The sequence below is a fragment of the Odocoileus virginianus genome, chromosome 27 (assembly GCF_023699985.2).
Source record: "Odocoileus virginianus isolate 20LAN1187 ecotype Illinois chromosome 27, Ovbor_1.2, whole genome shotgun sequence".
Lineage (NCBI taxonomy): Eukaryota > Metazoa > Chordata > Mammalia > Artiodactyla > Cervidae > Odocoileus > Odocoileus virginianus.
In genome coordinates this window covers 37,524,809-37,596,897 of record NC_069700.1, presented here as the reverse complement: position 1 = coordinate 37,596,897, position 72,089 = coordinate 37,524,809, and positions in this window count along the sequence as shown.

Sequence of the window (72,089 nt, the reverse complement as noted above, 5' to 3'; positions counted from 1 at the left end):
CAGAGTAAAGTGAAGCACAAACATTTAAAACAGTTCTGGCAGTGATGCTAATGTGTTTATATGGAAGACCTCCAAAAAGCATGCAGAGACACAGAGAAACACAGACATCTAAACTAAGGCAGAGGTGGAGATGCAAGCAGATGATGTTAGTCATAAGAGAATATGCAGGGACATTACTGGTAAAATCAGGAGAATAATAAACATGGTGGCTCAAAAGTAAAGAATCTGCCTGAAATGCAGGAGACCTGTGTTCAATCCCAGGGTCAAGACGGTGCCTGGAGAAGAGAATGGCAACCCATTCCAGTATCCTTGCCTGGAAAATTCCATGGATAGGGGAGCCCGGTGGGCTGCAGTCCATGGGATCGCAAAGAGTCTGATATGACTGAGCGACTAACATTTTCACTTTCAATAAATATCATTGATCTAGAACATGGTGTTCTAAGTGAGTAGGTATTTTTGATTGACACTTGGTTGATAACATAAATACATTATAAAGTTATACATTTTGTTTTGCTATATTTTAAAGGCACAGTATGATAACAGAATATTTCTAAATTTCTTAAACCTACCTGCTTAACCCAAGATGACCACCACCTGCTCTTCAGGTGCTCACACTGCCGCTGAATACTCAGCACACCGTGAAGGGAGACCACACTGAGGCTGAGCCACCCCATGGGAAAGATATGGTGACATTAGAAGTATAAAGTCAGATAAAACAGAATGGCTTTATGGGGGAATGGTGATGTTTAAATGCTGCTGCCTGGGATGACACAACAATTTCCCTTTCTCTTTTCAAGTCACTATGTTGAAATTATAACTAAACCTGAGTTTAAACAGTATTGGCCAATAAAATTAAAATTAAATTAATAACCTACTAAAATTAAATAAAAACTATAAAAAAATAAGGCTAGAACATGAACAGAAACATGTTCTAATTCATGAATTCGAGATTCATAAACTTTAACCAATGTGTGTTAAGTCACCAATTACTGTCCGACTCTGTGACCCCATGGACTGTAGCATATCAGGCTTCCCTGTCCTTCACTATCTCCTGAAATTTGCTCAAACTCATGTCCATTGAGTCAGTGATGCCATTCAGCCACCTTCTCCTCTGCCACCACCTTCTCCTCCTGTCCTCAATCTTTCCCAGCATCAGGGTCTTTTCCAATGAGTCGGCTCTTTACATCAGGTGGCCAAAGTTTTGCAGCTTCAGCTTCAACATCAGTCCTTCCAATGAATATTTAGGGTTGTTTTCCTTTAGGATAGAAAGGTTTGTTGTCCTTGCTGTCCAAAGAACTCTCAAGAGTCTTCTCCAACACCACAGTTCAAAACCATCAATTCTTCTGCACTCAGCATTCTTTATGGTCCAACTCTCGCATTGATACATGACTACTGGAAAAAACATAGCTTTGACTATACGGACCTTTTTCAGTAAAGTGATGTCTCTGCTTTTTAATATTTTGTATAGATTTGTCATAGCTCTCCTTCCAAAGAGCAAGTGTCTTTTAATTTCATGGCTGCATTTGTCATCCACAGTGATTTTAGAGCCCAAGAAAATAAAATCTGTTCCTGTTTCCACTTTTTCCCCATCTATTTGCCATGGAATGATGGGACTCGATGCCATGATCTTAATTTTTGAACGTTAAGTTTTAATTTGGTTTTTTCACTCTCTTCTTTCACCCTCATCCAGAGGCTCTGTAGTTCTTTGCTTTCTGCCATTAGAGTTGTATCATCTGCATACCTGAGGCTGTTGATATTTCTCCTGGCAATCTTGATTCTAGCTTGAGCTTCATCCAGTCTGGCATTTTGCATGATGTACTCTGCACAGAAGTTCAATAAACAAGGTGTTAATATACAGGCATGTTGTGCTACTTTCTCCATTTTGGACCAGTCAGTTGTTCCATGTCTAGTTCTAAGTGTGGCTCTTTGAACTGCATACAGGTTTTTCAGGAGATAGGTAAGGGGATCTGATATTCCCATCTCTTTAAGAATTTTCCACAGTTTCTTGTGATTCACACAGTCAAAGTTTTCAGAATGGTCAATGAAGTAGAAGTAGATGTTTTTCTGGAATTCCCTTGCTTTTTCTATGATCCAATGGATGTTGGCAATTTAACCTCTGGTTCCTCTGCCTTTTCTAAATCCAGCTTGAACATCTGTTCTTGGTTCACATACTGTTGAGGCCTAGCTTGAAGGATTTTAATTGTTACCTTGCTAGATGTGAAATAAGGTTGATTGTGTGCTAGTTTGACATTCTTTGGCATTGCCCTTCTTTGAGATTGAAATGAAAACTGACCATTTCCAGTCCTGTGGCCACTGCTGAGTTTTCCAAATTTGCTGAAATTTGAGTGCAGCACTTTAACAGTATCATCTTTTAGGATTTGAAATTGCTCAACTGAAATTCCTTCACCTCTTCTAGCTTTGTTCCTTGTAATGCTTCCTAAGGCCCACTTGACTTCACACTCCAGGATGTCTGGCTCTAGGTGAGTGATGACACCATCATGGCTATCTGGGTCATTAAGATCTTTTTTGTACAGCTCTTCTGTGTATTCTTGCCACCTCTTCTTAATCTCGTCTGCTTCTGCTAGGTCATTGCCATTGCTGTCCTTCATTGTGCCCATTTTTGCATGAAATGTGCCCTGGGCATCTCTAATTTTCTTAAAGAGCTCTCTAGTCTTTCCTATTCTATTGTTTTCCTCTATTTTTTGCATTGTTCACTTAAGAAGGCTTTCTTATCTCTTCTTGCTATTCTCTGGAATTCTGCATTCAGTTGGACATGTCTTCCCCTTTCCCCTTTGCCTTTTGCTTCTTCTTTTCTCACGTATTTATAAGACTTCCTCGAAAAACCACCTTACCTTCTTGCGTTTCTTTTTCTTAGGGATGGTTTTGAACACTGCCTTCTGCACAGTGTTACAAACATCTGTCCACAGTTCTTCAAGCATTCTGTCTATCTGATCAATTCCTTGAATCCATTCATCACCTCCACTGTATAGTCACAAGGGATTTGATTTAGGTCATACCTGAATGGCCTAGTGGTTTTCCCTACTTTCTTCAATTTAAGCCTGATATTTTCCAACAAGGAGCTGATGATCCAAGCCACAGTCAGCTCTAGGTCTTGTTTTTGCTGACTATGTAGAGCCTCTCCATCTTCAGTTGCAAAGAATATAATCAATCTGATTTCAGTATTGATCATTTGGTGATGTCCATGTGTAGAGTTGTCTCTTTTGTTGTTGGAAGATGATATTTGCTATGATCAGTGCATTCTTTTGACAAAACTCTGTTAGCCTTTGTCCTGCTTCGTTTTGTTCTCCAAGATCAAACTTGCCTGTTACTTTTGGTAGTTCTTGGCTTCCAACGTTTGCATTCCAGTTCCCTGTGAAGCCAAGGACACCTTTTTTTTTTTTTTTTTTTCAGTTTAGTTCTAGGTCTTGTAGGTCTTCATAGAACTGGTCAGCTTCAGCTTCTTTGGCATTACTGGTTGGGGTATAGTCTAGGATTATTCTGATGTTGAATGGTTTGCTTAGAAACAAATTGAGATCATTCTGTCATTTTTGAGATTGCACCCAAGTACTGCATTTCAGACTCTTGTTGATTGTAAGGTCTACTCCATTTCTTTTAAGGGATTCTTACCCACAGTAGTAGATATAATGATCATCTAAATTAAATTTGCCCATTTCCATTCATTTTAGTTCACTGATTCCTCAAATGTCAATGTTCCCTCTTGCCATCTCCTGCTTAACCATGACCACTTTACCTTGACTCAAGGACCTAATATTCCAGGTTCCGCTGCAATATTGTACTTACAGCACTGGACTTGGCTTTCACCACCAGAGACATCCACAACTGAGCATTGCTTCTGATTTGACCCAGCCTGTTCATTCTTCCTGGAGCTGTTTCTTTGTTCTTCCACAGTAGCATACCCCCCTTCTGACCTGGGGGAGGGGGGTGGGCTCCTCTTCCAGTGTTGTATCTTTTTGCCTTTTCATACTGTGCGTGGGGTTCTCAAGGCAAGAATACCGGAGTGGTTTGCCCTTCCCTCCTCCAGTGGGCCACGTTTTGTCAGAACTCTCCACTATGACCCATCTGTCTTAGGTGGCCCTGCATGGCATGGTTCATGGGTTCATGGAGTTACACAAGGCTGTGATACACATGATCATTTTGGTTAGCTTTCTGTGACTGTGATTTTCACTCTGGAGGCCTTTGGATTATAGTTCTTGCTTCTTCTGTCTGACCTCTGATGGATGAGGATAAGAGGCTTGTGCAAGCTTCCTGATGGGAAGAACTGGCTGTGGGAAACAGGGTCTTATTCAAGTGGGCAGGGCCATGCTCAGTAAATCTTTAATCCAATTGTCCCCGTAACAGGAAGGGGTTCTGCTGCCTTCCTGTTAGTTGTTTGGGCTGAGGTGTTTACCTATTCTCAGAATTGTAAGCACAATTCCCTTAAAACTAATATAGCTGTGTGTTTTGTTATAGCAAAAAGAAAAAATAAAGTGGAGGATATAACTGTGTAGCATGAGGCAACTTAATCTCAATGCAAAAGAAAGAAAAAGAAATAGTCAAAAGATGTAAAAATATCTCAGCTGATTAAATGATCATGATTTTGGGCAAGTGAGTTACCTATTATAAAATTTGAGCACTGTAGCAGGAAAGAACTAGGGAGTACCTACTATTTATGACAAGAATCAAGAGAAGCTTTGTCCTTCTCTTTTTTCTTTTTATTTTTTTTATTGAAGGATAATTGCTTTACAGAATTTTGTTGCTTGCTGTCAAATCTCAACATTAATCAGCCATAGGTATCATATATTCCCTCCCTTTTGAACCTCCCTCCTCCTCCCACCCTATCTCACCCCTCTAGGTTGACACAGAGCCCCTGTTTCAGTTTCCTGAGTCATAAAACAAATTCCCACTGACTGTCTATTTTACATATGATAATGTAAATTTCCTTGTTACTCTTTCCACACATCTCACCCTCTCCTCCCCTCTCCCCATGTCCACAAGTCTATTCTCTATGTTTGTTTCTCCATTGCTGCCCTGTGAATAAATTCCTCAGTACCATTCTTCTAGATTCCATATATATGTGCTAGAATACAGTATTTATCTTTCTCTTTCTGATTTACGTCACTCTGTATAACAGGTTCTAGGTTCATCCACCTCATTAGAACTGACTCAAATGCATTCTTTTTGTGGCTGAGTAGTATTCTATTGTGTATATGTATCACAACTTATTTACCCATTCATGTGTTGATGGACATTTAGGCTGCTTCCATATTCTAGCTATTGTAAATAGTGCTGCAGTGAACAATGGGATACATGTGTATTTTTCAGTTTTGTTTTCCTCAGGGTATATGCCTAGGAGTGGGATTGCTGGGTCGTATGGTGGTTTTATTCCTAGCTTTTGAAGGAATCTCCATATCATCTTCCACAGGGGCTGTATCAAATTACATTCCCACCAACATTGCAAGAGTGTTTCCTTTTCTCCACACTCTCTCCAGCATTTATTGTTTGTAGACTTTTTGATAATGGCCATTCTGACTGGTGTGAGGTGATAGCTCATTGTACTTTTGATTTGCATTTCTCTAATAATGAGCGATGTTGAGTATATTTTGATGTGTTTGTTAGCCATCTGTATGTCTTTTTTGGAGAAATGTCTGTTTAGGTCATTTTCCCACTTTTTGATTGGGTTGTTTGTTTTTCTGGTATTGAGTTGTATGACCTGCTTGTATATTTTGGAAATTAATTCTTTGTCAGTTGTTTCATTTGCTATAATTTTCTCCCATTCTGAGGGCTGTCTTTTCACCTTGCTTATAATAAGTTTCCTTTGCTGTGCAAAAGCTTTCAAGTTTAATCAGGTCTCACTTGTTTACTTTTGTTTTTATTTCCATTACTCTGGGAGGTGGGTCATAGAGGATCTTACTTTGATTTATTTCATTGAGTGTTCTGCCGATGTTTTCCTCTAAGAATTGTATAGTTTCTGGCTTTACATTTAGGCTTTTAATCTGTTTTGAATTTGTCTTTGTATATGGTGTTAGGAAGTGTTCTAATTTCATTCTTTTACATGTAGCTGTCCAGTTTGCCCAGTACCATTTATTGAAGAGGCTGTCTTTGCCCCATTATATATTCTTGCCTCCTTTGTCAAAAATAAGGTACCCATAGGTGCATGGGTTTATTTCTGGGCTTTCTATGTTGTTCCATTGGTCTATATTTCTGTTTTTGTGCCGGTACCATACTGTGTTGATGACTGTAGCTTTGTAGTATAATCTGAAGTCAGGAAAGTTGATTCCTCCAGCTTCATTCTTCTTTCTCAAGACTGCTTTGGCTATTCGGGGTCTTTTGTGTTTCCATATGAATTGTGAAATTTTTTGTACTACTTCTATGAAAAATGCCATTGGTAATTTGATAGGGATCATATTGAATCTGTAGATTGCATTTGGTAGTACAGTCATTTTCACAATATTGATTTTTCCTACCAACGAACATGGAATATTTCTCCATCTGTTTTTGTTATATCATCTTTGATTTCTTTCACTAGTGTCTTACAATTTCCTGTGGACAGTTCTTTCATCGCCTTAGGTAAGTTTATTCCTAGATAATTAATTCTTTTTGTTGCAATGGTGAATGGGATTGATTCCTTAATTTCCTTAATTTCTCTTTCTGGTTCTTCACTGTTAGTATATAGAAATGCAAATGATTTTTTTGTATTGATTTTGTATCCTGGAATTTTGCTAAATTCACTGATTAGCTCTAGTAACTTTCTGATACTATCGTTAGGGTATCTATGTACAGTATCATGCCATCTGCAAACAGTGAGAGCTTTACTTCTTCTCTTCTGACCAAGATTCCTTTTATTTCTTTTTCTTCTCTGATTGCTATATCTAGGATTTCCAGAACCATGTTGAGTAATTGTAGTGAAAGTGGAAACCCTGTCTTGTTCCAGATCTTAGGGGGGGAATGCTTTCAGGTTTTCACCATTGAGAATAATGTTTGTTGTAGGCTTATCATATATGGCCATTATGATGTTGAGGTAGGCTCCTTCTATGCTCATTTTTTGAAGGGTTTTAATCATAAATGAGTGCTGAATTTTGTCAAAGGCTCTTTCTACATCTATTGAGATTATCATATGCTTTTTTATCTTTCAATTTGTCAATGTGGTATATCACATTGATTGATTTTTGTATATTGAAGAATCCTCACATCCCTGGAATAAACCCAGTTGATCATGGTGTATGAGCTTTTTCATGTGTTGCTGAATTCTGTTTGCTAACATTTTGTTGAGGATTTTTGCATCTATGTACATCAGTGATATTGGCCAGAAGTTTTCTTTTTTTGTGTTATCTTTGGTTTTGGTATCAGGGTGATCATGGCCTCATAGAATGAGCTTGGAAGTGCTCCTTCCTCTGCAATTTTTTGAAAGAGTTTTGATGGACCACCCTCTCTATTGTTAAGCTGCCGATGCTGGTGTGTGGGGAGAGAGAGGCTATGGTGATGGGTTCACCCCTTATGTATGACTCAGTAGTATCACCTTGCTTCCTTGGCTGTCTGGCTTTCCTCCACAGGCATTTCCCACCAGAATCTCCTCCCTCACATCCCCTGGATTCATCTGCCACAGTCAACAGCAGCCCTCACCCTGGGATCACTCCACAATCCCTAAACTCCAGCTCCCAGCTGCTATGCCTTCCAGGGACCTGTGTCCCTGTCTGGGCTGTGTATGGCTGTGGCAAAGACTATCTGATTCTCATTCCATTTAGGCTGCCACAGATCAGCTGTTTCACTCTCAGCCTTAAAGTTTCTCCTCTGACTCAGACAATTGCCCCAATGTGGGGATCGGACCCCTGCTTCAGTTCCCCCATCCACTGAGGGCAGGTCCAGTCCTACAAACACTCCTGTTTTTCCCCCTAGTTCCTTTGTCCCCGGTTTTTGTGTGGTTCTATATATTCTTTTCTGCTGGTCAGGTACTCCTGCCCTCTCTCAGCTGCTGTTCTGCATGCACTTCTGTGTTGAAGGTGTATTCTTGATGTATCCATGGAGAGAGGTGTACTCCATGTCCACCTACTCCTCCACCAGGAGGAGTTCAGGTCTCTGTCCTCTTACTCACGTATCTTTTTCCTGTTAAATACTAGCTAGGTTGATTAGATATAGAACTGGAAAGTTTCCAGTTTTCTCCTGGTAAAGAGGCTTGGATTGTAACATACACGCTCTTTGCAGATACAGAACATATGTAGCTGGTTTGCATCATTACTCATATGCGTTGCATTTATTCTCTTACCCTGTTCAGTCACATGAACAACTTGCTTCTAAGACTGAAAATAACAGCTTGTTCTATAATCCTGGGAGAATGAAAGAAGAGGGAACTGAGGAAATGATGGATATCGAGCTGCAGGGATGGAGAAGCAGCCTTCCCCAGGAGGAGATGAAGATGAGAAAGTCAGGACCAGTCCACATGTCTGGAGGCATGAGAGAGCAATCACAGGGCAGACAGTGAGTTACTCGGGGAATGTGAGTATGATGACTGAGATGTGTGGGCAGGCTGAACCTGTGTGGGCAGGAGAAACAGAGCAGCCAGTGGAGGAGCAGCAGAAGATAGAGGAGATAATATTTGAAGAAGCGTGGAATGAGAGGCCCACAGCAAAAGGAGGTCTTAATGGAGAGAAGTGGAAACCATTTGCAGAAGGAATAGCCAAAGCCTTAACAGAAGCAATAGTTCTTTGACACAACAATAAGGGAGAATATAATATTGCCTGCAGCATCCTTAAAAATTCTGATATGGAAACGATAGGAAATGATGGATTTGGCAAAAACAGAGTCCCCTAACCAGCCATATACAGAAACATAACTAGCTCAGGGATTTCTGGTCTGAACTTAGTTCACACAAATTTTTATGTTTTTCATGTTTGACATGAAACATGATGATTATATTGTTTTATTATATTTATTATAGTGTTTTTTAATTTATTATATTATATATCATATATAATATATATGTATTATATTGTTATGTTATTGTATAGAATATCTCCAATTTTTAGGATTTTTAACATAATTGTTTAGTATGTGTACTTGAAAGATTGTTATTTGTAAGCAAATCTGTTTTTCTGATAAATCTCTGTATAAGACATCAAATATTTGAAAATCTAACATCTCAAAGGTAGGGTGTATGAATGCATGAGTGGCTGGAGATAAAAATGCTGGGAATAGAGAAAAAAAATCTAACCAAGGAGTCCATTCCCTACAAAAGATACCCATGTTGATTGAAAGTGTAGATTTCTACAACCAAAATGGCAGCCACAACAAAATCCCACCCTGTTGGCCAAGAAACACCCAAAAGCTGGCTACTTGGCTCAGTGAGTTGTCCCTTTGTGACCCTGATCTGATCTCTCTCCTGGCTGTTAAAGCCTGAATTGACCTGTTGGCTGAACAGGAGTGATACAGACCTGGTTTACGAGTCACCCGAGCTGCCCGGCAGCTTGATGGAGAGGGGAGGGCAGGAATGAGCATTCTGAGCAGGAGGAAACATGAAGTGTCTTCCTGGTTTCTAAGTAGGCTCACTCAGGCAGAAGCTGAAGTCACAAGCACATTTAGGAGCATTATAAGAAGTTATTTTGCTTATGTGTACACATTCAAAGGCAGGGTTGAGACCCCTCTTCCAAGCCTTTGCTTAATAGTTTGATTTAAAAATTAAAGAGAGATGAGCATGGTGCTTGTATTTCCACTCAGCATACCCCGTCTCCGACCTTTCCAATTTCACTTCACCTGACTACTACCTCCCAGGATTAGTAGAAGAAACAGCCATAAAATCTAAATGACTTCGCATTAAAATAGAGCTACCTGCTCCATGAAGCACCATTTTCTTTCATTTTGTGCACTAATTGACAAAAAGAAAGAGATAAATAAAATCTAAGTTACAAACTATGCTTTAAAAGTCAACCTCTGATCCAATGAACTGGCCATCGTGCAGTGAAAGAGCAGTAGAAGGTCAAGTTTAGAGAAGGAAGTTCCAGAAAGCACAGCGCTAGAAGAAGCACCAGCAGAGATGATATATTTTAATTTGATTTTATGCTCTTTGGTTTCCTAAATAAGGAACTGTGGCAGTTAATATGTCATGTCTGTGTTTAGCGCTTTTATGGTTGTTTCAGATCAGTTGAGAGCATGGTTTTAATTTAGCATACTTTGAGATGAACCATCTTTTGATGAACTTCTACAAAGAAGATCGCAGTCCCGCCCTGCCTGCCCCCACCCCCCACCCCCGCCCTGTCCCACCACCCCCCCCCCGGCCCTGTCCCACCACCCCCATGTTGCAATATGCAGATGGGGGCACTTTTATGTTTCATCATAATTTTAGTAGGAAATGTTGCATTGCAATACCAATTGCCTGCATGAATTCTAGTGTGTACCTGCCTCTGTTTTCAGCATATTCAGCAATGTTTTTCTCCATTACTGTGTTGGCTTTGAAGGTTTAATTAATAAACATGGTAAAATCAGTGTAGTAAAGAGTGACTATCTCTTGTCAACCGTGTCAAATCAGAGAACATGGAACCACTTGCCATAGTTTTACTCATATGGTTCATTACAGAGTTCCCAATAAGCAGTGCTCATAGAATTTTCTGTTATAATGGAAATGACCTCTATTTGCATTGCTCAGTATTGTAGGACAGCCACATCAGCACTTATGTGGCCAATCTGACTGAGGGATGTAATTTTAAATTTTATTTAAATTTAATTACTTTCAACACATTCAAATAGCCACAGGTGACTAGCAGTTATATTGAAGATCATGGAACTAAACTAAAACCTTCCTGAGGGATGAGCTCTTGTTCATCCCTGAATCTCCCATCTATTTGTTGCCTAGCAGGTGCCTTAAATATGCTGAACACACTGTGACAGTGAATTATGGAAAAACTATCACTCACTCTTCTTATTCCCTAGATTCTTGATCTTTGAAGTATATCACTCAGCAACATCTGGCAAGGATATTCTAACAATTGCTAATTACACAGAGTTTATAGCAAATAGAGTTGGTCTCAGAGAGTTCAGTCACTTATAAAATGCTTCTCCTTGGGAGAGTTACTAAAACTCATAATCCTGGTTTGCCCATTTGCAAAATGGAAAAAAAAAAAGTGGCTTCAGTTTTGGTAGCACTGTTATGATGGTCAAAGAGATTGCAAAGACTTTATACTTGTCTTGTGCTTATTAAACTCAACCGCTACTAACTCTAGACACAGAACACTCTGCCACCCAAACAGAACCTACATGAAACATTTTCATCGTGAATTGAAAGCCAGGTAAATGGAAATCATAGCAAAAGTTTCATGTAGATGCATAATCTGGAAAAAATAAAAAGAGCCTTCTGAAATATTGGGACTTACTTAGGGTCAATGTAGTAATTTAAATGCTTAAAATCTTAGCAAGGATTTTTCCTCCTGGATGTATTGTTTTGACATAAGGTTGACCAACAGAATTAAGTGCTGAAAAGTGGAATAAGTATAAGTTGGTATGAACAGAAGAATAAGGCACAATTTCTCATAACAAAAAATAGCAGGGATCGGCTGAATAAATAGCTGGGAAGACAGTCAACAAGTATTGATTGAGCACCAGAATGTTCTACCAGTCTTTCAGTAAAGAGGCATAGCCTGTCCTGCAGCAAATGTCACCAAACTTTTCCCAGCCCTACACAAACCAAGCAATTGTGTCTCATTTCAGACACGAGGAACAACAGTGTTTGTTATTGTATACAAATTGACATGACAAAGACATCCTATTTGCTGATAGATTTGCAGAAGGAAATTTGAGAACACCTGTTGAAATGAATTAGAACACCTGGCTTGAGCCCCATAAATTCACCAGGCACTGCAGACACGTGGAGACCGAAGAATTAAGTGCCTGCTGTTACCTCAACGTGGGTAACCTTTTATGATGTCCTGAGCCTGACTGTGAATAATGGAATGGTTTGGCAATATTTCAGGAATAACAACTAATAAACCAAATGAAAATCTAGTCATAAATTGTCAGGTATTTCTTTTCCTTTTTTACATGAAAGAATTTCTAATTTTATTCCTGCTACTTGTTAAATGACTACAAAATGGTGCTATAATTATCTTCAAAATGATTGAAACATGTTTACAATGGCTATTTCAGTTAAGCCATCTTTGTAATCAGAATTTAATCTCCAGTCAGAGCCAAGGTCACTCATGAGTGTGGTATTAGGCAAGGGTTAGACTCAGCCACTAGAATTTTTGTCAGCTTTGTATATGTGTCTGACTTTTCCTTCCCCCCTCACCATATCAGTACATCAGATACTCCGTTTGGTTCCTCAATGTCTAGCTAGCAGAATGAAATAGAAAAGGCTTCTTAATAATGGTCACTAGTTAGATTTTTTAATTTGTCCTGAAAGGACATTCTTATCTATAAAGTTAGATATTTCAGTAGAAACTAATAAAGAAGACTGAGTGCCATAAAATTGATACTTTCGAACTGTGGTGCTGGAAAAGTCTCTTAAGAGTCCCTTGGACAACAAGGATATCAAACCAGTCAATCCTAAAGGAAATCAACTCAATATTCATTGGAAGGACTGGTGCTGAAAAACTGAAGCTCCAGTACTTAGGCCACCTGATGCAAGGAGCCGACCCACAGGAAAAGACCCTGATGCTGGGAAAGATTGAGTGCAGGAGGATAAGGGGGAGACAGAGGACGAGATGGTTGGATGATATTACTGACTCAATGATCATAACTTTGAGCAAACTCTGGGAGATGGTGAAAGACAGGGAACCTTGGCAAGCTGCAGTTCACGGCGTCGCCAAGAGTCAGACGCAATTCAGCAACTCAACAACAACAACCTTGTGTGCTTTTGAATTGCCTGAGTGATATTTTCACTTTAAATATCAGCCCTCTGCTCCCATCTCAGAACTTCTGAATTAATATCTGCAGCAGGAACAAGTCTCAGGAATCTGGAATTTCTTTAAAGACCCTGTGGTGTAATTTTCTGCCATAGACCACCCCTATGATCTATTCCTTCTCATGTATAACAAAGTTGTTCCCCATTATGTAAAAACTTATTTATTAACCATTGTTCTTTGTTGGCAAAATTATGCCAGACCTGCTAAACTCAGCTATGGAATGTGAGATGTTTTCATTTTGATCTCCTTCTAACCACATAAAATGACTAGACCAAAGTTAAATGATCATTTGTTCTTAATGTAGTTAGAGATAGAGACTTCAGATCTTCATTCTGAAGGTGATAATTCAGCTATACCATAAAGAATGGGTTGTTTTATTAAAAAATTGATTGAGAAGAAGGAGATTGTCAGAAAAAAAGAAAAACTAAAGAAGTGATCAAAAATAGAGCAAACAAATCTTATATCATGAAAACCAATTGAAAAAACTTTTAGAAGGAGAGAGTAATGAACACTGTTAAAATACTATTAAAAGCTTCCAGAATGAGGTGTAGGACTAAAACTCGAAGAGGAGACCTTTGAATTTGGCAAAAGAAAAATCAGAAGGGATATAATTATAAGCTGAGGGATGGAATGTCCTAGAAGATTTTCCTCATCAAATTATTATCAGAATTCAGAAAGGAGAAGAGAGCTTGAGGTGAGTAAGATTTTGAACTCAGGGTTGTTCTAACTCTCAGTGACCAAAAAGAGAGACTGATGCCTCTGTCTGCTATTTATTAAGGGATAAACACCTATGATCATAACCAAATATTTAAGCTATTGTCACATTCCAGGGAACAGAACAGAGAATGGACTAATTTGCTCAATAAATATTTATTGAAGACATTGTTACATGCAAAGAGCTAAAGACAGAGCAATGAAAATAAAATCCCAGTGGCTGCAGAGTGGGAAGGACTATTGGGATAATACTGTCCTAGGCAAGATCTCTTCCTGTTGAACATGCATACATAAAAACATGGAGAACTTGTTAAAATGTAGATCCTGATTCAGTATTTCTGAGGCAAAGCCAAGTACTCTACAATTCTAATAAGCACCTATGTGGTACCTGCAATGTTGGAAGATGGACTACAACTTGAGTACAAGAACAATGACAGTCTCCAGGCTTTCATCCCCTGAATCACCTTAGCAAAATGCAGATGTGTGACTCCCATTGTAGATTTTTATCTATATACTGTTCTCTCAACTCCATGGATAATTCTAAAGCTGACAAGTATGGTGACCACTGATGTCACCCAATCACCTCACATTACAGGGAACTAAAGAAGATTAATCATTAGTGACCAGCTGAATCAAAATTCAGGGTTGCAAGCAGAGGAAGGAGAAAGTGGGATGAATTGAAAGAGTAGTGTTGACATTTGCACTACCATTTGGAGACACAGGCGATGTGGGTTCCATCCCTAGGTCAGGATGCAAAATGATCCCCTGGAGGAAGGCATGGTAACCCACTCCAGTATTCTCACCTGAAGAATCCCATGGGCAGAGGAGCCTGGCAGGTTACAGTCCATAGGGTTGCAAAGAGCTGGATGTGAGTGAAGCAATTGAGCATGCACACATATATGCATTTGTAAATAGATAGCCGCGGGCAGCAGCTGCATAGCACAGGGAACTCAGCTTGGTGCCCTGTGATGACCTGGAATGTTGGGTGGGTGGGGTGGGAGGGAGGCTCTAAAGGAAGGGGACATGTGTATAACCACGACTGATTCACCTTGTTGTATGGCAGAAACCACACAAAACTGTAAAGCAATCATCCTCCAAATAAAAATTAAAAAAAAAAAAAAAGATTCAGAGTTGCTGATAATTGTTGGAATGATTGAGGGCATCTAAATAATGGCATCACCTTCTCCACACCCAATTTCTGAACACAATGTAAAAGAAGGCAAACCATAACCATCTTTATTTCTGATGACAGCTAGGGTGGAAGATATAGCTTACATAGAGCATCAGATCAACTTCCTAAGATAAGCCAGAATTAGGCAGGCTCAGGCAGCCAGTCACAGGTATACACAATGCTGGACCAGGGCCAGCTTCCTCCAGGAAGGAAGCAGGGGAGGGCAGGCTGGAAGAAAGCAAAGAATGTATGCTCCTGGTGGGCAGCCAATTTCCAAAGAAAGAAGGCAGAAACTAAGCAAAGCATTTCCAGGTTTTCTTTTAGAATTAACCAATGCCATGATGCTACTCCTGAGAAGGAGTAAATGATGGGGCAGAGAGGAACCAGAAGAATCATATGTCCACGTGAAAAGCAAGTTCAGGAATGCAGGAGGCCCTTTCCCAAAGCATCAATCCATCCAGTTCTCTTCCCACTGTGCAGCCTTCCTGCCACGCACCAGGCACTAAGCCAAATGTGAAGATAACTTGAGGTGAGATTTTTGTGAATTTTACATACTAGCCAAAAACCAGGGCAATGCTTCTCAAGCATCACTCTGTACTCAGATCACCCAGGGATCAGATTCTGATTCTGGAAATCTGGGGATGGCCCTAAGATTCCAGTTCTAAGATGCCTCCAGAATCACCATACTTTGAGTAGCAAGGGAATGGGATCCCTTATTCAAAAATTAAATTTTGTATCTGCTTCCCTGGTGGCTTAGAGGGTAAAGGCATCTGCCTGCAATGCGAGAGACCCGGGTTTGATCCCTGGGTCTGGAAGATCCCTGGAGAAGGAAATGGCAACCCACTCCAGTATTCTTACCTGGAAAATCCCATGGACGGAGAAGCCTGATAGGCTACAGTCCATGGGGTCCCAAAGAGTTGGACATGACTGAGCGACTTCACTTTTACTTTTCACATTTGAAAAGCAAGAATATTGGTTGCTATTGTTTAGTCACTAAATTGTGTCTGATTCTTTGTGACTCCATGAACTGTATAGCCAACCAGGCTCTTCTGTCCATGAGATTTCCAAGGCAAGCATACTGGAGAGGGTTGCCAAGCTCTCCTCCAGGGAATCTTCCCGACCCAGGAATCGAACACATGTCTCCTCCATTGGCAGATAGATTCTTTACCACTGAGTCACCTGGATTTGTTCTTATTTTCTGTTTTGTATGGTTTTGCTAGCTTACACACTGTGTGTTGTCACTAGTAGCTAATATTTACAGGCAAAGTTTCTTGTTATTAATAAGAAAAATAAAGATCTACTCGTCAAATCTGTTCTTTTTCTGTAGTCAATAAAGAGTTGACAGTCATTGTGAGCGGTGGGGTGTGTGTGTGTGTGTGTGTGTGTGTGTGTGTGTGTGTGATATATGAGCCCAGAGTAACATAAGTAGATGGCAGTGCATGGAATAAAAACTCCCTTCTTCTGAATCCAAGGCTCGGGTCTTTTCCACCATCCCTGTGCCATTTGCTGTTGGCAGGCTGACCTGTGAGACTGGTTTCCACATGTGTTCACATGTGCTTGACAAAGCTACACCAATCAAGTTCTCTCTCTGTTGTCCTTGAATGTCTGTAGAGCCATGATGTGATTGTTCCAAGCACCTCTGAAATATTGGCGCAACTTAATTTGGCACAATATTTCCTGTATCACTACTCAAGTCAAGGTCTTACTCTTTTTTGACACGGACATTTTAGGGCCTTGAAATTTAACTTGGGGCCTCTCACTGCCTCTCTCTCCTTCTCTCTCTCTAGGTCTAACCTGCAAAGAAATTGATCTCTGACAAATTCGGCTGTGATTAATGTGCACCAAGGATCACTGAGAACGTCCATGCCCTATGTCATCAAGGTCAAGTTTATCACAGTGTGAAGCCCCGCAGCAGATCACACACTGGGGTCTCTGATCTGCGGGCTTCGGCACAGGCGGGCACCATGTACAACACATCTGGGACAGTGCTTCTCGGGCCGCTGATAGGAGGCTGATAGGCCCACACAGGTCATTCTTTACTGATAACTGGAACATCGTGAGTGGCATCAGTCTTGTCCAGAGGTCTTCAAGATCAACTAAACACTCACTCTCCCAATCTATTTGTAAAAATATAGTCATGCATTTAAACATTGTCTCTCCAAAATAAATAAATAAAAGACAGAAAAACTTAAAAGGAATATACATGAAGTGTTTCTTAATTTCTGTTTTAATCAGATTTTCAAGCACCCTATACACAGAATGCTTGAAAATCTGATTAAAACAAAAATTAGGAAATGCCTCATGTGCCTCATGTATACTCCTCTTAAGTTTTCCCTGTGTTGATTTTTTTTTTGTAGAATGAAAATAGCTCAATTAAAGGAAGATATGTGTATGAGAAACTGTTAAATTTAAGCATAGAGATTCTGTATGTCTTATGGTTGACATTGTCATTAATAACCCTACACTGAATACTAATAGACTTGTTGATTTTATTCTCTTTAGAACTCAATATTGAATAGGAAACCTGGTCGAGTGTTAAGAAATTCATAAGTATTTCACATGTAAGCCAGTGAAGAGTTAATGGATTTATGTAATATTTATATAACAGGGTAATTTGTTTCAGTGACTTGAAACTAGGTCCATAGAATTTTAACTGAAGGCTAAGCTTTTAGAATAATAGGCTTCGAAATAGCTATCCCAGAGTTCATGTCTCAAAGTCTGGGGTATGTTTTAAATTTATGATTTAGAATAAAAGGTGTTGGTAAAAGATAAATAAAATTATGCAGTGTACCTCATCTGTGTAAAGGCATTTGTCTATTATAATTGCATCTATCTATATTCAATGATTGTATAAAGTGAATAATTTTCAGAACTTCCTGTCAGAGTCAATGATGGTATTAGATCTATTTCTGGCCCTTTGTTTCAGCTGGTTCTCAGCTTGTTAAAGGTCAAAATTTCACTATTCACCATTCCAGACAGAAATGAGTCACTGCTATTTTTTGCAAAAACCTAGTAAATAATCTTGTTTTTTAGAAACCAAATCTTTTATACTATTACTATTTTCATAAATATTTTTGTATGTCTAAACTTCCCTGGCAATCACTCTAAAAATCAGAAGTATCATGCTAGATGTTAGTGAGAGACAGGTGGAAAAAAAAATATATGGAGAGAACCTTTCAATCTACCAACTCTCGAGTGAATACAGACTCTGTAGCCCTCATGCTCACAGGACCACCCAGCCTCACCAATGTAGTCTCTCCCAGGGGGCCCTGGTCTTCTGATAAACCCAACTTCATATAGTATGTTGACCATGCCTATGTTGCTGCTGTCTCTCAAGCCAACTCTTTCCATGTATGAATTTATTTTTTCTTCTATTTCACATTTTCATTATTGGAATATCTTTTATTTCAGCCAAAACTCTCATATAAGGAAGGTCATCACATTACTATTTATAATAACAAAAAGAAAAAGCACAGTAAATGTCAATAATGAGAATTTACTGAATAAAGGTGATGAAATGGGCTTTCCTGGTGGCTCACATGGTGAAGAATTCAGCTGCAATTCAGGAGACCCCGGTTCGATCGCTGGGTTGGAAAGATCCTATGGAGAAGGGAATGGCAGCCCACTCCAGTATTCTTGCCTGGAGAATTCTATGGACAGAGGAGACTGGTGGGCCACAGTCCATGGGGTCGCAAAGAGACATGACTGAGTGACTAACATATGCATATATTCCCTCTTTTGGAAGTCTTTCCCCACATAGGCAATTGCAGCGTATTGAGGAGAGTCCCCTGTGCTATGCAATAGGCTCTTTTTAGTTTTCTTTCTTAGACAGTAGTGTGGGCGTACCAGCCTTAGTCTCCCAATTTATCCCTCCCCCTCCATCCCGTAGTAACCACAAGTTCTTTTCTACACCTGTGACTCCACTTCCGTGTTGTAACTCAGTTCATTTGTACCTCTTATTTAGACTCCACGTATGAGTGTTATCACAAGCTATCTGTCTTACTTCACTCAGCATGACAATTTCTAGGTCCATCCATGTTGCTGCAAATGGCCTATCCTGTTCAATGTCTTCTCACAGCTAGATGGAGGATACAAATTTGGAGGTATGTCTTATTGCAGGAGAGTAAATATACTATTTTACAGAAATATGATGAAAGTGAAAGTGAAAGTCTCTCAGTCATGCCCAACCCTTTGAAAGCCCACAGACTTTACAGTCCATGGAATTCTCCAGGCCAGAATACTGGAGTGGGTAACATTTCCCTTCTCCAGGGCATCTTCCCAACCCAGGGATTGAACCCAGGTCTCCTGCATTGCAGGCAGATTCTTTACCAGCTGAGCCACAAGGGAAGCCCAAGAATACTGGAGTGGGTAACCTACCCCTTCTCCAGTGGATCTTCCCCACCCAGGAATCGAACCAGGGTCTCCTGCATTGCAGGCAGATTCTTTACTAACTGAGCTATCAGGGAAGCCCTAATAGCAAAGGAAATTGACCAGACTGTAATTTTAAGCAAATGAAGAAAATGTGAATGCATGTGTTTCATATGTTTCTGATTTTGAGAAAAATATATGAGTGTAAGGCTTTCCTGTGGCTCAGATGGTAAAGAATCTGCCTATGATGCAGGAGACCTGGGTTTGATCCCTGGGTCAGAAAGATCCCCTGGAGGAGAAAATGACTACCATTTCCAGTATTCTTGCCTGGGAAATCCCATGGACAGAGGAGCCTGGTGGGCTACAGTACACAGGGTTGTGAAGAGTGGGACACAACTGAGCTACTAACATTTTCATAGAAAAAAATATAAGTTATGAAAAGTCAGTGATACTTACATCTGAAGGATATGGCAACAATTACATTAATGAGTTGCATGCATTTCCCAATTTCTATATGATGAACCTACATTGTCTTCAAAAGGAAAACCAGGAAAACTTGCACTGACTTGATTGCTGTCTCTTCTGTGATATTTCCTAATCCCTATGACTGGAAACCCTCTCTCCTCTTTCTTTGGGCCTCACAGATGATCTGTGTTGCTTTTCTCATACTACGGTTATTTGTACACCTCTTTGCTTGAAAGTAATCTCCATGAGGCCAGGGAACACGTCTGATAGAACAATGTTAAATCTTCTACAGCATTTTACCAAGTGCCTTACATGTAGAATTCATCAAGAATAAATAAGTAATTTAAGAATGAGTTACTCACTTAGGGAATTTCCATTTGGAATATCTCATCTGGTATCCCATACACTTTAAGAAAAGCAGTTGGGACAGTTTCCCTTCATCATTATGTACAGAGGGAGATAAGGATGTAGCTCTCCAATATTTTCATTTTGTATAAGACAATCAATGCATTTAAGGGATAAAACAAACCAACAGACTCCATCAGTTAACTTTTCTTTCTGCCATAGCAAAACACAGATTAAAGAAATGTGTGATTATTGACACCGGTAGGAAAGGCTGTCAGCGTCAACTTCTCCATTCCTCTGCATCAACCTCTCTACCCTGCCTCAGCATGGTTTAGACTGCAGAGTTTAGAACTGGAAAGAAAGTGAAAGTAGTGAAACAGATCACCAGCCCAGGTTGGATGCATGAGACAAGTGCTCGGGCCTGGTGCACTGGGAAGACCCAGAGGGATCGGGTAGAGAGGGAGGTGGGAGGGGGGATCGGGATGGGGAATACATGTAAATCCATGGCTGATTCATGTCAATGTATAACAAAAACTACTACAACATTGTAAAGTAATTAGCCTCCAACTAATAAAAATAAATGGAAAAAAAAATACTTTTAAATAAATAAAGTGAAAGTGAAAATCCCTCAGATGTGTCCGACTCTTTGTGACGCCATGGACTATACAGTCCTTGGAATTCTCCAGGCCACGGTAGCCTTTCCCTTCTCCAGGGGATCTTCCCAACCCAGGAATCAAACTGGGGTCTCCTGTATTACAGGCAGATTCTTTACCAACTGAGCTATCAGGGAAGCCTGGGCCAGACTTTTAAAAAATAATTCTATCACAAAATTAGGTCATTTGTATTAGACTTCAGTGTTGCAACTCAAGTGACCTGAAATTCCACCTATCAAAATTTTAAATTCAATTTTAAAATTTGTAGGAAAACACCATTCAGTTACCTTGAAACCTTATCCCTCCACGTCAGTCACTAGACCCAGGAGTAATGAAAAAGGGATAGAAAGTTACCTACTGAGGACCTGCGATGCACTTGTGACTTCACATACACAATCATATTTCATTCTCTTAAAATTCCTTCAGAGTTGGGTTTATTATCCCCATTTACAGATAAGGAAACTGAGAGGCTCATGCAAGTTAAGTGTAAGGTTCAGTCAGTTCAGTTCAGTCTCTCAGTCATGTCCGACTCTTTGTGACTCCATGAATAGCAGCACACAAGGCCTCCCTGTCCATCACCAACTCCCGGAGTTTACTCAAACTCATGTCCATCAAGTCAGTGATGCCATCCAGCCATCTCATCCTCTGTCGTCCCCTTCTCCTTCTGCCCCCAATCCTTCCCAACATCAGGGTCTTTTCCAATGAGTCAGCTCTTTGCATGAGGTGGCCAAAGTATTGGAGTTTCAGCTTCAGCATCAGTCCTTCCAATGAACACCCAGGACTGGATCTCCCTTAGGATGTAAAGTTAATCCTAAGTAAAATAGTAAATGAAAAACTGTGTGTTTGGTAGATTCATATTTTAGACACACAAAAGATAAATGGATAGACAGATGGATATGTAAATACATAGAACAAAGATTAGAAGAGATGTCTTCAAAGTGGAGACAGTAAGTGGACATTTTAGTCCCCAGAATGGTAATTATGTGACACTATACAAGGGAAGTCAATTTGCAAAATAAATCAAATCAACACATTGTATACTTTAAACTTAAACAATGTTATATGTCAATTTTATCTCAATAAAACTGAGGGAAAATATCTGCCTAAATCCAAAACTGAAGGGTTTATTCCCTAGAATGTGGTTTCTGAATAATGCGGCGTATTTGTCTAAGTGTGCTGTGCTGTGCTTAGTCGCTCAGTCGTGTCTGACTCTGAGACCCCATGGAGTGTAGCCCACCAGGCTCCTCCATCCATGGGATTCTCCAGGCAAGAATATTGGAGTGGGTTGCCATGCCCTCCTCCAGGGGGACTTCAACCCAGGTATTGAACCCAGGCCTCCCGCATTGCAGGCAAATTCTTTATCATCTGAGCCACCAGGAAAGCCCAAGAATACTGGTAGGCTATCCCTTCTCCAGGGGATCGTCCTGATCCAGGAATGGAACTAGGCTTTCCTGCATTGCAGGCAGATTCTTTCCCAACTAGGCTACCAGGGAAGCCCAAGTATGCTACTGTGTGCAAATTGCGAACATTAAAATTCGTGTGTTTCACTAGAGGAGTTACTGCGACCTAGAGTTGTGGTTGCCAGTTCAATGCCTTATGAGTGGGGAGTGAAATGAGTGAAGGGGGGCTCAGAGCAAGGCTCTGAGGAGTGATGGAAGGAGGGGAGGAAGCGGAGGTTAGGGGGAACTGGAAAGTTCATGCCTGATCCTGGGAGACACCTCTGTGCTGTCTCTACCTCTTCAGTATCCAGAATTGTGGGTGCATCGTTGCCTCACCTTCTGATTTTCAGAAGAAGCCAGAAATGAAGATTTTTCTGATATATGATATCAGTTATATGTGGAGTCTAAAATGTGACACAAACGAATTTATCTCTGAAGCAGAAACAGAATCACAAACATATGGTTGCCCAGCAAGGAGGAGAGGAGGGAAGGACTTGGAAGGAGTTTGGGATTAGCAGATGCAACTATTACACAGAGAGTGAATGAACAACAAGTTCCTACTGTATAGCACATGGAACTATAATATCCTATGATAAACTGTAATAGAAAAAACTGAAACAGAATATATATATATGTATGTATGTGTCTGTGTAGCTGAATCACTTTGTTGTACGGTAAAAATTCAACATTGAAAATTAAATATTCAATAAAATTTAAAAATGGAAACAAAAAATTTTTATGGTAAAATATTATTCAATTTTGGAAACCAATTTAAAATATTTTGAAACACTATGGAAAAAAAGTGAAAATGTTAGTTGCTCAGTCATGTCTGACTCTATGCAAACCCATGACTATATATAGCCCACCAGGCTCCTCTGTCCACAGAATTCTCCAGGCAAGAATGCTGGAGTAGTTAGCCATACCCTTCTCCAGGGATCAAACCTGGGTCTCCCTCATTGCTGGCAGATTCTTTATAATCTGAGCCACCAGGGAAGCCATTATTTAACTTATATTCAGAGTACATCATGAGAAATGCCTGACTGGATGGCTCACAAGGTGAAATCAAGATTGCTGGGAGAAATATCAACAATCTCAGGTATGCAGATGATACCAATTTAATGACAGAAAGCAAAGAGGAACTAAAGAGCCTCTTGGTGAAAGAGAAAGAGAAAGAATTTTAAGCTGGCTTAAAACTCAACATTTAAAAAGCTAAGATCATGGCATCCAGTCCCATTACTTCAAGGCAAATAGATGGGGAAAAGTGGAAACAGTGACAGATTTTATTTTCTTGGGCTCTAAAATCACTGCAGACAATGACTGCAGCCATGAAATTAAAAGATGCTTGCTCCTTGAAAAAAAAAGCTATGACCAACCTAAACAGCATAGTAAAAAGCAGAAACATCACTTTGCCAACAAAGGTCCATGTAGGCAAAACTATGGTTTTTCCAGGAGTCATATATGGTTATGAGAGTTGGACCATAAAGAAGGCTGAGCACTGAAGAATTTATGCTTTCAAATTGTGGTGCTGGAGAACACTGTTTAGAGTTCTTGGACTGCAAGGAGATCAAACCAGTCAATCCTGAAGCAAATCAACCCTAAATATTCATTGGAAGGACTGATGCTGAAGCTGAAACTCCAATATTTTGGTCACCTGATGCAAAGAGCTGACTCATTGGAAAACACCCTGATGCTGGGAAAGATTGAGGCAGGAGGAGAAGGAGACAAAAGAGGATGGGCTAGTTGGATGGCCTCCCAACTCAATGGACAGGAGGTTGAGCAAACTCTGGGAGACAGTGAAGGGCAGGGAAGCCTGGCATGCTGCTGTCCATAGGTTCACAAAGAGTCGGACACAACTTAGCCACTTAACAACTCCATCTCTTAAGGTTTAAGAAATAAAACTTCATCAGGGTCTTCTTTTAAATTTTGTTTTTAGATTTCTTTACATAGTGTTTTATCATATCTAATCCACTGAAAATCAAAGAAATCATGATTCCCAAGATTACTAAATACTAAAAAAAAATTAATACTTCTTTGTATGCATTGGATTGCATTTTTTAAAAAATGTTGGAGTAATCCTATTTAGAAGATTTGCTAAAATATTGGAGTCCATATTTAACTTTTGGCTGTCTTCTCAGAATATTCATACCTTACCAAACCATAGTATATTTTTCCAAACTAAGGAAGTATCATTGTTACAATACTTTTACCTAAACTAGAGACCTTAATTTGGAATTTACATTGTTTTTCACTAACGCCTTTTGTATGTTCCAGGATCCAATTTATTTTATTTTTTGAAGTTTTTATTGGAGTGCAGTTGCTCTACTGCATTTCATGCTGCATTAGTTTCTGCTGTAGGGCCCAGTGAATCAGTTACATGTATTCGTATATCCCCTCTTTTTTAGATACCCTTTCCATTTAGGTCCCCACAGAGCATTCAGTAGAGTTCCCTGTGCTATACAGTAGGTCTCATTAGTTATCTATTTTACACAAAGTATCAATAGTGTATATATATCAATCCCAATTTTGGATACCATGTTGTTTTGTAGAGAGTTACTTTTAATGAAGCAGTTGATTGTGCATCAGCATAGGATCCTAAAAATAAAGTTTCACAACTATTTCTACTTTATGCCTGAGATGACTTTATGATGAGATGACTCTCATCACTCAAGAGTAGCATTTACAATAATAGGGTGTGTGGCTGCCTGAAGCAATGACCCCTCCCTTCTTCCAGGCACAGTGATTCTGGGCAGGTAAGACCATCGCCCTTCCTCTGAGCAAAGCAGTTAGCTCAGCTGTACACAAGTTCTCAGGAAGTCATGGACTTTACTGTAAAGGATTTTAAATTATGGATCACAGCTTAGAAGATAAGTAGTGTACAGGATCTTACTCTAGAAGGAAGTCATAATTCTTTGACATTTAAAAACACATACACATTTTAAGAACTAATCTTATATCTTCTGTCCCCTGGAAATATAGATTATTAGGGCACTATATTAGCCACAAACTTTTGTATTATGTGTCTGATGTCCTTAAGAATTAAACCAAAATATTACAGAAAGTAAAGCAAAGCAAAAGGGTTTCCCCGGTGGCTCAGGTATAAAGAATTCACTGGCAAAGCAGGAAACATGGGTCCAATTCTTGGTCAGGAAGATCCCCTGGAGAAGGAAATGACACCCCACTCTAGCATTCGTCCTAAAAAATCCCATGGACAGAGAAGCCAGGCAGGCTACAATCCATGGGGACACAAAAGAGTCAGACATGACTTAGTGACTCAACAATAAAAACAACAGCAAAGCAAAGCAAAACAAAACAAAAACTTCCTTCTAAAAGCCTTGAAAACAAACCAAAAGCCAGTTCAGTGGTTAGGCACAGGTGGAAAGCATTTGCTTAAAACATAGGCTCACTCAAAATTTAATATAATATTTATGTGTACCATATGTCTGAATAATGGAATATGGCTTGAAATGTTTCCCAAACATAAATTAACTGGAGAACACTCTTTTTATATAAAAGCATATTAACTTCACATAAAGAATACAGCTTAAGGAATGTTGAAAACATATTTACTCATTGAATCAAAATGGATAGAAATTTAGAAGTCTTTAGTTCAAATTTCTATTTTTAAGGCAATCCTTACAGAAGTTTCATCAGCCTCTACTTCCAAAGACATGTAAAAGTGTGCTCTTCTACTCCCAGAAAACTCTAGTTATAATAAAGTTTAGTTTTTATTCTGTGCCTGAATTGCCCTGCTTTTAACATCCTTCAAAGTTACATCCATCCAAAGTTACTCTTACAAAGTGACACAGGACCTTCCATATAGCGACCAAAGCTTTCTTTGAGGTCAGTTCTTCTCTGGTGGTTCAGATAGCAAAGAAACCGTGCAATACAAGAGACCCAGGTTCGATTCCTGGGTCAGGAAAATCCCCTAGAGAAGGGAGTAGCCACCTACTCCAGTATTCTTGCCTAGAGAATTCCACAGACAGAGGAGCCTGGTGGGCTACAGTCCATGGGATTGCAAAGGATCAGACATGACTGAGTGACTAACATTTTCACTACTGTTACTTCTGAATGACCAGTTCGCTGGTCAGCTGTCAAGGACTTTGAGTGTTTAAAAGAATTCCTTCCTGGGGGCTTCTAGCCAAGTCCCTACCGGTACTGACGATGGCCTTAGTCACACTCTTGCTTTCATTGATGGCTTTTTAATGAGGGTGGAAAGATGAGGTAAGGAGACGCCCTGAACATGAGAGTGCAGGCAGGTAGAGCCGGTCTGACAGCTAGCTCACTGATTCTGCACTGAGGGAAGAAAATCTCTGCCCTGCCCATGTCTGATGGAGTTACAGATTTAGCAAGACAGTTGAGAAGAGAAGTGCTGCTTTGTCTTTGAAAAAGCCCCCTGCTGTTCACCAAGGGAAAGCCCACAGAAAAACGCTCTTAACCTGTGTTGCCAAAATGGTCATCTGCCCCAGGGTATCAGATTGGGAAGGTCAAGTGCTGGGCTGATCAAGCAAAATGATCAAGCATTTTGAGAACATATTTATACAGAAAGAGAGATAATTTCCTTACTTTCCATAGACTCGGAATGCCCTTCTGAGCCTGAAATATATTTTTAAATGTTATGCTTTCATAATACTTCAAAAATATCAAAATTATAGTTTATTCCTTATTATAGTTTATTCCTTAGTCTGAGAAACAATTTCCATTGAAAATTAAAATTTTTTTATTCAGTGTTAATCTCACTTTAGAAAGATTTCTTTTTGTAACAAGATAGAAATTAGAAAAAGATACAGCACATGTATAAAAGCATGTGTCATATACTATAAGTAGATGTTATTAAAGTACAATTTATTTAGAATGTAGAACATTTTAAAAACACAAATGCTTAAGACATAGAAAATATGGAATAACACTATGGGATATGTTCCTAGGGATACTGTGAAGTTATTATTGAATTGTGTAACTCTGGGGTGGGAGTGATATCAACCAGCATTCTTGGCCTCCTTAATCAATAGAAGTTGATCAGAGGCCACACAAGAAATTCAGGCAAGGCTTTATTGGGGCTCCTGCTGCAGCAGGGGGCAGTGAGAACAAATCACACTTCCCCTTGCTAGCTTGGTCCCCAGTGGGGGAAATGAGCTTGTTCTTTATACGTGGTGATAAGGGTGTGTCCAGGGGCTGGGCTGGAGGGGTGGCTTAGGAGTGTTTCACCCACTCCTCTGGCTGTATTTATGTGCAGGACGGACATGCACAGTACCCTGCTTTTGCACCCGACATCCTATTTTTGCTCCCTGCTTGCCGCGGCCCAGCCTTGGCAGGATCCAGGGGGTACCCTCAGGATGAACAGCATTGGCGAGACGTGAGACCAGCCTTGATAGGGCCAAGTCTGCGAGGGAGAGAGAGAGAAAGAGAGAGACAGAGAGTGACCAGACGGGGGGTGCAGCAGGGTCTGGCAGAGTCTGGCAATGCTTTATTTTTTACCGTGGCTTTTATACCCTAAATTAGTACATTTCTAAGGGGAAGATAGTTTAACATTACATCAGCTTGTTCTTCAGGAAACCAGGGTGTTTTCTGCATGCTTCTTTGTTTATGAGGGTCTTGTACATTATCTTCTGGCCTTGGGGCCTATTGACATTTTATGACCTAGGTGAATGCAAAGCTGTTTCCTGTAATCTATTCTTTAATGAACACAAAGGTCAGTCCTTTTGCAGAAATTATCAGTTAAATTTATCAAAGGTTTACCACACAAAGACTCTGCAGCTCCAGTGAGGCAGCCCCTGTTTAGCATTCCTGGTTAAAATTAACAATTCTAAACTCTTATTTTTCTAAATCTTTAACTATAACCGCTTTTAGAATAATATTTTATGTTCTCTAATAGGGCTTCCTCACCCCCGAAGGGCTCTGTACCTATTAGGGCCTTTTGTGTGATCATGTTCTTTATGCTGTTTATGATTAAGGTGTTGTGAGCAGTCCTGTGCCTTAGTACACATTTGCCAAGCAGGCTAGAATGCCAGCAAAGGGGTCTAAATTGAAACACTCCTTTCATCCTGGATAATCTTATAGGATACCACCATCCGGCGGACATATTAATTAAAGTTCTAAGTTGATTCTGTTTGGAGAGAGATCGGGGAAGGCCTTCTACCCATGTCACAGAAATTAGGGAGTAGTCTAATATAGCAAGCATCAGAAAGACAGAGATTATCTTTAAGGTGAGCGCCGGGGCAGCTTTTCAAAATCCCTGAAGTCCTGATCTGCCTTGCCTGTCAGGTCTTCTCCTCATGACCTTGTCATGGGTGGGATCTTGTGTGCTGGCTCCCGGCACCTGCTCTTCCACACTTTTTCAGTTTGGGTTCTTTGTGTTCTTTTTGTATCTTTTTGTCCATTTTTTGTCCCAATTGTACGTGCCTACAGTTATTTTTAGTCCCTTAGAGTTTCCTTGTATCTTGTTGTCCAGGTGCAAGCATTGCAGCACTGCAACAAAGGGTCCCAGGTCACAGGCTGTCTCAGGAGGAGCCTCAGAAGGGCAAGATAGGGCCAGAATGGGGCAAAGGCCCATGTCTTCCTCAATCAACTCCCTTGAGAGCAAAGCAGACAGGACTGCCTCCCTCTGCCCCATGTGTGTATCTACCCTCCCCCCGGGCAACCCCTCCCTCTGACCCACTCAGGCTGTCTGCCCTTCTGAAACTTCTTCACCCCTTCCAAATTCCCTTTGATGCTTATTGTAACTGTTGTGTTTTATACAAATGTGAGTCAGGTGCAGAAAACAAGCAACATGAGCCATCTACTCCAAGCCGACACCTGTGCACAACCCGGCAGTGATATCTGGAGTCTAGGCATTAATGCAAGGACCAACAGTTTCCAACTGCAGCTGGGGCTGAGATCACCTTGGAACTTTGTACCTAGCCTTCCAGGATGGCTTGTCCAATCTCATCTCTTCAGTTGCTTGTTCTAAACCCTTTCCAGCTCCTGAAATCCGGGACCTGATATCTAGCTGCTTGCCCTAAGAAGCTGATTAAATCTTTTCACAAAGGAAATAAAGGACATTAACAGTGCTTTCTCTCTGCATTCCTCCTTGCAATACCCACACTCATCCTTGCCCTGTCAAAGGACACAGATGCTGCTGCTTTCAGGGGAGTGCCCTCTGGCCCCTCGATAGCACCTTCTCATCTACTCTCTCTATGATCTCTTGTCCTTACTGTCTTCTCTCCAACAAATGTCTTCTCAAGGTTGTCACATCCTGAAGGTAAAGAAAACTTCCTCATCATTGCTTCTCTCTCAAAACCCCTGTTTCACCTCTGTGTGCCTTTGAAACAATGTCCTTTTATTGCTCTGTCCCCATTGTCCTTGCACCTTCACCCAATGTCCTCTGCAACCCACGGCCATCCAGTTTGCACCTTCAACACTTCACTTAATCTTGTGTCACCAGAACAGTAATGCCCCCAGTGGTCTTCTCACTTTTACCCTGATTTCATAGCAACTGACCTATTTGAACTTTTATTCAATGAGAAACATCTCTTCTCTTGTTGTCCACAAAGCCATTTCCACCAACATCCTCTTTCGACATGCCTGTGGAATACTAGACGTTGCTGTCTGCTCCAGCCTTGTGGTCCTTTAATTTGGGGATTCCCCATCATTGCTTTCTTTCTTTCTTGTACACTTGCAATGAATCTTTTGGAAGTGAGCTCATCTCTTCCTATGGCTTAGTTAGAAGTAGTTCAGCTGCACGAGAAAAAAGCAGCAATGTTCTACAAGGGTTTGGTTAAATAGGTGTTGACTTCCTTTAGGGCAGCAAGATTAAATCCAATTGGTAGTTGATGGGGTTGTTCAAAACTTCAAGGTGTCAAGGAAAATTCCTCTTTCTTTTCTAATGTTAGGCAGTATGGCTAGTGCAGCTTGGCCAAACTTTCCACAGTCCAAAACTGAGAAGAATAAAGAAGCAAAAGTAGAAGAGGACAAAACTTTAAGCCTGAGGGCAAAGATTTTCCCTTAAATCCCCATTAGACTTCCCTTATGTCTCACTAGTCCACCTACTTACAAGGAATTCTGGGAAAGTGGCACTGGAAAAAGATGTAGAAATGGGTATTGAGTGAATCAACCTACAGTACATAGCAGGTCCTGTACATACGAATGAGTTCCATTCCCAGAGTGCATTCACAAGTCCAATTTGCTTGGAAGCTCAACAGAGTTAGCCTATGTACCCAACTACCACAGTGGCCTATATAATACTGTGCTGTAATAGGTTTATAATACTTTTCACACAAATAATACATAAGCAAACAAACACAAAAACAAAATACTTTTAATCTTACAAAAGTATAGTGGTGCAGTACAACTGCTGGCATACTGGGTCTGGCGTCGAGTGAGTAGGTGGAGTGAGTGATTGGAGGAGGTGGGGTATGGCAGAGCTGAAGGGTCGTCAGCAATAGGAGATGGAGAGCAAGCTACCGACTTCACTCACGCCTGATGCTGGTGGAACACACATCAACATATTTGAAATTTTGCAACTTGAATGTTCAGAGGTAGGGAACTCACTGCATTTAATAATTTCATCATCCTTAAGACTTCAGTGGAAGTGATACTTACTGTGTAAAATATTACCTGATTAGCCCTGTGGATATTGGTCTATGGAGGCAGCTCTTAGCTCTGTGCATGTAGAGCATGTGTCATATTACACTGTAATTCTTTATCTTGTAGGTGCCCATTGTCATGGTCCTTACCCTCATATCTCGCAATAAAATCACGATCTTCTCAGTAGCAACCAACATTAGATCCATTAGTGGATCTATGACCCTCAGTGCCTGGCACAACAAAAACCATGTATATAGTTTCAATAGTATACAGTATATTGAAAGTAAAATTGAATACTGGATGTTAAGTATCTGAGTTCTAAATACAGCTATTTATTATTACTACCTTGATTGTTCAGTCCAATAAACTGGAAAATTCTTAAAGAGATGGGAATACCAGGCCACCTGACCTGCCTCTTGAGAAACCTGTATGCAGGTCAGGAAGCAACAGTTAGAACTAGACATGGACTAACAGACTTGTTCCAAATAGGAAAAGGAGTACATCGAGGCTGTGTATTGTCACCCTGCTTATTTAACTTATATGCAGAGTACATGATGAGAAACGCTGGGCTGGAGGAAGCACAAGCTGGAATCAAGATTGCTGGGAGAAATATCAATATCCTCAGATATACAGATGACACCACGCATTTGGCAGAAAGTGAAGAACTAAAAAGCCTCTTGATGAAAGTGAAAGAGGAGAGTGAAAAAATTGGCTTAAAGCTCAACATTCAGAAAACTAAGATCATGCCATCTGGTTCCATCACTTCATGGCAAATAGATGGGTAAACAGTGGAACAGTGGCTGACTTTCTTTTTTTGGGCTCCAAAATCACTGCAGATGGTGACTATAGCCATGAAATTAAAAGATGCTTACTCCTTGGAAGGAGAGTTATGACCAACCTAGGCAGCATATTGCAAAGCAGAGATATTACTTTGCCAACAAAGGTCCATCTAGTCAAGGCTATGGTTTTTCCAGTAGTCATGTATGGATGTGAGAGTTGGACTATAAAGAAAGCTTAGTGCAGAAGAATTGATGCTTTTGAACTGTGGTGTTCGAGAAGACTCTTGAAAGTCCCTTGGACTGCAAGGAGATCCAACCAGTCCATCCTAAAGGAGATCAGTCCTGGGTGTTCATTGGAAGGACTGATGCTGAAGCTGAAACTCCAGTACTTTGGCCACCTCATGCTAAGAGCTGACTCATTGGAAAAGACTCTGATGATGGGAAAGATTGAAGGCAGGAGAAGAATGGGACGACAGAGGATGATATGGTTGGATGGCATCACCGACTCGATGGACGTGAGTTTGAGTAAACTCCGGGAGTTGGTGATGGACAGGGAGGCCTGGTGTGCTGCGATTTATGGGGTCGCAAGGAGTCGGACACGACTGAGCGACTGAACTGAACTGATTGTTCAGAGCTAGACAATGTGATTTGACACTATAGTTTACTATTGGCCCTTCTGAACCCTCAATTTAGTGCTGATGTGATATTTTGGCAGGTTCCAGTATTTATTTTTTCTGTCCATTTTGTATCTGACTTCTCTTTTTCTGTTCTCATCACAGCTGCTCTTTTCTTTCTGATCCATGTACTCTTTCCAGCCTGTAGGAATCATACAGCAAATCTGGCATCACTGTGAGATAAGAACCATCGCATCTATTGCTTCTCTGCTACTTTTGCTTGATTGGAATATGGGTTTCTGAATGTTTCTGCTATAACTTAATGTTTGGAGGGGCTTCTGTGGTAACTCAGCTGGTAAAGAGTCCTCCTGCAAGGCAGGAGACAGGGAAATGACTGAGCATTTCTAGAAAGAAAAGGAGGAAGAAAAGAATAGATATCTTTAACCAGAGATTTGCAAATGTGATATTCCTTTAATCCTATAGTCCATGTAATTTATGTTTCTGTATTCAGCCTGCCAAATGCATCTCTTTGGAGCATTGTCATTGTAATAATGGGAACTGTCATCTAACGTCTTAAAACATGTGTACCTATGTTTCATCCCTTTTAATATCAACATGACTTGAAAGGAAAGTGTCAGGTACTTCACTCTCTGCTTTAGGTTTCTGTTCAATTTAATATCTTATTCAGGAATATTCAATGCACTTGTCTTTTTATTAGCACAGCGTTGTTAAAATGAGTAACTATTTAGAATATTCATTTAAAAATATTGGTAAAGCTCAAAATCTTCTAGAGAAATAAAGTAGTAAAGTGTATTGTCAAAAATTACATGAATACAGCATTAAAAGAAGTTATTTTATATTAATAATCACATACTCTGCTTGTTCAGCTTCTTGAGAAAACCCTGACTAATACAGAGTCTCAACATGAAATTGTACAGGATCCTCTTTGTAAACAAGAAGTTTTGAATTTTCTATTGGGCTGACATGTCCATGGAACCCTTTCCCACAAGTACCAACAAGGTTGTTATCATCTCATCATTTAAGTCTCTCCCCAAATACCATCCCCTTCAAACTGCCATTTCAGGTTATCTTCAAATATTACTCCCTACACCAGTTGCACTCTATTTCATTATTCTGTTCTATTTTCTTTGTAAGACCTATCCAAATGCAATCAAAGGAGAAAGAAAAACACGCTATGTCTATTTTGCAACTTCCTTCTCTCTTGCCAACCTCACCACAGGGTCTGTAAACACTTGCTTTCCCAGACTCTCTTACAGCTTGACCAAGGCCCCTGTGACTCAGTTCTGTTCATGAAGGGCAAGAGTGCTGAGGGTTCCTGGGAAAGGTATTTAATTTCCTCTTAAAAGGAAAAGTAACACAAAACGAGTTTTCTTGATCTCAGATGAGATTCCTGGAGCTGCACCATCCATTTTAAAAAACTTGAGGGTAAACAAAGCATAGAAACTAAAAACAATCGCATTAAGAACAATGGTTTCAAAAGAGAAAAAGTACTGGGTACCTGTTTTGTTACCTGATCCTACCTGATTGCTGCTTTTCTCTGAATTCTTTGCTCTATAAACACTGGCCACTTTTGCAGTTCAATTCATTGCTGTCTGGGTATTCTGTTACGTGTGGCCAAAGGTAATTCTCAAAGAAATGTGAAGTGATCTTATTTATTCATTTACTTACTTGATCCTTTTTTCTAGCCTACTGTTTAAAATGTAAGCTGTGTTAAAATAAAGATTGTGTTTATTTCCATGTGGGTTTCTCTATTTTTGTAGTAGGGTCTGGTGCATAGGTAACGTTCAGTGAATGTATGTTGAATCCATGGATGACAAGTGAATGTAAATGATTAACTTAATGCTACTTTACATATTCTTGGAGCACAAACGGGGTGATCAGTGTGGATGTTGGAGCTGGGATATTATAAGAATCCACACACTGAGTGTGCTAGGAACTCATCTCTTAAAAGTAAAAATCTTAACCTGTCTATGCTATTAAATGGTTTCTACATATTTGCCAGGAAGAAAGCTATTTTTCCAGACCTATCATTTAAAAAATCTGAGAACTACCTGAGTTTTGACCAAAGAGCCACTATCTATTAAGTCGGAAGTATCATAGATTTTTTCTAGCACTTAGGCATGCTAATTTTAGCGATTTCATAATTCTACATATTAGTGGAAATTCTTTCATTTAAACTTGTTGTTGTTTAGTGACTAGGTCGTGTCTGACTCTTTGTGACTCTATGAATTATAACCCACTAGCCTCCTCTGTTCATGGGATTTCCCAGTCAAGACTGTTAGAGTGGGTTGCCATTTCCTTCTCCAGGGGATCGACCCTACCCAGGGATCAAACTCATATCTCCTGCATTGGTAGGTGGATTCTCTACTGCTGAGCCACCTGAGAAGCCCTTTCACTTAGACTAATTCCATTCAATAGAAATATTATGTGAGTCATACATATAATTTTACACTGAAAAAATGAAAAGAGGGGACTTTGTACTATATTTTATTTGACCCAATATATTCAAAATATCATTTTATCATGTTGTATTAGTAAACATGTGATCAACAGAATATCATTCAAGTTGTTATATAACCCAGGAAGTTCTGTGCAGTACTCTGTGATGGCCTAGAGAGGAAGGATCGGGGTGGGAGGGAGGCCCACGAAGAAGGGTAATATATGTATACTTACCTCTGATTCATGTTGTTTAATGGCAGAAACCAACACAATATGGTAAAGCAATTATCCTCTAGGTAAAAATAATAAATTTTTTTTTAGAAAGAATATTTAACAATGTTTGGACTCAGTGATTTAGCGTGCATTTTGCACTTATAGTACAACTCAACTTGAACTAGTCATATTTCAAGTCACAGATAGCTAATGGCTTCCATACTGAACAATGCTGATTAAGATGAATTCATTCCACAAAAGAAAACTCATTCTATTAAGCCCTCCTGACACACTTTTAGGTTAAACGAGCTTATAAATGCAGTTGGCCCTGTGTTAAGTACTAACGGCACACCAATAGGTAAGCCATCCTTACCCCCCCCACCCCCGCCCCCAAAGGGGTGCACAGCATCCACAAATGAATCATCAAAAACGTCATTATAAAGATCGCGTGTAGGATTGTAAAGGACATGTTCATAGGACACTAGAGGAGCACTTGGGTTGGTTGGGGCTCTAGTTAGGAAGGAGGTGGTTAGGACAGTCTCTTGGAGGCTGAGATGCCCATACTTAGCCTTAGGACTGAGGAAAGCTTATCTTGCTGAAGGAAAGGGATTCCAGGCCAGGCATCATCACTGAGAATCAAATAAAGGGCAGATTCTAAATGTTGAGAGGAATTGAATGTTGAGAGATAAAGCCTGGCTGGAGAGACAGACAGAGGCCAGGTCTTGGGAGACTTTGGATAGTTGAACATTCATTCCACAAAATATTTCCCTGCCTCATGCTTCCATCTTCTATGTTATTACGCAGAATGGTTCTAACCACTGTTTCACTGGAAAAGACTACCATTCTCAATACTCACCACCCTATTTCTCCCATCCCTGCCACTCTGGTCCTGTAAAAAATGCAGACCCTGGCCCCTAACTTGTTCTCATTTTCACTGTCTAAGTTGACTGCCCTTCCTCTCAACATTTTCTATGTTTCTGGCTGTTTCTGTGATGACAGATTTAAATCTCTATATTCACCCCTGACCCTTTGTCTGCAACATCAGACATGGGGAAAATATAATTAAAAACAAAATCTTCTTCTAACCCAGAAAACCTCTTTGCAAAGGTGGAAGACAAAGAAACAAATTTTCTTACTGACTAAGCATTAAACCTTAAATGTGATATGTGTTACAGGCAATCACCTAAGAGATGGCAGAGACAAAAATAAATATCACCCTTTTATTGTTTTTCCCTTTACAAAATTTTATTGGAGTACAGCTGACTTACAGTGTTGTGTTACTTTCAGGTATACGGCAAAGTGGTTTAGTTACGTGCACACACATGTATATATATGTATATGTCAGGATACATACATACATATATATATATATACACACACACACACATATTCCTTTTCTGATTCTTTTCTGTTATAGGTTGCAGGTTATTACTAGATATTGAATATAGCTTCCTGGGCTATCCAATAGGTCCTTCTTGGTTATCTATTTCATACATAGTATGTGTATCTGTTAATCCCAAGCTCCCAATTTATTCCTCCCCCCCATTTCTCTTTTGATAATCATAAATTTGGTAAATCTCACCCTATCATATAGCCAAGCAGATGCAACTCATCATATACATATTATTAAGATAATCTGTAACTGGTTCTCAAGTAAGAGGACTTGAGATCCACCTGTCACACATAATTCATCCTAACTTTACCAGGGCATTGGGGTGACCCTTGTGTGAGGTAGTTAGCATGAACCATCTCTCTTAATGACAGGATGCAGTTTTGCAGCTCAGAGCAAGTCAGAGCTCACCGAGTTGTAAGTTAGGCTCCTACCTTCCCAATAGAAACTAGGGGGTGGGATGCTGCCCTCCTTAATGTTTGCATTTCAAAAGCTTGCAGGTTCAAGAGAAGGACATTTGGGGGTCATAAAGGTGAGAAAAGATGTATATCATTTTCAAAAGAATTTATATACATTTGGACAGATAAGAAAGCATTTACAAGCTTTCTAAGGTAAACGAGAATTAAGCTTCATATTTTTAATTTGTATTTGTCCTTACACATGCTTCCTCCATGGTATCACTCCTTGGTTTATTTCACCATCTCCTCAAATTAAATATATGCATTTTTTATTTTTATTTTTTCTGATTTTATTCATTTTTGTTTAAATTGAAGGGTAACTGTTTTATAGAATTTTGTTTTCTGCCAAATATTAACATGAATCATCCATGGGTATACATACATACCCTTCCTCTTGATATTTTTATTTCTAAATCAAGTTTAATTTCATATCTCCTGTCCAAACTGATGTCTTCATTTCTTCCAATGCTTTTATTTCCCAGTACCCAAGCTTTCTTTCCATCTGCCACTAAATTGTCAGCTGTCCTCTCCAATTTTTTCACTTTTTTATTACTACAGCCCCCTCCCCACTTCACACCTCGACTATGGACTGGGTGTTTCACTGACATTTCATTTTACTCTCTACACTTCTGCTCCCCTAACTGATCTTCACAATCATCTAGCCTTTCTTGTTCAAAATCTGCCATGGTTTTTTAAGAGCAATAAGAAAAAGGTCATCACTACTTTGATGTTATCTTATTCAGCTAACTTGGTCTATCTGCATATTTCACACCAAATAAGTCCTCGGCTTAAGGCCAGGTCTTCCCTTCTACTAGTCAACCACACCGAGCTTGTGAACTTCAGGTTTTTAATCCAAATGCACTCTATTTCCTCATTTTCTTTTCTCTTCACTTCTCTAAACACCCACTCTATCTATCCAGCACTGCCATGACAGCATCTGTCCTGATTTATTTTAATTAACCTGCTTATATTTTCCACTTCTAATCATATTCCATACAACGTGATGCCTGAGACATCATTCCATTGTCTCAGGTCCATCTGGGTTCTACAAAGCTCTCTGCAAAGCTTATCTTAACTCATTTTATAACCTTTAAAAGAAGACTAGAAAAATAAGTATTCTGCATTTTAGTGTGTTATGTTTCCATATCAAACTAATACAAACACGCTTTCCAAAGCTCTATATTTATAAATAATATACCTCATGGACAGTTTAAGTTCACAAAATTGAATGGCTATTTTTATGGAATTGCCTCCATTAACTTTCTAATAAATCACTTATAATCCTGATATGCCTACTTAAAAATTATATTCTTGATTTTAGTATTTACATCAGGCAAAAAAACTCTTCATTAACTCTGCAAACAGAGTTACTTATCCTAGTCAATGGTAAAGACAAATTCCTTTCCTGGACTTTGCGATTTAATCTAAAATATTGAACTTCTTAATTCTTTGGAAACCTATATAAAGAAAGTATTTCTTCTTTCTATAATGCACTGAGAATGTAAAATATTCTTCAGTTTATATAGAGGAACATAGTGTCTTAAATATTCATGCAGTTTAAGTAAAATAATGAGTAAATGAATGTTTTAGCTTAAACCACATTACAATGCCATATATAGAAAAGGCAAGGGGCATGTATCGATATTACTCTTCTAAATGTCCTTTGTGGAGAAGGAAATGGCAACCCACTCCAGTGTTCTTGCCAGAGAATCCTGTGGACGGAGGAGCCTGGTGGGCTGCCGTCTATGGGGTCACACAGAGTCCGACACGACCGAAGCAACTTAGCAGCAGCAGCAGCGGTAATTGTCGTTTGACTAGTAAAGTATCTGGTATAAAATGTGTTAAATTATTTCCTTTTTGAATGAGTAAAAACTGATTGATTTTTAAGATTCAGCTTCTCAACATAGACCTCCCTTTACCAACCATCCAAATCCATAGCCATCTCTTCTTAATACCATAATAGTTATATTTGGCATTTGCTATCATTCTGTATTATAGAGGTGCTAAATCAATGAATGGCAAAATAAGTGCAGAAATTCCCCATTTAAAAAACTAAACAAAATCCTTGTCTATTTTTCACTCTGATTATGGCAGTTCAAGGCTTTAAAGCCAAGCCAACATTCAATGTCAAAGGAATAAGATGATGACTTGTCATATTCTAAACTGCCGATGAGTCCAGCTGCTTCAAGCAGCTGTTAAGAGAAGCTTCAGAAAGGTTCATTTCTGACAGATTTGTGTGAATTTCTTCCTCGGGAATTGAAAATGCTCCAATCAAGACCAGAGTTTAAAAGGTAGCTGAATAAATGTCAAAGCTCAGCCTTGAAGAAACAAGAAAGCAAGAGAAGTCAGAACCGCTCTTGTCAGTGTGCAGTGCGTCTCATGTGATAATTACTGTGGCTGCCTTGTGGAGATGCTTATCTTACCCTTTAAGTGGAGATACACCCCACAAGCAAAAAATTATTAGGAGAGCAAGTGGGTTTAGACAGCACATGAAATTCTATGCCAACAGTCTCCAGAGAGAGCATTGTTCTGTAAGAACATGTTCAGTTTGTTTCTTGTTTGATCTGTGAGTATATTCTTTGTCTTAGGGATTTAAAATTAATTGAATATCAGAAGCATTTTCCAATGTAAGGAAACAACATTTAAAAAAGATACAAAATAAGCCATATACAGCACTCACTTATGTTTTTGAAACTTGTAATAAATGTCTCTGAAAGGAAGATAATTCACTAGGATGTAAAACTGAAGAGTAAATTTTTCAATAGCTTTGAATGGATGCAGTGTCAGTTATAAGCTGAAGCAAAGCCTTCCCCATGAGCACAGGAAAATACTCATTTAATCTGAGTCACTCAAGACCACCTGTCAGGGATGCCATAAAGAGACTCATTTGAATGATAATGCACAGAAAAGCCATGGAAGGTAATCAGCAGGTATATTTTGGAAAACTAGAGTGAATTTACAATCTTACAGTTTTACAAGAAAATAGCAATGACTTAAAGTGGCTAGGCAAAATGACACTCCCCATCAAAGTGCTTGAGAGCTTTTAAACATTCACACTTAGCCCCAGACTTCAGTTTAATGATGTAAAAAATATATAATATTTATTGCTTTTTTTATATATTGAGGGCCAGTCATGCTGGTCAGTGGGTAAATAAAGCACAAGTAACATATCAACATACAGCAGGAAGAGGGAACAAGAATAGGAAGATTTGAAACGCCACATGGTGATGTAGGGAATATGAAGTGACCCATGAATGCATGGGGGTGGATTCTGTGTTCTTTGAGAAACAAGAGTACAGATGGGGACTTCCCTGGTGGTTCGGTGATTAGGACTTTGTCTTCCAATGCAGGGGCTTCCTTTGTGGCTCAGCTGGTAAAGAATCCACCTGCAGTGCTGGAGACCCGGGTTTGATCCCTGGGTTGGGAAGATCCCCTGGAGAAGGGAAAGGCTACCCACCCCAGTATTCTGGCCTGGAGAATTCCCTGGACTACATAGTCCATGGGGTTGCAAAGAGTTGGACATGACTGAGCGACTTTCACTTTCACTTTCCATTGCAGCCGGTATAGATTCAATCCTTGGTCGGCGAGAAAAGATCCCTAATAATTCACAGACGAAAAAAAAACAAAACATAAAACAGAGGCAATGTTGTAACAAGTCCAATAAAGATTTTAGAAATGGCCCACATCCAAAAAAAAAATCTTTAAAAAGAAAACAGATGGCATTTGACCTAGTTAAGCCTTATAGAATGACTAAGATTTTGAGAAATGAAAAAATGAGATAACTATTCCAGGGAGAGATAAAATAGGACAAAAAGCGCAGAGCACTGAAGTACGTGAATCAGAAAGATGTGTTTTTGGTGGATGACAGGAGCAGAGAGAAGTAAGAATAGTGCTGGGAGGTGAGGCTGAAAGGCAGTTTGGGGCAGATTGACCATTGAAATTTAACTAAGCAATTGTCAGACAAGGCAGGAGGTGTGGGATAGAAATATAGTTTGAATGTGGTTAGGTCCTTCTGATTTGCAGGTACAGATGATATTGTATTAGCATCAAAACTCAAACTTAGGTCTCTGGCATCTCTTCTTGAGTAACTTCAGGATCATCACCCTACCTGGTCTGTAAAGAGTTCTGGAGTCCAGAGGACATGTCCAGAAAACTGGACAGCTGCAGGTAAAACACTAAGATTAGAATACTTCCTTACACCATGTACAAAAATAAACTAAAAATGGATTAAAAACTTAAGTTCTTATAATCAGAGTGCGATTTTGACCAAGCCATTCTTATCTTAGATGATGTACTATGTGTTATGAAAAGGATTTAACTACATTGTATTTACAAATTGGGATTAAAAATAGAAAAAAAAAGTTTCCTTCATGAATGATTAAAAATTTAACCAATAATTTTAACAACTTTGGAAAAGATAAGTTTCCTTGGGATTTTGCCTCTATCTCTGGATGGAGCATTAAGCCCTCAGACTCATGTCTGAAACAAAGCAAGGTTCTGAGCCAGGGGTCAGCAGCAGACTCTTCTACAAAGGGCCAATAAGTAAATAGTTCCAGGTTTTATGGACCACAGAGTCTTTATCACAACTAGCCAGTGTTGCTGTTGAGGGTAAAAATAGCCATAAACAGTACATTACTTTGCTTAGAGTCTTTCCAGTTGATTGTTAAACATTTTAAAAGGAATCCAACAGCTCTATTTTCCTTTTTGTATCCTTATAATTCACAGTTGCATTTTTCACTACCTCGCTGAAGCTCTCAGACATGAGACTGGATCATAAAGGGAAACAGAATCTTCTTTAACTGAAACCACAAGTGTGCCAAGAATTAGGGAGTCACTGAACTTCTGGGAATCCATCAACCTGTGGTTATTCTCAAGGCCACCTTGGTTATGTCAGCAATATCTTCCTAAAGGCCATTAACGATCACAGGAAATTCAGGTCATTACAAATGAATGAAAAGGCCACAGAGAACTAAAAACACAGCGGTGAGAGTTACTGCCTGCCTCCCAAATATAGTCACCTCTTTGTAGCCACTGCCTAGACCTTTCTGACATCAGAGACTAAGGTCTTTGTAAGTAGAGTCCTGGAAATGAACTAATACTCTTTAAGAAATGTTAAGTTCAGAGGAAAACTGGGATGTAGATATCGTACCTGTACTTGAAGTCTGAGGCTTCTTTTTAGTTTTTATACTCTCTTTTAAAATTGAAGGATAGCTGATTTTCAGTTCAGCTCAGTTGCTCAGTCATGTCCAACTCTTTGTGACCCCGTGGACTTCCTGTTCATCACCTTCCCTGTTCATCACCAACTCCTGGAGCCTACGCAAACTCATGTCCATTGTGACGGCGATGCCATACAAACTTCTCATCCTCTGTCGTCCCTTTCTTCTCCTGCCTTCAATCTTTCCCAGCATCAGGGTCTTTTCAAATGAGTCAGTTCTTCACATCAGGTGGCCAAAGTATTGGAGTTTCAGCTTCACCGTCAGTCCTTCCAATGAATATTCAGGATTGATTTCCTTTAGGATGGACTGGTTGGATCTCCTTGCAGTCCAAAGGACTCTCAAGAGTCTTCTCCAACATCACAGTTCAAAAGCATTAGTTCTCCCCATTGGTTCTCTGTGTCTGTGAGTCTATTTCTGTTTCACAGATAGGTTCATCTGTGTCATACTTTAGATTCCTCACATGGAGGCTTTTTTTATAAGAGAAATTTCTAGTGTATTTCTAGTCCTTGCTAAAATTATCTCTCAAAATGCAATTTATACCTCAAAGCAAATGTAGAGCCAAGACACTACAGGTGATCTAGTCTAACCAACCCACTGTCCATGTGAGTAAACTGAGTCTTGGGTCTGCTAAGGGACCCAAAAAATTTCCTGAACCTCCCCATAGTTAAGTGAAGGAAGATTCTTTAATACTCAGTTAAACGTTGCTAGTATTGATTTATTTATTTTATTTTTTTGCACTTCACTGTGATGCCTGTGAATGAAGCAATACAAAGAAAGCCTGAGATTCTTCGGGACGATTCATGCCCTTCAGTGTTAAGTACTGTCCTAGAGTTGGGGACACAGTAGCAGGTAGAATAAAGTCCCTTCCCCGAGGACCATACACAGACATATACACCAACATGGTGCCCACCACATGTCAGGCATGCTGTGTTGTAAGTCACTTAATTCTCAGCAAAAAGAGCTACACATAGACACTTTCCCAGTTTGAAAGAAAGCAAACCATACACTGACATGAATCAGCCATGGATTTACATGTGTTCCCCATCCTGAACCCCCCTCCCACCTACCTCCCCATCCCACTACAATATTGTTAAGTAATTAGCCTCCAACTAATAAAAAATTTTTAAAAAAAGAAAGAAAGCAAACCAAAGAAATGGAAAAAGTCTTTCTAAAATGGAAAATATATGAGTTATGAAAGGAAGTATATAAAATGATTGGCTTTGCAAAGAAACTTAGAGATCTGTAGTCCTGCACCTTTTAAACTCAATGCTTTAAGAGTTGAGGGGGGTGGGGGAACTTGAGGTTTTCATTTTGGCATTCTTCCTTTGATTATCCTCAGAAGTTCCAAGCATGGTCTTTCCTCAACAAATTCACCACTGCCCTGTAATAAAGTTTGTGAAGTTTTTAACAACAAAAATTACTCATTCATCAAAAGTGCATGTTTTACTAATCATACTAATTTCACACATGACTAATTTTAAGAAACCTAGGATGATGGATTTGGGGAAACTTCTTATTTCATTGCAGTGGGCTATTCTCTACCTAGGAGGGAAGAGATGCTTGTTAGCCCTCTGTATTATTTCTCCAAATACCCAATGATATTGCTGATCATTCTAAAATTATACACATACCATCTTCTCTCTCAAAAAGCATGATTGGACATTATAATAAAAATCTATCTGAGATGGTGAGGAATTTTCTACAATTTCCAAAACAACTGAAATGCAAGTTCCTCCTCCCATCTTTTAAAGTAGATCTGGTTTCTTCAACAAAAGGATAAATTTGCTAAATAGTCATCATGCTCTTCGGGCCTGGTGTTAGCTTCAATGCTGGTGAAAAGCTGCAAGAGGCCAAAAGTATGTAGAGTATCTAGATTTCTTGGTAAAATATTGTACAATTCTATCTTATGATGTTTACATATAGGTTTTATGCAGCATTCAATTGACAACTTTTTACCAAGTCAAAGGACAAATACAACAGTACTTGAGGGAACACTAGAATTTCTATATTAGTGTTTCAGTGAATAAAATATTTCTGAAAGAATTTAAGCACTGCATGAATTTGAAATGCCATAATAAATGGACTTCTGTCAGAGTAGTAGTTTAAGCTAATTAGAGGTTGTAGCAATAGACTCCCCTCTTGTACTCTGAACTCAGCCTCCAGACTGATAATCAGATCAGACTATTATATCAATAGACTTGTTATGAGTAATTGTTATTTTTGAGAAGCAAAAGAACTAAAAGCAAATCCAAACAAAACTCACCCAGTTCTGAGAATGAACCTCTTGAGTCGGCTCAGGAAACAACAGCCATCTAACCATTTAAATAAACTCCTTCCTGCATCCTTCCTCGCTGTAAATTTTTGTAAACTGTTAAGAACTTGTCTCACCCAGTTTTGTGAGACAAAACTAACCCTGAAAACTAAGAGATCATAGCAGTAGTTTAACAATTTTAAATATATTTAATATATATTCCAACACTTTCAGAAATGGAAATACATTAAAATATAAAAAGTAAGAAATATTGACTCTTGTCAGCAAGCCATTTCCATCCGAGGTGACCCACAGATGTGCCTAGTGATCCATTTCTCTGTCTGGCCACTTTGCAAGGTTTCATATATTTGCTGCTCACAAACACTTTTTGAAGCTGCAGGGTGGGAATTGTTCTTTTTGTTGTTGTTTGTTTTTATTATTGCTGTTTCTACACTGTTCTTTCTTTTTCTGCTAATTAATTCAAATTTTTTCCTGTTTCTCTACTTGCCATTTCTTTCTCCTATTTCTCTACAAAGTTAAATTTTGACCCTCCTTTATTTTCCCTTTTTATTGAAGAAGTCATGCAATTTCACCTATCTTTTAAAATAAAAGGTAAATTTAAGAGTTGCAGTGGACTGATTTTGCAACATACATAGAATTCAAATGTAACATGGATATATTAATCAACAAAATTCATTTGCAGATATTTCTCCAACCATCCACACATCTTCCTGCTAAGGTAGGGTTTGAGAGGATTATTTATTTATAGCAGGCATTTCTGGCCACAGGAAAATGGGATGTTACTTTGATGTTCTTGTCCATGGATTGTCCTCTGAAGCTCCAATTTTCTAATTCTTTTGGGTAATATTTACCCTTATGTCTCTCCAGAGCATAACAAGCCTCACAAGATGACTCTAATCCAAAATGAGTATTGTCTTACTGTTAAACATTGTTAGTAAAGTGGTATTGCCCTTTGATATCTGGAGTCTTCTTTGGCTGCTACTATTTTAATAAATCATCACATTTCTACTCTCTTCCTCTTGGAACCAACCTCTTTCCCTCATTTTTCATCCAATTATTTATTGATCTATTGGCAAAATTTCCATTGAAAGATTGCTGTTGGACTGTGCACAATGGCCATTTTAACTTATCAGTAGAGTAAATAGTCACTGTTACAATGTCTTTTAAAACTAATTATTAATATTTTGTCACCATAACAGGGTTTTCCTGATAGCTTCATTGGTAAAGAATCTGGCTGCAATGCAGGAGATCCCAGTTCAAATCCTGGGTCAGGAAGATCATTGGAGAAGGGTTAGGCTACCCACTCCAGTATTCTTGGACTTCCCTTGTGGCTCAGCTGGTAAAGAATCCGCTGCAATGCAGGAGACCTGGGTTCGATCCCTGGGTTGGGAAGATCCCCTGGAGAAGGGAAAGGCTACCCACTCCAGTATTCTGGCCTAGAGAATTCCATGAACTATACAGTTCATGCGGTTGCAGAGTCAGACACCATTGAGCGACTTTTACTTTCACCAAAACAGATCTATCTGTGTTAGTTTCTATAATTGTTCCTATACTGTGAATGACTTAAAAATTCTACATGCTTGAGTCTAACTTGTTTCCTATCCTACATCTAAATTTTCATCAGTCTTCTAGATATTTTGTTTTCTTTTTTGAAAAGAAAAGCATGTTCTTGGACATTTGAGTTTCTTTATTTCTAGATTCTTTACCTTTCGCCCACCTTTCTGTCTTACAAATGCATATTTTTATCTGCTGGGGGTTTTTAGTGGATGTCTTAAGGCACCATTGTCAACTCTGTGTCACTCTGTCCAAAAAAGAATTCTTTTCCCCAAAAACCAGTAGATCCAACTTACTTTCCATTTCCATGATCGGTACATTCATTTTTATCCCTTCCTGCAGTTCAGGATGCTCCTTGCTAATATCACTCAGCTGGCCGTAAATTGTCTTTGAAGCATGGCATTTCTTTACTGGTATTAAATATTTACCACTGATAGTTACTGCCTGCAATGGTCAAACAAAATAATTATCTTCATAAAAGTTCTGTGGCAATTATCAAGCTTAGTCATATCTGACTCTCTGAAACCCCATCGACCATAGCCTGCCAGGCTCCTCTGTTCATGAGATCCTCCAGGCAAGAATACTGGGCTGGGTAGCCATCTCTTTCTCCAGGGGATCTTCCTGACCCAGGGATTAAACCCAGTTCTCATGCATTACAGGCAGATTCTTTACCATCTGAGACACTAAGGAAGCCTGTACAAAAGTTTTATATTATTATAAATATACTTAATTTTTATAGAAATTATACATAGATGCTAGATTTCTCCAGCTAGAAGTGTATTTTTTTTCCATTAATTCTTTTTTTTTTTAATTTTAATTTTTATTTTTTTTATAGGCTAATTACTTTACATCATTACAGTAGTTTTTGTCATACATTGAAATGAATCAGCCATGGATTTACATGTATTCCCCATCCCGGTCCCCCCTCCCACCTCCCTCTCCACCCGATCCTTCTGGGTCTTCCCAGTGCACCAGGCCCGAGCACCTGTCTCATGCACCCAATCTGGGCTGGTGATCTGTTTCACCCTAGATAATATACATGTTTCAATGCTGTTCTCTTGAAACATCCCACCCTCGCCTTCTCCCAGAGTCCACAAGTCTTTTCTATATATCTGAGTCTCTTTTTCTGTTTTGCATATAGGGTTATCGTTACCATCTTTCTGAAGTCCATATACATGTGTTAGTATACTGTAATGGTCTTTATCTTTCTGGCTTACTTCGCTCTGTATAACGGGCTCCAGTTTCATCCATCTCATTAGAACTGATTCAAATGAATTCTTTTTAATGGCTGAGTAATATTCCATGGTGTATATGTACCACAGCTTCCTCATCCATTCGTCTGCTGATGGGCATCTAGGTTGCTTCCATGTCCTGGCTATTATAAACAGTGCTGCGATGAACATTGGGGTGCACGTGTCTCTTTCAGATCTGGTTTCCTTGGTGTGTATGCCCAGAAGTGGGATTGTTGGGTCATATGGCAGTTCTATTTCCAGCTTTTTAAGAAATCTCCACACTGTTTTCCATAGTGGCTGTACTAATTTGCATTCCCACCAACAGTGTAAGAGGGTTCCCTTTTCTCCACACCCTCTCCAGCATTTATTGCTTGTAGACTTTTGGATAGCAGCCATCCTGACTGGTGTATAATGGTACCTCATTGTGGTTTTGATTTGCATTTCTCTGATAATGAGTGATGTTGAGCATCTTTTCATGTGTTTGTTAGCCATCTGTATGTCTTCCTTGGAGAAATGTCTGTTTAGTTCTTTGGCCCATTTTTTGATTGGGTCATTTATTTTTCTGGAGTTGAGCTGGAGGAGTTGCTTGTATATTTTTGAGATTAATCCTTTGTCTGTTGCTTCGTTTGCTATTATTTTCTCCCAATCTGAGGGCTGTCTTTTCACCTTGCTTATAGTTTCCTTTGTTGTGCAAAAGCTTTTAAGTTTCATTAGGTCCCACTTGTTTATTTTTGCTTTTATTTCTAAAATTCTGGGATGTGGGTCATAGAGGATCCTGCTGTGATTTATGTCGGAGAGTGTTTTGCCTATGTTCTCCTCTAGGAGTTTTATAGTTTCTGGTCTTACATTTAGATCTTTAATCCATTTTGAGTTTATTTTTGTGTATGGTGTTAGAAAGTGTTCTAGTTTCATTCTTTTACAGGTGGTTGACCAGTTTTCCCAGCACCACTTGTTAAAGAGGTTATCTTTTTTCCATTGTATATCCTTGCCTCCTTTGTCAAAGATAAGGTGACCATAGGTTCGTGGATTTATCTCTGGGCTTTCTATTCTGTTCCATTGATCTATATTTCTGTCTTTGTGCCAGTACCATACTGTCTTGATGACTGTGGCTTTGTAGTATAGTCTGAAGTCAGGCAGATTGATTCCTCCAGTTCCATTGTTCTTTCTCAGGATTACTTTGGCTATTCGAGGTTTTTTGTATTTCCATACAAATTGTGAAATTATTTGTTCTAGTTCTGTGAAAAATACCGTTGGTAGTTTAGATGCAGAAAAAGCCTTTGACAAAATTCAACATCCATTTATGATTAAAACTCTCCAGAAAGCAGGAATAGAAGAAACATACCTCAACATAATAAAAGCTATATATGACAAACCCACAGCAAGCATCACCCTCAATGGTGAAAAATTGAAAGCATTTCCCCTGAAATCAGGAACAAGACAAGGGTGCCCACTCTCACCACTACTATTCAACATAGTTTTGGAAGTTTTGGCCACAGCAATCAGGGCAGAAAAAGAAGTAAAAGGAATCCAGATAGGAAAAGAAGAAGTGAAACTCTCTCTGTTTGCAGATGACATGATCCTCTACATAGAAAACCCTAAAGACTCTACCAGAAAATTACTAGAGCTAATCAATGAATACAGTAAAGTTGCAGGATATAAAATTAACACATAGAAATCTCTTGCATTCCTATACACTAACAATGAGAAAACAGAAAGAGAAATTAAAGAAACAATACCATTCACCATTGCAACAAAAAGAATAAAATACTTAGGAGTATATCTACCTAAAGAAACAAAAGACCTATACATAGAAAAGTATAAAACACTGATGAAAGAAATCAAAGAGGACACAAACAGATGGAGAAATATACCGTGTTCATGGATTGGAAGAATCAATATTGTCAAAATGGCTATACTACCCAAAGCAATCTATAGATTCAATGCAATCCCTAGAAGTGTATTTTAAACATAGTAACCTAAAATAGAAGTGTCTTCCCAAGAATATCTGATTAAACATCACACACAAACACTTAGAGTTATTGGTTGTGTGAATAGCTCAAGTTGAAGTGTAGGATAAATAAAGAGAAATTTTTATTTTTGAGAAAAGTTTCCGTTCAGATGGTGAAAGGACCATTTGATTTCTTTTTTCAAATTGATTTTCATTGGATTATAGTCACACCACAAACAGTAGTTGAGTAATTTTCAGCTGTACAGCAAAGTGAATCAGTCATGCATATACATCTACCTCCTATTTTTGGATTTCCTTCCCATTAAGTCCCCACAGAGCCCTGAGCAGAGCTCCCTGGCTGTGCAGTAGGCCCTCGTTAGTAACCTTTTCATACCGAGGGCTGTGTGCCAGCCCCAGGCTCTCCGTCCACCCCACCCCTCCCCCTTCGTGGCCCATGTTAGCTCTCTACATCCGCGTCTCTATTTCTGCTTTGCAGATAAGACCACCTATATCATTTTAACAGATTCCACATATGTGCTTTAATATAAGACGTCTGTCTTTCTCTTTCTGACTTACCTTACTCTGTATGATAGCCTTTAGGTCCGTCCGTGTCTCTGCAGATAACCCAGTTTCACTCCTTCTAACGGATGAGTAGTATCCCATTGCAGACGTGCACCACGTCTCTATACAGTGCTCTGTCAGCGGACATGTCGGCCCTAAACTGCCATCTCCTTTTTTCTGTTAGGTGGTCTCTAAGTAATGAATATCAAACAGTTCTGTAATTCATTAATATAAACACATAAGACTTTTTTAATGCTACCTATTCTCAGAATTGTCTCTTGAATCATTTTATTAGTAGGATTTCCTCGTTTATTTCTTGTAATTTAATTGACTAAATTGCCTTTAGTGGAACTCATTATAGAAATACATTATATGGAATAATTTGAAGAGCAATTTCCATGAATGAACTTTTAGTGGCAATGATGAAATAAATTCTATATGCTGAATACTGAAGGAAGTATTCCTACAGAATAAACATGTAATTTACTGTAAGTAAATTGTTACTGTAAAGAAAAATATACTAAATAAACTGAAGGTATATATTAAATAAACTTCAGGATTTATCTAGACATTTCAAAATTCATGTTTAGAAAAAATAAACCACAAAAATATGCTTTTGAAGTCGATCTACCCTTTATTTACTCTTGGGATCTAAATGTGTTCATCACAAGCCATAGGAATTAGTGGTAAAGCACAAACCCAGGACACTCCAAAAACAATTAGTTCCCTCCCAGCAATATTAATCTCTGTGAGCAAGGTGTAATGATTACATGCACGGAATTAACTGAGCTAGAGAATTGTGTCTTCTAGGTCATTTGTGGGGAACAGTGACAGTTTTTCCATGACATCAAAATAAAAGCTGAGTAGTGATCCAATTGTAAAAGAGTGATTGATCATTCTCAGAGTCCTTGGATTTTAGGAAGGCAGACACATATACTGCATGGTGGCGGAAGAGCTGGGCTACAATTTTGGTTGCCTGTCTAACCCTTAGTTAACACTTAGTGTTAGTTAACACTTAGTGTTAACCCTTAGTTAACCCTTAGTTAACACTTTAGAACAAAGATAATAACTGAATCATGTTTAGACACCTGCTAAGAAATAGTAAGAAACCAGCATTTGAATGTCCTCTTAGATACTACGAACTGCTTTGACATATGTGATCTCATCTGAACTGCCCTATGAGCAACTGAAATAAAACTGAGGACATGATGCCTTGTGAAGGTGAGATCTCTTTTCCAAAGTCACACAGATAGTGTGAAAACGTCAATATTCCTGACCCGTGACTGAAAATCTCATGTTTCTTCTGATAACCTCTGCTTCCTAAAGTGAGTGCACACTTAGCAGGGATCATTGATATTCTCTTGACTCAGCTACTCAAATCGTTTCTATAATTCATTGCTTGCTGCAGCTTCCCTGTAATTTGCATATTTTAGCTAATCAGATTTTAACTAGACTATGCACTGATTTGTGCTCATGATTCTTAAATATTTTTCTTCACTTCAGCACCCCAGTCATTCTGTGTCTTTTGAATACCTTACTTCAATATCGTTTACTTCTAATTAGATAGATATCAACAGTTGGAGCACTTATCTTGAATACAGCTTCAACCTTTTTCTTTGTCCACAGCCAATAGCACTGACTGATGATACAAATTTATCCGGCATACTAACTGCTATCCTAATTTGGCATTTCCACCCAACTTCAATTACACAGGTTTAGACACTATCAATTAATTTATGATCTTAGAATAACAATGTTGCAGTCACGGTTGATTTGGACAATATGAGATATAGAGGCATTTTGGAATGAGTACCTATTTCTAATTCAGGGTTTTTATTCCATGTCTTCTGAGGAGGTGTTTAGTCATGTGTTTAATCAATTATAATGCTATCTTATTCTGTTGATTTTGTTCTTGCCTTGTGTTCTTTAATATCAGAGCCTTTTTCATTTAGTGGTGTTACATTTTAAATTAAACTTATTCAGAGGGAATTAGTTTTCATGTCAAATGAACTTTTTAATGTTCTTGATCTCCTGAGGTCAGATACTCTGAATACTAATATCATTCTGTTGGAAAAACTGTGTGAATGTTTAATGGATGCATTTTACTTCCTGTAAACAAAATGGCACGGTGTAGACTTAACTCACTAAATGGTTACATGCATATATTCATAAAAGTAGAAGTTTTAGAAGAATTTTGATTAGAAATGTCTTAGAGTTCTTTCAAACTGGGACTTTCTTATTCTCACTTCATATTTGACTATTGCACTATTGATTGTCCTATTTTGCAGAAAGTTTTCACTTTTGACTCAGTTTCAAAGGATGTCTTAACAAAATAAGCCACTTGGTATACACAAATATATAATACCAATATTTATTAGAGAATTATCTAGCTTACTTTCAATATACTAACATTAAAAGAGAAGAGAAATAGAAACAGCAAAGGATACATCACTAAATTGAGTTTTGACCAACATCAAGACTTCGGTGCTGAAGTCCTGTGTCACAGCACATCTGGAGTTCCAGTTGGGAAAAGATCTCAGCACCTCTGAGCAGGGGCTCCCACTTAAAATCTCAGGACCCAGACTGATATCCTCATCAAGCTATGAGCACATTTCAGCTCTGGTTTCATGTTAATGCTGTTACTTTAATCATGTAAAACTTGGAATGTTGCTAAGCCCGGGGCTTAGTTGGCCAGATCCCCTCCAGGGGCTCAACAATCTCAAGATTCATCCCCTATCTGATCTATGGTGCAGCAAGTCTTGCACTCACAGCAGGCAGTCAGGGCACTCACAGTCAGGATGGTGTCCAGACAGGTTAGAAACAAGCTCAGAGGCCTGCTCTGTATGTCTCTGAAGCCTAGACAAGACTATCTATCTAATTTCCCTTTGTTCTTCAGTTGCTCTGTCATGTTCAACTCTTCACAACCCCATGGACTGAAGCAGGCCAGGCTTCCCTGTCCTTCATCATCTCCCAGCGTTTGTTCAAACTCATGTCCACTGAGTTGGTGATGCCATCCATTTCATCTTCTGTCATCCCCTTCTCCTCCTGCCTTCAGTCTTTCCCAGCATAAGGGTCTTTGTCAGTGAGTCGGCTCTTTGCACCAGGTGGCCAAAGTATTGGGGCTTCAGCTTCAGTATCAGTCCTTCCAATGAATATTCCTGGTTTATTTTCTTTAGGATTTAATTTCCCTGACATTGATGGCAGAACACTGCTCAGAGACATTAGCTATCCCCAGGGACCTATAATATCAGTATGAAAATGTCTTCCAACCTTTTAAATTTGATCCTAGGAAAACTGAGTCATGGCAATGTTAGATAAGTTGGCCAAATGCTCACATTAGTTGTCATCAGAATCAGACTTAGGACCTAGATCTCCTTCCACCCCTCTTGTCTTTTTGCTTATTCCTTATTTTGCCAAACATTAAGGATCCAGTCTACCTCTGACTTAGAAGGTATTTTGTGTGTTGGGAAAGAAGCAAAGTGTGAAGTATTGATATTGCCTTATTAATAGAGGAATTATGGTTATAAAAAGAGAATTGTCCAATAAGGATCAACCCAACAGGTCTCTTGCTCTACCATCCTCAACGAAGCTGTTTCTCAGGGGGAAAGCAGAAGTAGTGTGATGGAACCCTGTGGCTGAGTTAGTAGATGCCCATGTGGCCATGGGAAGTCTGTGTACCAGTGGACTTGGATCTCAGACTGGGATGCTTGACTCAATACTCCTTGATAAGAGACCAGAATTAACCTTGACTAACTTAGACAGGGAGCTTCCCAGATGCGCTAGTGGTAAAGAGCCTGCCTGCCAATGCAGGAGACATAAGAGATGCGGGTTTGATCCTGGGTGGGGAAGATCCCTTGGAAGAGGGCATGACAACCCACTCCAATAGTCTTACTGGAGAATTCCATGGACAGTGGAGCCTGGTGTGCTACAGTCCATGGGGTGGCAAAGAGTCGGACATGACTGAACTGACTTAGACCCATGGATGCACAACCTAGATCAATGCATCTTAGCAGAGGCAGAAGAACTCTCAGGAGGCATTTGGAGAATCTGAAGCAGCTTTTAAAAAGCTGTTATAACGGTTAGGGAGAATGAAAGGTATACAGTGGATGAAAGTAGGGGCAGTGAAAGATACTAGGAGTCACACAGAGAATGTGCTGTGCTGTGCTTAGTCGCTCAGTCGTGACCAACTCTTTGCAACCCCATGGACTGTAGCCCACTAGGCTCCTCTGTCCACAGGGATTCTCCAGGCAAGAATACTAGAGTGGGTTGCCATGTCCTCCTCCAGGGGTTCTTCCAAACCCAGGGATCTAACCCAGGTCTCCCACATTGCAGGCAGATTCTTTACCAGCTAAGCCACCAGGGAAGGTCAAGGATATGGACGTGGGTAGCCTATCCCTTCTCCAGGGGATCTTTCTGACCCAGGAACTGAATCGTGGTCTCCTGAATTGAAGGCAGATTCTTTACTGTCTGCGCCACAAAGGAAGCCCAAGAATACTGAAGTGGGTAGCCTATCTCTTCTCCAGGAGATCTTTCTAACCTAGGAATGGGGGTCTCCTGAATTGAAGGCGGATTCTTTATCTGCTGAGCTACCAGGGAAACCCCTACACAGAGAACAGTTCTGCATAAAAAAAGAATTCCTTTGTGTTCCATGAGACATTCAAATGTTCTGGTAGACCCTCAGGTAGAAAGTCCTATGTGATTGAAATTGGTTCATTATCACTGATCCTTACATTACGTTTTCCTTTAAGTTCCATCCACAATTCTGCTTTTATTATTCCTATACTTCTTGTATGGAATGGCTTCTGATTTTCTGATGTCTCTTCGATTTGAGCTTGATTATTATACAGAAATTTGCTGATTTAGTGACTTGAATATGTTTCTAGTAGAGTTGTGACTAAACATTTATATATTGAAACCCACATGATATTATTTGCATTATGTTATTTTAATTTATACTTTGTATTACAATTAAAGTACTATATTACATAGGTGAATAGGTGATTCTCATATTAGGATAGCACAGACAGCATTACAAATGCTGGCTCTGAGACTGTTGCAGTTGAGACCCATTGTTTTACATCAATTAATGCCAACTGCTGGGCACAAGGCCACCATGTAAGAGTCAGCAGGGGATGGATGATAAGAGAGAACCTTTTACATGTGTGATTCTCTCATCTAGTTTAATAAAATGTATATGTAACATAGAAATAATTCCTGTAAAAGCTAAGGTACTCAATCTCAGATTATCTCGTTCATGATCAGTAATGGAGCCCTAATATGGTCTAAAAAATCTCATATTTTGTATAGTAGTATTTTAAACCTATGTAAAGCAGTTAAGAATTGAAGAGGTGTGTATTTACTTTCTAAATACTAGTCCAATGCAGTGCATTTTAAATTATTCCTCAGTGTATGTTATTGCATATTAAAGCAGTATGCAAGCTTTTTTACTTTTTTAATTGAAGGGTAATTGCTTTACAGACTTTTCTTGTTTTCTGTCAAACCTCAACATGAATCAGCCATAGGTATACATATATCCCCTCCATTTTGAAACTCCCTTCCGTCTCCCTCCCCATCCCACCCCTCTGGGTAGATACAGAGCCCCTGTTTGAGTTTCCTGAGCCATACAGCAAATTCCCATTGGCTATTTATTTTACACATAGTAATGTAAGTTTCCATGTTACTCTTTCCACACATCTCACCCTCTCCTCCCCTCTCCCCATGTCTACAAGTCTATTCTCTATGTCTGTTTCTCCATTGCCACCCTGTAAATAAATTCTTCAGTACCATTTGTCTAGATTCTGTGTATATGCATTAGAATATGGTGTTTATCTTTTTCTTTCTGACTCACTTCACTCTGTATAATAGGTTCATCCATCTCAGTAGAACTGACTCAAATGCATTGCTTTTCATGGCTGAGTAAAATTCCATTGTGTGTATGTACCACTGCTTCTTTATCCATTCATCTGTCAATGGACATCTAGGTTGCTTTTATGTTCTAGCTATTGTAAACAGTGCTGCAATGAACAATAGGATGTATGTGTTTTTTTCAATTTTGGTTTCCTCATGGTATATGCCTAGGAGTGGTATTGCTGGGTCATTTGGTACTTTTATTCCTAGTTTTTTAAGGAATCTCCATACCATCTTCCATAGACGTTGTATCAATTTATATTCCCACCAACATTGCAACCACACTTTCTCCAGCATTTATTGTTTCTAGACTTTTTGATGATGATCAATCTTCTGGTGTGAGGTGATATCTCATTGTAGTTTTGATTTGCATTTCTCTAATAATGAGCAATGTTGAGCATCTTTTCATGTGTTTGTCAGCCATCTGTATGTCTTCTTTGGAGAAATGTCTGTTTAGGTCTTTTCCCCACTTTTTGATTGGGTTGTTTTTCTGGCATTGAGTTTTAAGAGCTACTTGTATATTTTGGAAATTAATCCTTTGTCAGCTGTTTCATCTGCTATTATTTTCTCCCATTTTAAGGGTTGTCTTTTCACCTTGCTTTATAGTTTCCTTTGCTGCACAAAACTTTTAAGTTTAATCAGGTCCCACCTGTTTACTTTTGTTTTTATTTTCGTTACTCTAGGAGGTGGGTCATAGAGGATCTGGCTTTGATTTATGTCATTGAATGTTCTGCCTATGATTTCCTCTAAGAGTTTTCTAGTTTCTGGCCTTAACTTAGGTCTTTAATCCATTTTGAGTTTATCTTTAGGTATGATGTTAGGAGGTGTTCTAATTTCATTCTTTTACATGTAGCTGTCCAGTTATCCCAGCACTATTTATTGAAGAGACTGTCTTTGCCCCATTGTATATTCTTGCCTCCTTTGTCAAAAATAAGGTAACCATAGGTGCATGGGTTTATTTTTGGGCTTTCTATCTTGTTCCATTTGTCTATATTTCTATTTTTCTGTCAGCACCATACTGTCTTGATGACTGTAGCTTTGTAGTATAGTCTGAAGTCAGGAAGGTTGATTCCTCCAGCTCCATTCTTCTTTCTCAAGAGTGCATTGACTATTCAGGGTCTTTTGTGTTTCCATGTGAATTGTGAATTTTTTTGTTCTAGTTCTCTGAAAAATGCCATTGGTAATTTGATAGGGATCACATTGAATCTGTAGATTGTGTTTGGTAGTATAGTCATTTTCCCAGTATTGATTCTTCTTATCCATGAACATGGAATAGCTCTCCAGCTGTTTATGTCACCTTTAATTTCTTTCATCAATGTCTTATAGTTTTCTGTGTACAGATCTTTTGTCTCCTTAGGCAAGTTTATTTCTAGATAATTAATTCTTTTTGTTGCAATGGTGAATGGGATTCATTCCTTAAATCCTTTTTCTGAATTTTTATTGTTAGTATATAAAATGCAAATGATTTCTGTGTATTGATTTTGTATCCTGCAGCTTTGCTAAATTCACTGATTAACTCTCGTAATTTTTTGATACTATCTTTAGGGTTTTCTATGTACAGTATCATGCCACCTGTAAACAATGAGAAATTTACTTCCTCCTTTCTGATCTGGAGTCCTTTTATTTCATTTTCTTCTCTGATTTCTGTAGCTAGGACTTCCAGATATATGTTGGATAATAGTGGTGAAAGTGGACACCCTTGTCTTGTTCCTGATCTTAGGGGAAATGCTTTCAGATTTTCACCATTAAGAATAATGTTTACTGTTAGTTTACCATATATGGCCTTTATGATGTTGAGGAAGGTTCTGTCTATGTCCATTTTTTGAAGAGTTTTAATCATAAATTGGTGCTGATTTTGTCAAAGGCTTTTTCTGCATCTATTGAGATGTCCATATGGTTTTTATCCTTCAATTTGTTAATATAGTGTATAACACTGATTGATTTTTGTGTATTGAAGAATCCTCACATCCCTGGAATAAACCCAACTTGATCATGGTGTATGAGCTTTTTCATTCTGTTTGCTAAAATTTTGTTAAGGATTTTTACATCTATGTAAATCAGTGATATTGGCCTGTAGTTTTCTTTTTGTGTGTGTGTTGTCTTTGGTTTTGGTATCAGGGTGATGGTGGCCTTGTCTCTGCGATTTTTTGAAATACTTTCAGAAGGATAGGCATTAGTTCTTCTCTAAATGTTCAATAGAATTCTCCTAGGAAGCCATCTGGTCCTGCACTTTTGTTTTTTGGGAGATTTTTGATCACAGCTTCATTTTCAGTGCCTGTAATTGGATTGTTCATAATTCCTATTTCTTCCTGGTTCAATCTCGGGAGATTGAACTTTTCTAAGAGTCTGTCCATTTCTTGCAGGTATGCATTTTGTTGCCATAGAGTTGTTCATAATAGTCTCTTATAATCCTTTGTATTTCTGCATTGTCTCTTGCAGCCTCTCCTTTTTGATTTCTAATTTTGTTGATTTGATTCTTCTCTCTTTTTCTCTTGATATGTCTGGCTGAATGTTTGTCAATTTTATCTTCTCAAAGAAAGAGCTTTTAGCTTCATTGAGCTTTATTATTGTTTTCTTAATTTCTTTTCCACTTATTTCTGCTCAGGTTTTTATGATTTCTTTCCTTCTACTAATTTTGGGGTTTATTTGTTCTTCTTCCCCACTTATTTTAGGTATAAAGTTAGGTTGTCTATTCAGGTGATTTTTCTGTTTCTTGAGGTAGGATTGTATTGCTATAATCTTCCATCTTAGAACTGCTTTTGCTGTGTCCCATAGGTTTTGAGTTGCCCTGTTTTCATTGTCACTTATTTCTAGAAATGTTTTGATTTCCCTTTTGATTTCTTCAGTAACCTGTTGGTTATTTAGAAACGTATTGTTTAATCTCCATGTATTTGTGCTTTTACTTTTTTTTCTAGTAATTATGTCTAGTCTCATAGTGTTGTGGTCAGAGACGATGCTTGATATGATTTCAATTTTCTTAAAATTTACTTAGATTTGATTTGTGACTGAAGATGTGGTCTATCCTAGAGAATGTTCCATGTGCACTTGAGAAGAAAGTGTATTCTTCTGCATTTGGTTGGAATGTCCTGAAGATATTAATGATATCCATCTCATCTAAAGTATCATTTAAGACATGTTTCCTTATTAATTTTCTGTTTTGATGATCTGTCCATTCATGTGAGTGGGGTGTTAAAGTCTCCTACTATTATTTTGTTACTTTCAATTTCTCCTTTTATGTCTGTTAGTGTTTGTCTTATGTATTGAGGTGCTCCTGTGTTGGATGCATAGATATTTACAATTGTTATGTCTTCTTGGATTGATCCCTTGATCATTATTAGTATCCTTACTTATCTCTTGTAATATTCTTTATTTTAAAGTCTATTTTGTCTGATATGAGGATTGCTACTCCAGCACTTTTTTTGCTTCCTTTTGCATGGGATATATTTTTCCATTCTCTCACTTTCAGTCTATATGTATCTTTAGCTCTGAAGTAGGTTTCTTGTAGACAGCATATATGTGGGTCTTGCTTTTGTATCCATTCAGCTAGTCTGTGTCTTTTGCTTAGAACATTTAATCTGTTTGCATTTAAAGTTATTACTGATATATATGTTCCTATTGTCATTTTCTTAATTGTTTGGGGTTGATTTTGTAGATATTTTTCTTCTCTTGTATTTCTTGACTATATAAGTTCCTTTAACATTTGTTGTAAAGCTGGTTTGGTGGTACTGAATTCTTTTAACGTTTCTTTTTCTGAAAAGCTTTTGATTTCTCCATCCATTTTGAATGAGCTCCTTGCCAGGTACAGCGATCTTTGCTGTAGATTTTTCCCTTTCAGTGCTTTAAATATTTCCTTCCATTCCCTTCTGGCTTGCAGAGTTTTTGCTGAAAGATCATCTGTTAAACATATGGGGTTTCCCTTGTATGTTACTTGTTGCTTCTCCCTTGCTGCTTTTAATATTTTCTTTGTGTTTAGTCTTAGTTAGTTTGATTAGTATGTGTCTTGGCATGTTTCTCCTTGGATTTATCCTGTATGGGACTCTTTGTGCCTCTTGGACTTGATTAACTATTTCCTTTTCCATGTTGGGGAACATACCCTTTCTTTTTTTCTTCTTCTTCTGGGACCCCTCTAATTTGAATGTTGGTGCATTTGACACTGTCCCAGAGGTCTCTGAGACTATCCTCAGTTCTTTTGATTCTTTTTACTTTTTTCTGCTCTTCAGAAGTTATTTTCACCATTTTGTCTTCCAGTCACTGATTCGCTCTTTTGCTTCAAATATTCTACTATTTATTCCTTCTTGAGTATTTTTAATTTCAGTAATCCTGTTGTTTGTCTCTGTATGTTTATTCTTTAATTCTTCTAGGTCTTTGTTAATTGATTCTTGTATTTTCTCTATTTTGTTTTCAAGGTATTTAATCATCTTTACTGTCATTATTCTGAATTATTTTTCAGATAGTTTGCCTATTTCCTGTTCACGTATTTGGGCTTCTGTGTTTCTAGTTTGTTCTTTCATTTGTGTAGTATTTTTCCTACTTTTGGTTATTATTTTTTTAGCTTATTGTGGTTGAGGTGTCCTTTTCCCAAGCCTTCAAGGTTGAATTCTTTCTTCCTTTTGGTTTCTGCCCTCCTAAGTTTGGTTCAGTGGCTTGTGTAAGCTTCATATAAGGTGAGATTTGGTGTGAATTTTTTTTGTTTGTTTGTTTTTCTGCTGATGAGTGTGACTGAGTGAGGTGGTGATCCTGTTTGCTGATGATTGGGTTTTTTATTTTCGCTTTGTTTGTTGTTTAGATGAGGGGTTCTGCACAAGGCGCTGCTGGTGGTTGGGTGATGCCGGGTCTTGTATTCAGGTGGTTTCCTCTGTGTGAGTTCTCACTATTTGATACTCCCTGGGGTTAGTTCTCTGGTCCAGGGTCCTGGAGTCAGTGCTTCCACTCCAGAGGCTCAGGGCTTGATCTCCGGTAAAGAAGTACAGATGGTGAAAACACTGGTTATGCCTGGAAAGTTGCCATCTCTTCATCCCAGGAGCATCTTCCTGTTGATGGCAAGCAGTAGAGGGGCCCACACCCAGAGCAGCTGCCACCAGACTGTTTGTATTCTGATGAGTTCTTGGGTGCTAGTTCTTGTCACGCTTCACATCTCGAGGTACATTAAAGCATGGCATTTCCTTGCACAGAATTTCATCCACTAGCAGTTTCTGCAGTAAGACAAGGAAGACTGAAGGAGACTTGGCAGCAGAACAGAACAGGGCAAGGTAAGCAGGTTGAACGTGAGAAATGCTGGAAATTTTTAACATCTAAGCCTAGGCTGGGTCTAGTTTTCAAATCTCCCCAGCCAGCCCGCAAAGGTGTCACTGTGTGCAACCTTTGACTACTTTCAGGATTCGAATTATTTTCTAAAGACTATGTCCTGCTAATGAAGTGTGTGTGCGTGTGTGTGTGTGTGTACCTATTATCTATTTAGGGATATGTATATATTTAAAGTCACTGGAAAACATACATAGGTGGTGCTAGAGGTAAAGAACCTGCCTGCTAATGCAGGAGATCTAAGTGACACAGGTTCAATCCCTGGGTCAGGAAGATCATCTGGAGGAGGGCATGGCAATCCACTCCAGTATTCTTGCCTGGAGAATCCCATGGACAGAGGAGCCTACAAATCCATAGGGTCACAAAGAGCCGAACATGACTAAAGTGACTTAGCACAGAAAACATGCATACAGGTGCACATATACATGCAACTAAACAGAAGAAGATAACCAGGAGGTAAGGAAACTCATATATCCTTAGTTATATTACAAATTTAAAAAAACCAAAGGCAGTTTAGCCTAAAGAAGGAAAGATTTGAGGGTTGCAATATTTCTATTTTCAAGCATTCTCATCAAGAGTGAGATGAGAGTAAGGTAGGCTCTCCTACCTTACTCCAGAGCCAGAAAGGAAGCATGTTATAGGGAATAACAACTCAGTTCAGTATAAGGAAGAAATTCCCAGCACTCAACACTGCCCCCTGAGCAAAACGTATCCACTCTTACTTTGAATAAATAGATTGATCTTGCACACTAGCTGATGGGAAGGCCATGGGAGAGAATTCTACATGAATCAAATGGGTGAATTAGAGTTATTTCCAAGTCTCTACTCCTAGGTAGCAACTTGGAAATTTTATCTGCAGTTTGTATCAGTGATTTAGCACAACTTTTTCTCAATGGAATCACATTCAATCCAGCCAGGCTTACCTTCAATAATTATTGGGTGTGAAATGTCACTGGTCTCTCCGATAGCAAATGACCGCTATGGACCTGGAGAGGGTACCACACAGAGTATGAATCTCATCTCCTGCATCCCTTGGGAGTCAGAAGTGGGAAAAGGCAAAGCTCTTGCTATTTCTCTTCTGGGAAATTTTTGAGGCCACGTTCAATTTCTCTCTTACAAATCTGCATTAAATGTTCACAATCAGTGTTGTTTCCATGAATGATGGATATGTTATTTCTGTTTCCTTTAAGGAGAAGCATTACTATCTAGAAACAGCAGAGTGCAAGAAAGGAAAGAAAAACATTTCTGCCACTCCATTCAAAATGTCAACTCATATTGAAGGCAACATGCCACTAGGGGAAAAAAATGTGTGTGTGTGTATTTGTTAATACTAGGGGCTTTTCATGGGGCCCAAAATCTTTTCTCTTCTCGACAGGGAGCATATCATATGGTTTTCCAAGAGAACAATCCAGAATTAATATTTCAATCTACCTCAGGAGGGCAGAATTTATAGCATCACTGATAAAATAATAAGTGTCTTAATGGCAGAAGTTTTTTTTTCCTCTTATTTTGAACTTATAAAGCATGTCTCTAAAGACTTTTATGAATGCCTTAAACTTCTACTTCTTGAGACATCAGTTAGAAAGAAAAATAATACTCCTTTGCTTACTTGAAAGAAAATTACCAATTGTCTGCTCATAAGAATCTCAATAACCACTTTTAATGCTAAAATTTTCACAGTAAGGGTAAAAGCTATATTGAGTTTTTAATTTTAATGTATTTCTAGAAAGTGGCATAGAGCATTTCCCTTCTGGTTTCTGAGAAATGCATATTCCATGCATAATTAATTGCTATAAAAGAAGCTTAATAACTGATATTCACTGCTACCAACTTTCTCATCTCTTCCAAATATGTCCAGTCTGAAATTAAAAATCTACAGATGACTGAGATCAGGGCAATGATGAGTGCTCCATGATGTCCTGGCACATAGTAGGTACGACACATACAGACATACACACAGTGAATGAATGACTCTTGCTTCTCTCGTTTCTTAGTGGAGCTAGAAGGGACTCTGAAGATCTCAAGAGCATATGAAAAGTTATCAATCCCTGGACTGAGCCTCCACTCAGATCCTGGCCTGTCAGTGACAAACCAGACATCTTTTGTTACTTTGATGATGTCCTTTTTTTTTTTTTTTTTAATTTCAGGAGCTGCATGGACTGAAGACTGTCCACATGGCCAAGAAAAGGAGAGGAGTGGATCTTTTTAGGGACCATCCTCTCCCCTATCCTGCTACCAAAGTTCCCCTATTTCAGGCATCTGCTGTCCCTAGTCTCACTTATCAGAGACCACTTGTCAATAGACCCCCACACCTGCCTTTTCCAATCTACTTCCAAATGGCCATTTCACCAGTCAGAACTCTAGTCCAGTCCTCCAGGGTACCAGCAGAAATATGAAATTCTCTCCCTATCCACATGTCATCCAGAGCCTGGGTTCTATCTATGCTTCTTCCTTCCTTTAAATACACTTCACAAAAGCAACAAAAGTGTAAGTATTATATGACACAGAAATGTCTGGTTTTGTTTTATGAGCCTTCTACCTGCTGTGGTTAATCACCTTGTGTCTATGGGAGATCTCAGTAGCTAATAATTACTTTCATGTATGCCATCCAATATCATGTTGTATTCAGTGACTGTTCTAATTTGTATTTTTCTGAGAAAACTTTAATGGAGTTGGGAAAAATTTCAAAGTTCAAACTTCATATTTTATATAACCACAGGTGAAAAGTTCTTTCAAGTCATCACACCTTCATTTCAAATCACAACCTTAATTTTTTAAGCCAGCAGAAGTTGACTATAGATGAGTTCTTCATTCCATCTAGCATCTAGCAAAAGATCTAATACACAATAAGTACTAAATCTAAAGTTTGCAAATAATTAAGCTGAACAAATCCCTGCCCATTTTCTGCTCTGTAAAATGGAGATTGAAGAAAAATAACACACCTCCCTAGTTCATGGCTCGGGTCACCCGCGGGGGCTCCAAGGTAAGGAGCCCTCCTGCCGCGGTAGGAGACTCGGGTTTGATCCCTGAGTCAGGAAGATCCCCTGCAGGAGAACATGGCAACCCACTCCAGTGTTCTTGCCTGGAGAATCCCATGGGCAGAGGAGCCTGGCAGGCTACAGTCCTTGGGGTCACAAACAGCCAGACACAACTGAAGCAACTTAGCATGCATGCAAGCCCAGGACACAGCAAGTGTATCATGCACTCCTTTCCTCTGGACGTACCACGTTCTGATGCCTCTGCACCTCTGCTCATACTGTGACTAGGATTTGAAGAAATTTGTCTCCATTCATCCAGTGAAACTTCCCCACTCAAATATTACTCCTGTGGCAGGCGCTCTCCTAATTACTCCTGCTCCTCCAGGCTCCCTTTCTGCTTTATCCACACTCCCTTTGTTCATGTTACTGTCACAGTATGGGTCGCTTGTTGGTCCGATTACAAGTATTTGTATAATAACATTATGACATCACTGAGAACAGAGACTATGTCTTATTAGGTTTCATATCCCTTAAATGCCTCACACAGCCAAAGCTATTTTTTTGAGTCAGTGAAGCAATCAGTAAACTACTTGCAGGCTGGCGTGTTGCAGTCCATGGGGTCACTCTTCCAAGTGGTGCCTGCGTACTCACGTTTTGTCTCTTAGTATTTCCCGTCGCGGTTGCTGTGTAGTTGCTCAGTCAGGTCCGACTCTTTGCGACCCCGTGAACTGCAGCACGTCAGGCTTCCCTGTCCTTCACTGCCTCTGAGTTGCTTCCAGCTTCCCTGGTGATTCAGCTGGTAAAGAATCCGCCTGTAATGCGGGAGACCTGGGTTCGATCCCTGAGTTGGAAAGATCCCCTGGAGAAAGGAAAGGCTACCCATTCCAGTATTCTGGCCTGGTACTGTATAGTCCAAGGGGTCACAAAGAGTCGGACACGACTGAGTGACTTTCACTTTCATGAATATTTTACTAAAAGACTGCCTTGGTTCAAAACTGGTTTTGATCTAAATAAATTATGAAAACTCTGAGTTTTCAGAATTGTTTTAAAGTAATGTGAACTGGTACATAATATACTCCCAACTGAACACAGGGAAAGTTCACTTCTGGGCTACTTTTTATTATGTCTCCTTTTCAGTAATCTTGAGAAAACCGGTTCTCTCTTAGCCTTGGTTGGTTATTACAATTTAAAATGGGAGGGTTAGGGTAGATCAGGAATCACAAGCTCAAATGTCTTCAGAGGACAGGTTATATGAGTGAAGCAGCCAGCTGCATGTGGCACTGTCAATAAAAATATGCCACCTGCCATATCAGTAAGCAAAGGATGTTGCAGCTGTCAAGCCATCACATTAGAACCATCCTGACAGTGAGGCCCGAGGAAGCTCAGGATGCCTACCACCAAGCAGACAGTCACTGCAGCCACACCTCATGGTGAGGAGACTTGGGATGAGATGCTGGAATCTGATGGCTGAGGTGCCTTATTTCAGGGAGCCTAGACTCATACATAGTATCTTTCCATACACAGAAAAATGCTAAATTCGTTAACTTGAGTTGTCTGGCTTGCTTTAACAGTAATCTTTTGATGTTCTGCCTCCTAGGTCTTTGTTGCAAAACCTCTGTGTATCCTGGCTCCTCCCTTACCTCTTAGGAGCAACATCTGGAGAAATCTGAGAGGCTGTGTCCCAGGCCCAAGTCTTCAGTTTTGTCTGCTAAAACAATAGAATTCTAAGCTTTTATACTGTACATTTCTCTCAGTCAACAGAACCACAGTAAGAGCTGGCAGGCTGGAGTGGATTGGAACTCTTCAGCCTGTCCAGAGGCATCCACATTCAAGAGAATGTGTCCTCTGAGAATCAAACAGCACATCTGTGGACAGGTTCCCTGACCTCCTGCTGCCTAAGGTGGGGAGCTTGCCCTATATCTCTCCTCACCTTGTTTTCTTCAATACTGCTCTCAAATGCCACACATGATGCTTGTACATCACATTAAGTTATCATCTTTTGAAGCACTATCCTATCTGCTTATCCTGCCCTCATTATTTTCCTACTGAAATCAGTATGTCTTTCCTTCCTCACTCATTTTTTTCTATCCAGTAGGATTAAACACTTAGAGGTTCGTTTTATGACAAAGTGAAGTCGCTCAGTCGTGTCCGACTCTTTTCAACCCCGAGGACTGTAGCCTACCAGGCTCCTCTGTCCTTGGGATTTTCCAGGCAAGAGTACTGGAGTGGGTCGCCATTTCCTTCTCCAGGAGATCTTTCTGACCCAGGGATCGATCGAACCCAGGTCTTCTACCTTGCAGGCAGACGCTTTACCATCTGAACCACCAGGGAAGTCCATGACAAAAGAAAGAGCTGAAACTATCCAAAGAATTCCAAAATGGGTCGAAGCAAATTCAAAGGAAAAGAATAATCAAGCCCAGGATTATGAAATCACTTTTCTTCCCTTTTGCTCAGTGGATATGTTGGGCCGTTAAAAGTAAGCTTTGATAAAAAGCCCTCTATTCTGCAATACCATAAAAATAATAAAGCATTCCATCCCACACACTGCAAATCCATCACTCCCTGAAAGCATTCTTGTCTGCCACTTTCCCTTCAATATTCATAGTGTTCTCTTGTGGGCTGGGGAGATGTTATTTCAGAGCTCAATGGGATTTTTCTTCTTTTCATCAGATTTTTGACATTTTGGGAAGCAAATTTTAGTTATGGTGGCCTTACAAAACCCAAATATCAAGTATGTTTCTTTTCTCTTGCTTTCTTACCACTATTTCTCTCCAACACACCGAATTCTGCCTTAAATTTGCTTCATATGTGAAGTGAGGAGGAAGAGGCACTTCAGAATTAAATCATCTAGCACTCCTTTGCAAACTGTTTTCACCCGCAGTGTGCATTTCTTTCTAGACTGTAGGAAGTTTGTTGATGTCTGAGTCTTGCTCAAGCTTTTGGACCCGTTTATATGCAACTGATGATGAAGTTAAGCAATGCAAATCCTTTTCCTTTGTGTTGAATACTGAATTTTCTTCTCTATGTGGCATCTAGCTAAGGAGAAGGACAGAGTCATTCCATGTTTGAGGAAGAGAACAGGCAGAGGTCTGATGATTGTGAAAGAAATAATATAATTTGACTGAAGATATAAAATTACTCTGACTCTCCTCTTTTCCCAATCCCTCGTGTTCACCAGTCAACAAAAATTAAAGTTTGTGCTTCATACTTGTGGGTTTAGTTATTCACACATGAATTCATGAGCTAACCTAGTTGTTGGTATTAAGAAGGATCCAATAAGAGACTTAAGGCTGTCTCAGATTAACATCAGTAAAGCACCTAACACAGTATGTTTGTGTGTGTGTATGTCTGCTCAGTCGTGTCCGACTCTTTGGACTTTTCCTGCCAGACTCCTCCCTCCATGGGATTTTCCAGGCAAGAATACTAGAGTGGTTACCATTTCCTGCTCCAGGGGATATTCCCAATCCAGGGATTGAATTCGCAACCCCTGGGTCTCCTGCCTTGCAGGTCAATTCTTTACCCACTGAGCCATCCGGGAAACCTACAAATATGTACATATTTATTCATTTATTTGACTATACCAGGTCTTAGTTGTGGCATGTGTCTCTAGTTCCCTGACCAGGGATGGAACTCCTGAACTGGGAGTGTGGATTCTTAGCTACAGGACCACAAGGGAAGAGCCCCAAAAGTGCGCTAAGTCAACTCAGTTGTGTCCAAATCTGCGACCCTATTTACTGCACCCTCTAGGCTCCTCTGTCCATGGGATTCTCCAGAAAAGAATATTGGAGTGGCTTGCCATGCCCTTGCCCCTGGAGGATCCAGGGGATCTTCCAGACCCAGGTCAAATTCATGTATTTCACATTTCCTGCATTGGCAGGTGAGTTCTTTACCACTAGCATCACCACTTGTTGTTGCTCAGTTGCCAAGTCATGTCCAACTCTTTGCAACCCCATGGACTACAGCATGCCAGGCTCCCCTGTCTCCCAGAGTTTGCTCAAACTCAATGGGTATTTAGGACTGATTTCCTTAAGAATTGACTGGTTGGATCTCCTTGCTGTCCAAGGGACTCTCAAGTGTCATCTCTAGCACTACAATTCTAAAACATCAATTCTTCAGCACTCATCTTTCTTTCAATTCAGTTCAGTTCAGTCACTCAGTTGTGTCTGACTCTTTGCTACCCCATGGACTATAGCACGCCAGGCCTTCCTGTCCATCACCAACTCGTGAAGCTTGCTCAAACTCATGTCCATTGAGTCGGTGATGCCATCCAATCGTCATCCTCAGTGGTCCCCTTCTCCTCCTGCCTTCAATCTTTCCCAGCATCAAGGTCTTTTCCAATGAGTCACCTCTTCGCATCAGGTGGCCAAAGTATTGGAGTTTCAGCTTCAGCATCAGTCCTTCCAATGAATATTCAGGACTGATTTCCTTTAGGATTGACTGGTTTGATCTCCTTGCAGTCCAAGGGACTCTCAAGAGTCTTCTTCAACACTGCACTTCAAAAGCATCAATTCTTTGGCACTCAGCTTTCTTTAGAGTCCAACTCTCACATCCATACATGACTACTGGAGAAACCATAGCTTTGACTAGACAGACCTTTGTCAGTAAAGTATTGTCTCTGCTTTTTAATATGCTGTCTAGACGTCTTTTTTTATGGTCCACCTTTCACATCCATACACGACTACTGGAAAAGCCATAGCTTTGACTATATGCACCTTTATTGGCAAAATGATGTCTCTACTTTTTAATATGCTGTTTAGGTTTGTCATAGCTTTCCTTCCAAAGAGTGACTATCTTTTGATTTCAATGCTGCAGTCACCATCCATAGTGATTTTGGAGCCCTAGAAAATAAAATCTGTTACTGTTTCCACTTTTTCCCCATCTATTTGTCATGAAATGATGGGGTCAGATGCCATGATCTTAGTTTTTTGAATGTTGAGTTTTTAAACAAGCTTTGCCACCCTCCTCTTTCACCCTCATCAAGAGGCTCTTTAGTTCCTCTTCACTTTCTGCCATTAGAACAGTATCATCTGCTTATCTGTGGTTGTTGATATTTCTCCTGGCGATCTCAGTTCCACTTTGTGAACTCTGGTCTGGCAGAGATGAAAATAATTGTGCATCCTGAGGTATATGTGCCTTATTCATGTTTCTGGATTGCTCCCTGCCTCCTGCCCAAGCCTGGGGTTTCTTTCCACCCTTTGCTCCCTGGAATCCTGAGTCTGATGAGGTGATTTTTGCTTTTCTTGCCTAAACATAGTGCTTCAAGCATTAGTTGTAACACTTAAAAATTTTTAAAATACACTTCATCACAGGAACTGCAAAAGAGACTCTGCCATACTTTGGAATGAGGGCACAATTTCAGGAGATCACCAAGATGTGCAGAGGCGGATGAAAAAAAAAATGGAAAAAAATTTAGAAGTCATGTTGGTTCATATATTTACTCTGACTTCAGAGAGCACATACTTAGGAATGTTCATCTGATATAAGCTCTGAAGCTAGGTGGTGCCTATTTCTGACTCTGTACAGTCCTAAGCCAGGTCCATGTGGAGATGGGAAAGGCAGCTGCCCACACAGTGAAATCCGAATGGTTCTCCTGCCAGTCTCTCACTGTGCTCAGAGTACCAGCCACTGTAATCACTCATCTGAGATGGGGCACTGTGTCCTCAAGAAACCTTTGCTAATAAGAAAAGGGAGTGACTTGTTTATTCATTGCAGCTCTATCTTAATTAGGGATACGTATTCTCAATGCAGAATACTTCTGATTTGCATAAACTAGTTTATTATAAAGTAATTGAGACATCTCTCAATGCAAGAACAGGAACAACCAGGATCAGAGAGGGGGTACACTTCAGAGGAAAGTTATCAGAAACAGAGAACTTTCAAAAAGTTCTCTCTCCCTCTCTCTCTCCATCCACCTCCTGGGATCTCACAGTCTCTGTTGCGCTTCTTTGCAACACTGCTCTTTCTCTCTGTCCATGTTTCGCTAGGAATACGGCCGCCATACGATGTCAGCATCTGCTCTTGAGTTCAGATCCCCTCACTCCAGGTGAACAGTCCAGAAGGAATTACACCAGCTCTGTCTAAACTGAATTTTGGAGAGATTGAATCTTATTGGCTCAGCATTAGTCCTGTGTCTACCGTTTGCTTGGCTGAAAATGCACGGGAGTGCCAGATCACTCCCTACATGTGCCCAGCAGCCCATGTAGGCAGGTTTTTTTTTTTTTTTAGGTTGAATTATAGTTGTTTGTAATGTTGTACTAGTTTCATAAGTACAGGGCAGAGATTTAGTTACATATCTATATACATATATACATATTCTTTTTTCAGATTCTTTTCATATATAGATTATTATACTGTATTGAGTAGAGTTCCTTGTGCTATACAGTAGGGTTTTTTTTTTTAATTATCTATTTTATATACGGTAGTCTGTATGTGTCAGTCCCAGCTTCCTAATTTAACCTGCCCCTATCCACCTTTCCCTCTTGGTAACCACAAGTTAGTTTTCTGTGTGTGAGTCTCTGTTTTGAAAATAAGTTCATTTGTGCTGTTTTCGCTTTTATAATATGTTCCATATATAAGCAATATCATATGATACTTGTCTTCATCTGTTTCACTTATTTCACGTTAGGATCAGTTCAGTTGCTCAGTCATGTCCAACTCTTTTGACCCCAGGGACTGCAGCACACCAGGCTTCCACCATCTATCACCAACACACGGAGCTTGCTCAAATTCATGTTCATCATGATGCCATGATGTCATGAGTCAGTGATGCCATCCAATCATGTCATCCTCTGTCGCCCCCTTCTCCTGCCTTCAGTCTTTCCTAGCATCAGGATCTTTTCCAATGAGTCAGCTTGTCACATCAGGTGACCAAAGTACTGGAGTTTCAGCTTCAGCATCAGTCCTGCCAAAGAATATTCAGGACTGATTTCCTTTAGGATGGACTGGTTGGATCTCCCTGCAGTCCAAGGGACTCTCAAGAGTCTTTTCCAACACCACAGTTCAAAAGCATCAGTTCTTTGGCGCTCAGCTTTCTTTATAGTACAACTCTCACATTCATACATGACTACTGGAAAAACCATAGCTTTGACTAGACGGACCTTTGTTGGCAAAGTAATGTCTCTGCTTTTTAATATGCTGTCTAGGTTGGTCATAGTTTTTCTTCCAAGGAGCAAGTGTCTTTTAACTTCATGGTTGCAGTCACCTACCAACTGCAGTGATTTGGGAGCCCAAGAAAACAAAGTCTGTCACTGTTTCCATTGTTTCCCCATCTATTTGCCATGAAGTGATGGATATTTGGAAAACTCAGCAGTGGCCACAGGACTGGAAAATGTCAGCTTTTAATGTAATCTCAAAGAAAGGCAATACCAAAAAATGTTCAAACTATTGCACAATTGTACTCATTTCTCATGCTAACAAAATAAAGTTCAAAATTCTCCAAGCAAGGCTTCAACAGTACATGAACTTCCAGATGTTCAAGCTGGATTTAGAAAAGGCAGAGGAACCAGAGATCAAATTGTCAACATCTGTTGGATCATAGAAAAAGCAAGAGAGTTTCAGAAAAACATCTACTTCTGCTTTATTGACTACGCCAAAGTTTTTGACTGTGTTGATCAGAAGCTGTGGAAAACTCTTAAAGAGATGAGATTACCAGACCACCTTACCTGTCTCCTGAGAGAATTGTATACAGGTCAAGAAGGAACAGTTAGAACTAGACATGGAACAATGGACTGGTTTCAAATTCAGAAAAGGCTGTATTAAGGCTGTATATTGTCACCCTGCTTATTTAACTGCTATGTGAAGTATATCATGTGAAATGCTGGACTGGATGAAGCACAAGCTGGAATCAAGATTGCCAGGAAAAATATCAAGAACCGCAGATATGCAGATGACACCACCCTTATGGCAGAAAGTGAAGAGGAACTAAAGAGCCTCTTGATGAAAATGAAAGAGGAGAGTGAAAAAGCTGACTTAAAACTCAACATCCATAAGACGAAGATCATTGCATCTGGTTTCATCCCTTCCTGGCAAAGGGGTGAGGAAAAAATGGACACAGTTACAGATTTCATTTTCTTGGGCTCCAGTATCACTGAAGATGATAATGGCAGCCATGAAATTAAAAGACGCTTGCTCCTTGGAAGAAAAGCTATGACAAACCTAGACAGCATATTAAAGAACAGAGACAACACTTTGTCCACAAAAGTCCATATTAGACAAAGCTTTAGTTTTTCTAGTACTCAAGTGTGGATGTGATCATTGGACCATAAAGATGGCTGAGTGCCAACAAACTGATTCTTCTGAACTTTGGTGCTGGAGAAGACTCTTGAGAGTGCCTTGGACAGCAGGAGATCAAACCAGTCAACCTTAAAAGAAACCAACCCTGAATATTCATTGGAAGGGCTAATGCTGAAGCTGAAGCTCCAGTACTTAGGCCACCTGATGGGAAGAGCTGACTCATTGGAAAAGACCCTAATGCTGGGAAAGACTGAGGGAAAGGGGGAAAGTGGGTGATAGAGGATGAGATGGCTGGATGGCATCACTGACTTGATGGATATAAATTTGTGCAAACTCCGATTGCTAGTGAAGGACAGGCAGGCTGCCTACTGCC